Genomic DNA, 72,089 nt, shown 5'->3' on the forward strand with positions numbered 1-72,089 from the left:
AGCAGCATATCTTAAGGATTAGATTGGCTCAGATCAAGCAATCGGATCCTATGTTAGAAGGAGATTAGATCATGCTACATTGAAGGGTAATCCTCATTTATTTGGATCATGCTACATTGAAGGGTGATCTTCATTTATTCTCTAAGCATCTTAGACATTATTAGTATATTGTCTTAGCTATTTTAGCTATTGTTTTATTGGGGGATTGATTGTAATTGATCTAATATTTTAGCAAAAGCTTATATATTAGAGAGACTTGTATAGGTGATTACGTCAAGAGCTTTGAGAACCTATCTATTCATTGAGGAACTTGTATTTGATAGTTCATTGAGAGTGCAAATAAGTTTATTTCTTGGTTTACAATCTATTCTCACGAGAGAACTTAGAGGTAAGTGATCTAGATATTTAGGTACAAAAGTGAGGTTGTTATATCGAGGAGAGATAGGACTTAAATCGCTTGCTATATTAAGATTAAAGATAGTGAATTTTCTCACTAAGCTAGGATCCAGAGACGTAGGAAAACCATAGTACGTAAATAACTTGTTGTGCTCTTATTTTAGTTGTTTTGTCATAGTTCCACCTTTAGTGGCCACTGTAGCTAGCACTTTGGTTATTACTAATTGTTTAGTTTGCAATTATCAATTGTAGGTTACAAAAATTGGTATCGGAGCCATTTACTTAACGTAGCTAGTGGTGATTCCTTTTTTAATAATTTTCAAAGATGAAAGGGTCGTCTATATCTCATCCCTTTTTGTTAGATGGATCTAATTATTCTTTTTGGAGGGCCAATATGCATGCCTTCATCAAATGTATGTGAATATTAAATCCAATACCATAAGTGTAGTATATTCGTTTGTAAACTTGTAATTTTTCGAACAAATTTGTTTATAAAATAATTCATGGATTACATTAGTATACTTGGTATAATGTCCTCAGGTGGTTTTTGTATGCAAAGAAAAATAGAAGGAAATATTGGCTCACTAGTTGTTTGATATTTAAACTAATACTAAGCGATATTACGTAGTTGCATCGTAATACGAAAAGACAACTTATATTAGTAAACGAACCTAAATATTTCCTTAGTTTAATCGAAAATGAGCAAACCAATTGGAAGACTAATATGTCATCTATCAAGTCTAATTGGGGAGATGTTGTAACACCCCAAACCTGACCTAAAAGTCTAGACCGAATTTGGAATGCTAAATTGACCACCGAAGTGATCGTGAGAAAATCTTACAAAACTAGTCATTCTTAATTCAATTCCTGAAATAATTAATATCGAGTATTTAAAAAAAACCAGAATAATAAAATGATTAAACCGTAAAACAGAATTATACAACAGTGTTAAAAACCTTATATTCAAAACTGTATAACCAATAAAAGTTTGAAACCACAAACTAATAACTTATTAGCCTGAAAACTGTCTGAGTCCTCTGCATACCGAGTTCAACATCCAAAATCCCAAAATGTACCTGAAAGGGGAAACAAAAGAGGGGGTAAGCTATACGAACTTAGTGTGAGATCAAACTAACTAGCTACCAAATGTAACTAGATACTGAGAAACACGAAAATAGTTCAACAAGGAACATTCTTACAAAGTGACTATAACAAAACATACCATATGTAAATTTACAGTCATATGGCTCTGTTAGACACAATATCAGAAATTCTCAGAAGTCACAAACTGGCCTAAGCCCTTTTTCCAAGATCAGAATCGGTTGGGCCTTAGCCCATCACACAAGGTTTCTTTAGACACGAGTGCCTTTCAGTCAAATAATACAATCTGACTCCTCAGTCAATCAGACAGTCAAATAATTCAGTCAGACAGTCAAATAGATATTGCAGTCATAGAATCACACAGACGCATATGGGTGCAAATGAATTATAAAATAACTCACCCATCCAACCAACACACCATCTCCGTCCAACCCGGTACATCCTGTGGGGATTTAATCAACCTACCCATCCCTGTACACTAAGTAGGACCTCGAAAAGCCCATCCAACCTTATAATCCACAGAACGTCATCCTGGGTTGCCCGACAACGATGATTATCAATATTATCCTCGACCCTCAGGGAATTGGGACCGCCCACGATCCTCTGGGTATTAGGGCTATCAGTAAGCTGTACATTACTATGCGAAAGACCGCGATACAGACGTGCAGTATAACTACCAAATTAGGTAATGGTACATAGCATAGCTAACGTACATGCGGTATAGTGCAAGGCGGTAAACTGCTATAGCTTTAACAGTAATGTCCACGACCCTCAGGGTATTGGGATCGCCCATGACCCTCTGGGTATTATTATAGGCTTTCGAAATGCAGACAAACTGCGAAATCATAAATCTCCCTTCTCTTCAACATCCCACCCAAAATGATTTATGTATATGTAAGTATGCAGTCAGATGTGCACAATTCAAAATACAAATTCAGACAGTCAATCAAAAGCAAACACACACATCCGGTCAATCAGTTACAGAAACAAACATGTGTACCTTCTTCTCTCGAATTCAGTATCAACTTATCTTACAACCAGTCACAAATGTACACATATCAACTCCAAATCAGAGTCATAATTACCCCCAGTAAGGCTTAGTCAGGGGTTGGAACACACAGAGTCGCATTTGCACTTGCATTTGACCTAAAACCCAAAGTTTGGCAAGATAGGGCCACGCATCCGTGTGCTCTGGCCGTATGGAGCACTCCAGGCCGTGTGGGGGTCCACACGACCGTGTGAAGGGTAACACATGGCCGTGTGATAGAGGCACACGCTTGTGTGGTGTAAAGGCACGATCGTGTGTTCAGGCCGTGTAAGACACTGTCCTATTTCACTAAGTTCAAGTACAGAGTAGACACGGTCGTGTGAGGGTCTCGCACTCCCTATGGCCGCAAACACAACCGTGTGCTCCAAAACACACGCCTGTGTGGAATCCCTAATTACTAAGTCAGTCATACGGTCGTGTGACCCTAAATCTTAATCCCTAATTCCCAAAATCACAAGCCCATGTGGACCAAGGAACATGGCCGTGTGATTTTCGACAAAAATCCCCAAGCCAGCCACACGACCGTGTGGTACCAAAATTGGCCGAAGTCCTAATTTCCTAAATCCACACGACCGTGTGCCACGGTACACGCCCGTGTGGCCGTCGGACAAGCCATGAAACCACCCCAGAACAGCTCTGAAAACACCACTTTGGCCACCAAACCGTCTCCCAACTTTGGTACTATCGAAACCACATCAGAGAACAGAGTATCGCACTCCCTTTCAGCCTTCAAAGCTCTAAAACTAGAGAATCAAAGCATTCTTACGAAAAGCTGAAACAACACTTGTAAAATAAAAGATAAGTAGATTAGTCAGAGTTGAGTCCCACACCTGTTTTGATGACGAAGAAGACAACAGAGGAGCAGAAAATCAAGGTCTTTCAACCCCACAACACCACTGATTCCAAAAAGCAAAAAGAAGAAGACAAGAATAAAAACCAAGAAGAAACAGAATAGAAAATAATATGCCAAATAAAAGTAAATAAAAAAATAATTAATAATAACACTAAAGACAAATAAATAAAATAATTATTTTAACTGAAATCAGAAATTACTAAAATGTTTTCTAAAACGCCCACACAAGGACTCGAACTCAGAACCCTGAGACAGACCAACACACTCAAAACCACTAGACCAGCAGGCCTATTCTACCACTAAACTACACAACTTAACTTATGTGTGCAACCTTTCTACTATCCCTACACTCAAAACCTAGAACTTCTAGCCCCAAAATTTGGGGCATTACAGATGTCTTGTCAAGAGAATTGGAGCGGATGACTCCAAGAAGATAGAGACATAGATGTGACTGGTAATACATCAGACTGAACCCAAGGATAATAAATATTGAATCCGTTTATGGATTTATTCACTTATGACGTTCATAATGTGGCATACCTTAATCTTGAGTAGATGACGAAATATGTATGTGTGACTCGTATGCTTTGATGTAAGTAAAAGCCTGAATTCAAATAGATAAGGAACTGAAAGCTGATGCATTGGGTATACTAGTTTTGCAGTATGTAGCATCATTCACAATAGTGTAATTCATAGTCCAAGACACGGGTAAATCATATCCTCTTATTGGCATTACATGATAGATGAAAAGTAAACGTGGCCACGGGTTGTTCGTTTTTGTGAAGGATGACTTGATTACTATTTGATAGTAATTGACTTTTCATAAAGGAAGATGTTGGTTACCATGATCATATTAGGAGAGAAAATTTATCCCAAAGTGATTAAGGATATCCTATGAGGGTAACACACTTATGACAAGGTCATTGGGCGAGCATTAATCGAATTGCTTTCTTAATGGTAAGTTGTTAGAGAGAGATCAGTCACAATACTATAGTAGAATGACTTCATGACTAAATGAGTTTATAATTAATAGGCAAAAAGTTGAAACTTAATCATAAAACATTTGAGCCCTAATCACATATATCCAATCGGTCCCTTCGCTAGCTCGTTGAAATAAAAAATGAATTGCATGTTGAATCAAATGAACAAAAATTGATAGAAAAGGTAAAGTTGGAGAAATGAAAAACATTCAAAAATGAATGTAGTTTTCTCACTAAATGGAAATTACTTGAAAATTTAATTTATGGATTTTTAATTATTTATTGATTAATTAATTAATTAATTGAAGTTTGAAAATGAAATTAAATCAATTGGTCATATTAAACCTGTTGAATATGAAAATATTAAATACATATTTCATAGATTCTTTTACAAGAAAGTTGCAATGATTTTAATGAATTTAAAATCATATTGAGAAAATTATTTAATTGGGAAATTAATTTATGATTTTTATTTTGGAAAATAGAAAGACATATATTGGGTTAGATTGAATTATAAAGTACTGGATTAAAAGTTCAGGAAGTACTTATAATTGGACTCGATATGGAAGAGACCTAAAAGCCCCTCATGCTAATACATAGGACAACAAACCCTAGTATATTTAACTAGGGTTTTTGCCCCTCTCTCCTAGTTAGATTAGGATTTTGTTTTTATATTGAAATAGACTTCTATTAATTAAATAAGGGTTTCATTTCTTCTCCCTATAAATAGATAGCACCGGGGAGGGCTAAATACAATTTTTGAGATTTCTACCTAAAAATAGTGAGAATTTATTTTTTGAAGTATAAATTTTATTTTCGGGAATAACAATTCTATCGGTTTCTATTAAAGAGAGAATTTAGCTTTCCACTGAAAATAAAGTAAATAATTTTTTTGTTTTGTGTTTGATTCAAATTAGTTCGAGCTTACGCTCAAAGCAGTCGTGGTACGAGAATAGTGGAAAAGGTTGTTCAATTGAAAGCTGAGAAGGACAATGATCCGTCTAGCCGAAAATACAAGTGCGATTTTGGGAAAAAGTTTACTGTAATAAATATCACAAATTGACTCGATTTTTAAAATTTTAATTTTTCAATGTGCAAGAAAAAAAATTCGAATTGAATTTCAACCATTGGTATTAGAGACAGGTTGTACTATTTTTTTAGTACAAACCGATATCAAAATTTTCTTTCTTCTTCATTTGTGATTAATTTTGATAAAATGTGACATTCTTATAATTATATGCATGTTTAGGAGAATATATGCGAATGAATTTATGGTATTTTTATTATATATGATAAATTAATTTTTCCAAAGTTATATTTCTTAAAAATTAAATGTAATTATTATTAATTTTCGGTATATATAATTAAATCATGGACCATCATCTCTTCGTAAAATTTTAATTTTATTTTTATTAATAACTGCATGTATACTGACATGCATACTAATAAAAATAAAACACATGTCATAAATAATATATAAAATTTATTCTACACAAACACCAAACTCACTCAGTGAGTAGTGATTAAATGATCGAACCACACCAAAAGTAGATTTCAACTTTGAACTTCAACTCATGAAGAAATTATGTTTTGTTATGAATATCTTATTAAGTGGATGTCCATCAAAATCAAGATAAGTTTTGATGTACTTAAATTCTAATAGTAATTAGAATTAGATCTCTACTTCATTTATACTTTTTATGCCTATAAATAGAGATTTTAAAGAAGCATTGTAATCATTCCATTGATCAATAAAATACATTCTCTATTGCTTCCCATATTTTCTTTGTTCTTTACTCTCTCTATCTCTATTTATTTTATAACACGTTATTAGCATGATCTTACTCAAAGTGTTAGTTCATTTTATCGACGATCAAATTTATCTTGCCCAAAGTGATAAAACTTTTTATCGACAATCAAATTTATTCTCCATGATTTCCAAGATCTTAGATGGCAAGATGCAAAATTTTTGCAAGAAGTTTCTTTTATTTAATGTTTCATATTTGATTATTTTTAGCTAATTCATGATCACTTATAATTATTTTGATCAACTTATTTTATTTATATTTTATTAAGGCTAGTGAAGGATTTGATATCACTATCTATATGAAATTGTGAAATAAGATTCATTCTCAAAGTTTGCTATTGGTAAATCTTGATTGGATTCAAAGTCTACTATTGGAGTTTAAATTTGCTTATTTGTTGATAAAATCATCAAGACATCGTTGAAAAGAAAGGTACATTAACTTAATTAGATCTCTATCTTTACACTTTTCTCAATAATAACATCATTAGATATTAAATTAATTTGACATATGGTTTAAATATTTGAGATGATTTTATTTTAAGTTTTGGTTCCATGGATTACTTATAGTTTCAAATATCTTCTTTGCTTATGAAAATGAATATTCATTGACTTCTTTATGTTGCTATGGTAGGTTTTATAATTAAATAATGTATTTGGCTAAAAACATATTAGTATGAAAATTTGTGTTGATAAACCTATGAAATTTATAATTGTTCATATTTGATTTAGTTTGAATATAAATTACGTTCCTTTAATATCTCTTATTATTTTGGTTATACAATTTAAAATTTTTCAATACTCATACATGCGTAGTTCTAAAGAATTTTTTGAGAAATGTCTAAATTGATTTTTGGGTTGGTTTTAATATTGAATTCCAAGTTTAATTGTTGTCATTTTTAATTCTTGAATTATTTTGGTTGAAAACATTTTCATAAACTTAAAATGAGAATTACTATATTAAGTTGGTCGTTTGCATTTCTATGAATCTCGTTTACATTAACCAATTGTTGTTTGATAAGAAGCATTAAAATAGCTTGTGTGGTTTGATTTTATAAATGCCTTATATTTTCCTACTATACAACCCTGAGAAACTTGTTACTTTCGTAAAGTTGTTAAAGGTAGTTCATACACTTTATATTTGTTAATCATTTAGAGAAATCAATTATAAATGGAAAAGTTTTAGTGAACATGAGATGTATGATTTTGAAGTAAATTTCATACATGTCTAGAATGGTTTATGATTTTTTTGTTGGCACTACAATTTTATCAGGTTTGATATTTTAAATGTCAGTTTTATCCGTACATTTGATTTGCAATAAACTCTATGCATGACTTGGTTATTTCTTTCTAGTTAATTGATGATGAAAAACTCTTGTAAAAAGAGTTTTAAAAGTATTTTGGATTGATCTAATGCCTTCTTAAGGCCAAACAAAATAATGAATTATTTGTTCCATTGATTCTGCTCCATTTCTCGAAGTGAGTGTAGCAATACATAACAATTATAAACGGAACCTCTTGTCATTATTGACAAATAGATGAAAAGAATATGGCTAATTCAAAATGTTGCTAATTGTTCATTCTTAGAACAAAATTATCAATGGTTTATACTAATTAATCATTCCTTGAAGCGAATGATATCTATATAATCTTATTGGTAAGGAATATGATATATACTTACATTACTATTCGATTTGTTTTACACATTTCTTAAAGTTAATGCTTGCAATAAATATAACAAATTGTATAATACTTTTGATTATTAATGTCAATTTGAACATTTGAGGATTTTGACATATTCCTCAAGTGAATATTGGAAAAATTGTTTGTAAATTATATATTTTTATTAAGTTAATAACATTATGAACTTCACGTTGATGTAAACATTTCTAGAAGTAAATGTTACAATATTGCTTATATGTGGGTACAAAATAAAAGAATGATGATAAAATTGTCAATTGTCAAAATTTATATTGAATTATTAGTACAATTGAAAAACATGTTAAAGTAAATCGAAGTTTACTAATACAAATGCATGTACTAATATAAACTAGTACAATTGAATATCCTGGATTATATATGATGCGAAAATTAATTAAGAATTCATATAGATATTTATTAAAGAACTAGAAGATTATTTAATTTAAAGAATTTTCATGTGTTGCTTGTTCTCTATGAAAATTGATTATTACAAACTCAATGGCTAAAGTTGAGATTTAATGTCTTGCATTTCTAAAATGAATATTGGCACATTCATCCACCATGTGGATGATTTTGATATTATATGATTTTGGTAGATGTATCTACAAAATTATCACATGCGTTATAAACTCGCAACCTATCATTTGCAAGATTGCTTGTTTAAATGATTAATTTCATATTATGCAATTAAAACAATTCATCTTGCTAATGTTGGTGAGTTTATATCTTAAGCTTTCAATAATTATTGTATGTCAATCGGGATAAAAGTTTAACATCCTGTAGCTTATGTTCACACATAAAATGACTTAGCTGAATCGTTTATTAAATGTCTCCAACTAATAGCTAAACCATTACTTATGAGAACAAAACTTCCTATTTCAGCATGAGATTTTATTGATTTACATAGTGTACACATCAAAACAATAAATTATAAATATTCCCCATTACAATTGATTTTTGGTCAAGAGTCAAATATTTTCCATCTTATAGTTTTTGGATGTGTGGTATATGTTCCAACTACTCCACCACAATGCACAAAGTTGGGTTATCATAAGAGATTGAGAATGTATATTTATATGAGTTTCTTTATATTATTAAATATTTTTGAGCTATTAATTCAAGATTTAGTTATGACATAAGTTGTCAGTTTTCCTAACATTAGGGGGAGAGAATAAAAAGTTGGATTAATAAATTACTTGAAATGAATTATCAATGTCTAAAATCCTCACGCAAAGCAATGTGAACCAGAAGTTCAACAGATAATTCATTTTACAAATCAACTACTAGATTCATTAAATCTCACATACCAACTGAAAATGCTCCAATATGAATTGATGTCCTAATAGGGCAAACTATTAGTGTAAAAGAAAGTAATTCATGCTTGAAGCATGGAAGACCGGTCGGTTCCAAAGATAAAAATCCTTGTAAAAGAAAAAGAACAAACATACAAACATTCAATATGGTCATATAATGGAGGCAGGGGGTTCCTAAAGAGACTCATGAAATAACTAATTATAAAATCAAGAAGAGATTCAGGTACCTAAAAGTGAAAATGAAAATGATGAAATAAAGAGATTTTGATAAGTTATGTCAATACGGGAAAAAGATGGAACAGGAAAAAAAATGTAGTTGTCGACAACAATTTTGCTTATAATGTTGCCATTGAAATAACAAAAGAAAATAAGGATCCTGAGCAAAAATCTATTAAGGAATGTAAAAATAGAAAAAAATGGCCAAAAAGGAAAGATACAATTCGAGTAAAATTGAATTCATTTTCTAAACATGAGGTTTTTTGGACATGTAGCCCAAACACCTAAAGTTGTAAAGTCGGTAGGATATAAATGGGTATTTGTGCGAAAACAAAATGAAATTGATAAATTCGTAAGATGTAAAGCTCAATATGTAGCACAAGGACTTTCGCAAAGGCCCGGTATTAATTACAAAGAGACATATTCTTCTGTGGTAGATGTAATCACATTTAGATGTCTTATTAGTTTGGGAGTACGTGAAAAACTTGACATGGGTCTAATAGATTTTGTTACATACTATTTGTATGATACACTTGATAGTGAAATTTATATGAAAATCTCTAAAGGATTTAAAATCTCAGAAAGATATAGAGTTTATCGGGAAAATTTCTTGATCAAACTAAAGAAAAGTTTATATGGATTAAAACAATCTGGGCGTATGTGGTACAATCGTCTTAGTGAATATTTCTTGAAAGAATGTCATAAAAATGATCCAATTTGTCCACATGTTTGTATAAAAAGGTCTGGATTGAATTTTGTGATATTATTGGAATATTATTGGAACTCTTGAAGAGCTTCAAAATGTAGTAAATTATTTAAAAGAAGAATTTGAGATGAAAGATCTTGGAAAAAATGTTTTGTCTTAGCTTGCAAATCAAGCATTTAAAAGATGGAATTCATGTCCATCAGACAGTTTATACAGAAAAGATCTTAAAAAAATTTTACATGGATAAAGCGTATCCATTGAATACCTATATGGTTGTATGACCATTAGATTGAATTTTGCCTTTATGATAATAATGAAGATTTTCTTGGTCCTGAAGTACCATATCTAAATGGCATTGATGTATCATGCAAACAATGCAAGATCTAATATGGCTTTCATTGCAAACTTGTTAGCAAGATTTAGTTCTTCTCCAACACGTAGACATTAGAATGAAATTAAACATGTATTCGGATATCTCAAAAGGACCATTGATATGAGGTTATTTTATTCAAATGATTCAAAATCTCTATTAGTTGGCTATGCTGATGTTGGTTATTTATTAGATCCACATAAAGATTGATCTCAAATGGGATATTTATTTACATGTAGGGGTACTGTCATATCATGGTGTTCAACAAAGAAAACATGAGTTACCGCTTCTTCAAATCATGCAGAAATAATTGCAATGCATGAGGGAAGTTGAGAGTGTGTTTGGTTAAAGCTATTGACCCAACATATCCAGAAGATATGTAATTTGCCTTTATAGGAAAAGATGCAAACTATCTTGTACGAAAGTAATGCAGCATGTATAGCTCAATTGAATGGTGGTTACATCAAAGGTGACAGAACGAAACATATTTCACCAAAATTATTCTTTACCCATGATCTTGAGAAAAGAGGTGATATAAATGTTCAATAAATTTGTTCTAGTGATAGTTTAGCTGATCTTTTTACTAAGGCATTACCAACCTCAATATTTGAAAGACTACTACACAATATTGGAATGTGTCGATTCTAAGATGTAATGTAATGTTTCTATTAGGGGGAGTCTAAAAATAAGTTGTACTCTTTTCCTTTAACCAAGGTTTTGTCCCATTCGGTTTTCTTAGTAAAAGTTTTTAACGAGGCAAGTTGTAATAGAAGATTGTGTACTCTTTTTCCTTCATTAGGTTTTTATCCCACATGATTTTTCCTAATAAGGTTTTAATGAGGCACATTATCTACAAATGGACATCTAAGGGGTAGTATTATGAATATCTTATTAAGGGGAAATAAAAAAAAAATAGATAGACTAAGAATATAACAAAATTTTATTTACCCAAACCAAGCTATACAAACAACTTGTGGGTTCAACTAAACATCAATCCTATTTTGCCTAAATGCTACTGTTTTCCAAACTGAGTCACCAAATAACTTGTCAACAAAGGGCTTTTGTTTCTATTTTACCATAGGCACAACAATATTGCTAACCCTAAACTGATATTACACAGATTAAAAAAAGGGATTTTAAACATTTTTTTACTGCACTAACTTCATTAAAAAGTGCTTCCAGTGTAACATCCCTAACCCGAATCTATCGCCGGAATAGGGTTATGGAGCATTACCGAAATTTACAAAACAAATAACAGACATTTCATAATTATTTAGTATTCATATCAAATTCCAATCAAATTTCATCATATAGTCCCTTACATGAGCCATCGAGACCCAAATCGTGCATCAGAATTAGGTCAGGACTAAACCAGGTACTCAAAAAATTTTTCGTGAAATTTCAAAAATTTTCCTAAGTTCAGGGGTCACACGCCCATGTGGACAGGCCGTGTGAGTCACACGGCCAGGGACACGCTCGTGTCTTAGGCCGTGTAACTCTCTGACTTGGGTCACACGACCAAGTCACACACTTGTGTGCTAAGCTGTGTGTAGGTGCAAGGGTCACACGGCCAAGCCAAACGCCCGTGTGCTAGGCCATGTGATCAATTCTAAGCATTTTGTTTTAACATTTTAACAATGCAGAAGACATATGGCCAGATCAGACACCCATGTGCTAGGCCGTGTGTCACAAATGGCTGAGACACACGCCCGTGTCTCTGCTCGTTTGGACAAAATAAGCTATTTTTCAAGCCACATTTCTCACCCCAAATTGTCATCCACCTATACCAACACTTTAACATATTAACAAGTCAATATAGGTCATTTAAACCAGCTTAAAATTCAAGTCATATACATGATATTATACCTCATATAACCAATTATACAGATTTACAAAAATTACCATGTTCACTTAGATACATATTTTATCAAATATGCTAACTTAATTCGATTATCAAGATGCCAATATAATTTTTATCAATCAACCATTTCAAGCATATACCATGCATGTCCATCACTAGCCATTCCAATGGCTAGTTATAACCTAAATATTTACATGCCAACATTGGCTAATTAACCTATACATGCCATAATAACTATAATTAATTTACCATATATACCAAGATGGGCCGATGGATAGTGTGAGTGATCTTCGCCAATGCTTCCAATCTAACGAGCTTCTGAATTACTATAGAACAAGGGAAAATAAAACAGAGTAAGCATATTATGCTTAGTAAGTTCGTATAACATGGTAATAAACTTGTCATTCATTTAAATTCAATATAAACATACAAGGCATATTCAATCAACTAAATCATGAGCCCTAACACATATCCTCACTAGCCATGTTAGTTATACATTCCACTATAACATCAAGAAACATATATGGGCTCAACAATAATCAGATTTCCATATTCATATGTTTTTCACATCATGTATTCATGTAACATGTACAAATCATATCCCTGTATTACAAGTTCAATTTCATAATAATTCGTCTTGAGCTCAGATTATTCCATGTCAAAATTTTATTCATTAAATCATTCGAAATATCAATGTCACACAAATAGTACACTCAAGGTGTACAAATCTATAATCATGGATGAACTTATTCATCAAATAAATTCCATGTACAGATATCATCATCTCATACTTTCATATATCATGTATCATCATTTTCATGTATTTCAGGTAGATACATTTGATAATTCATTTCCTATTCATGTCTTCTCATGTCAGGATTTTTCCCGTTGAATTTATCTGAAATATCGATGGATACACAGGTAGTACACTCAAGATGTAAAAATCATGATCCATCAATTCATATTCAGGAGTACTCGTTAGGGCACATAACTAGGGAGCACACTCTCGAGCCATATATCAGGATGCTCAGATGAACCATGTAACAGGAAGCTTATCCGGGCTAAATCAGGAGTGCTCACAAGTGCCACAATCAGGAAGTTCACAAAGAACTTTTAATCAGGTAACTCACGAAGAGCTTATCAGTCTTGCTCACAAAGAGCCATGTAACAGGAGCACCGGATAACCATATCTTACAGAGTTCAAGCAAGCCATATCAGGACGCTCACAAAGAGCTGCGTTTGTGTCCGAAACATATGCTGGATCATAACCGATTGCATAACAGAACACTCATAGAAAGATGCGTTTGTGTCCGCAATATATGCTGGAGCACAACCGATCAAATCATGTAACAGGATGCTCACAAAGAGCTGTAGTAGTGCACAACACATGTAGAATCACTATCGATCAAGATGCTTGCAGGAACTATATCACAGGATGCTTGAGAGGGCTATATTAGGATTACTCGTCCGAGCTAAATCTCGTCCGCAACATATGCAGGACTATATTTATTATGGGAAATCACGTATCCATCGACTTTCATTTATTCAAATAGGATTTAACATTTTTCAGGCATTATCAGGCATGTGATTATTTCATACATATATAATATTCATATAATTCAAATAAACACAACCCACATTCATTTCAAGCATAAAAGTAACATTTTTATCATTTATCATTTATCGGGCATTATCATTTATTTCAAGCATTATCATTTATTGGGCTTTGTCGGATATGTTTTCGATGTCATATATATATATAATATTTATACAATTCACATACATAACATTTAATTCAAGCATATAAATATACACAATTTAGTTACATGTAACTTACCTCGAAAAATGTTCGTGTACGTAAAATCTACTAATTCGACATTTTTCGCTTTTCCTCATTCTAGCTTCTAATTTGGTCTATCCAGATCTAATTTGGCCAATAAAGTTTGTTTCCTCTTTCCTAGGGTTTCCATGCAAAACATTTGGGGAAGATGATGATAAATAATGACATTTTGATCTTTTTATTATTTATCATCTTTCCAATTTTGTCCTTTTCTTTAATTTTATTTTCCATGGATGAATCATCATCCTTAACAACTAAGTATTTTTAATAGACTAATTACCATATAAGGACCTCCAATTTAAAGTTCTATAGCTATTTAATCCCTTTAGCTATTAGAACTCAACTTTTGCACTTTGTGCAATCTAATTCTTTATTAAATTAAACATGTAATCGATAAAATTTCTTTACGAAATTTTCACACAATATTATTATCATACATAAAATAGTATTAAAATGATTTTTCTTTCTGAACTCAGATATGTGGTCCCGAAACTACTGTTCCGATTTTATCAAAAATGGGCTGTTACAACCAATAAATGACAAATCCAGCAAAATTTTACTCGAAAAAGTGACAAATAAGAAAATGGAGTTATGCAAGATCGTCACTTCACAATGAAACCATTAAAAAAAAAAAAAGGGGTTTCAAAGTAAAATAATATAAATATTTATTTAGAGTTAAGTTTTATCTGAAGAATCTAAAACCAAAAAAGTTGTTGAAGAAGGAAAAAATTGTTGAAGAAGACTTTAGACTAAGATTTTTTTTTTTTTTGAAGAACCAAGTATAAAATTGACGATTACAATACCAGAATGGTGAAGCTTCAACTCAAAAGTGCACGATTTCTGATTCTCGATGAAGAACTTTGGAATGAGAATGGTTGTTTTTACAAGATGATTTTCTTTCTCAATTTTTAGCTCTTGGTTTTTCAAAGAAACTTTTAATTTGATTTAACGAATAGGATTTCTTAAGGTAAATGAATTCATCATTCCCCATTTGTTTTTCTCAATTTATTGAACAAACTAAAATTAAAATTAATGGATTATGTAAAAACGTTCCAAAAATCCACCTATTTCGGTCTTGCGAACTAGACAAGATAAAAGAATACGTGTGGCACCACGTGGCATTCTTTTTATTGGCTGACATGGCCACATAAAAAAATTTAACTTCATTATAATAAAGAAAATACCAGAACTGAGTGAGGGGAAAAAAATTTAAGTGCCAAGTTGAGAAAAAAAAAATCATAAGTATTAAATTGGAAGAAGTTACAAAGTTCAGGGACCAAATACATATTTAAGTATTATAAAAAATTAAAATTTTATATAAATTGTAAAACCTTATATAAATTATATTTTTATAAAAATATTTGTAAAAAAAAAAAATTGAAGATAGCAACATTCCAATGCTAGTGATGTCGACAAATTCAAGCCATAAATCTTGGAAAATACTGAAAGTTGAAACTTCGAGGGATTGCCAAATATAGTTCTACACTTTTGAACTTCTCTTAGGTTCCAAATAGACCACCTAAGGGTGAAGCAAATATATATATATTTTTTGGGACGATCCAAGATAAAATTATAATTTTAAGGGAGTCAAACTTAAAAAAATTTCTGAAAAGTAGTGAAAATAATTGTTAATTTGTAGGACTGAAAATGAAAAGCTTTATTAACCATAGAGAAATTGGTAGTGTAATAATTTTATTTAATTTTTTTTTAAGATCCATCTTATTACGGCAACAACTACAATCAAATTGGATTATTAAGAATATTGCACTAAATAAATACTTCAGTAACTAATTAACTCAAATTATTTTATGATTGAAACGGTTAGATCCATGAATTTACTTCACTGGCATAATATTCATCCATGTTCTAAATTAATCAATTGATATATACTTTGTTTTATGTATAAAAAATTTAAAATTCGAACAAAATTTTTTATAATGTTTTACATTATATATTTAAAATGTTTATATTAGTTTTAATTCTTTTACAGTTTATATATATGTATATATTTAAAATTTATATATTTTAAGTGTTTTTACGTAGATGTGCCATGTGATGGCTTCTGATTGGTTGGAAGAGACTCCTTCAAAGAATTTATGGATTCGTTGAACTTGTATATGTTGTGTCGAATGTCTTGGAGGTGGTTCTCTCAATTAGTCAAGTAAAATAGATTGTTTGTGAAATGTAAACTCTTCATTTGAAGTAATCCACAAAAATTAAACTTTTTATTTATTATTTATTTCATATTAATTTAATTAATTAGAGTCCTTAAAGAATATGTTTTCTTTATAAAAGAGTTTTAAAATGATTTAATTTCTCAATTTACCTTTTTATTAATCAAATTTAATTATTGATAAACAATACTAACCGCTGATGATTTCTAATCGGTCCAAAGTTTCTCCCTCTACAAATATCCCCTCAAGACTTGGTCTCATACACGGATTTTGTTGAGTTTAGAAATTGAGCAAGTATTGGAACTTTATTTGCTACCAACTTCAAAGATTTTTCTTCAACGAATGCCATCATTTTTATTTTTATTTTTTGTCATTTGGACAAAACTTGGAAATGAAAACAGCCTGCCCACGTACCCTCAATTTTTAAGGATCAAGTCATATCGTAGTTAAATTTCTTTTTGGATGTGTAATTCAAGCTTGTACTTAGTAGCATCATTTTTTGTGTGAACAGTTCAAGATCGTGCTTAAGAGCATCATGATTTTATTTTGGATGAACAATTTAAGCTCGTGCTTAGAAGCAATGTAACAGCTTAAGCTTGTGCCTATGAGCGTTGCTTTTTCGTTGGCTTCTTTGACATGTGATTGGAGTCTAATCTTGACCATTTCAATATTTTAGAAATAGGCGAGATTGCATGCCTTAGAAATCCATTGTTTTACTTTTTCTTAATGTTAGTGTAATAGGATCGAAAAAGCCAAATTTTATGGTTCTATCCATCATATTTAATTGAGAAATCATAGTGGCTAATGTTAAGTTTGATTATGCTCCTTTTTCGAACTCAATTTTTTCTCATTTATGGAGTTGCATGATTTTGTGTTTCAACATGAAGCACTTCTCGAGAGGACGATTAATCAACTGGTGGTATTTGCAATAGTTGGGATCATTTACCCAATTGGCTTCTTCAAGTCACTTCTTTTTCTGTAACCAAATCAACTTAGCTTTTAAAAGTTCTTCAAGCTTGTTCGGAACATTAGCATCAAGAAAGGGATACTTCTTTTCTTATCTCTCATTCAGTGTGACTCTTGTTGTACCTTTGACTTGAGTAGAAATGGGCTTTGCATTTTCCCCCATTATGAACTACTTGCTTAGAAGGTTCTTGATTTGCAACCATTTTCATTCTTAACTCCATGACATGAGCTCGAGTAGCTAATTTCTCAAAGGACTTCGGCATGATGCCTTGGAGAATGTAGCACAAGCCCCAATTCATGGCTTGTATGCACATGTTGATGGAAAAAGATTATAACAATTTCTGGTTGCAGTTTAGAATTAGATTCCTCCAACTATAGACGTAATTGATGACTAGCTCATATTTCTAGTATCTTGAGCTCGTGAGCTCAATTATGCTGACAACACGACTAGTGTAATAGAATCTATTAAGAAATTGTTGATCAAGTTCTTCCCACATGTCAATCATTCCGGGCTCAAGATCAATGTATGAATAGAAAACATTTCCTTTCAATGATCAAATGAACTGTTTCACCATGAGATCTCCATCAGTGTAGGCACTAATAAAGGTTTCCACAAAGTGTGTGACAAGTTGATGTGGATTTCCTTTACCATCAAACTATTGGAATTTTGGAGGTTGATAATTTTTTGGCATCTTCAAATTATTGGTCCCCTTTATGTGTATGGATTTGAATATGTATTTAAAGGCGAGGTAGAACTTTCAACTTGATCTTTGATGGTTTTTTTATGAGCTGAGTTGACATGAATAAATACTTTGAGGTCCTTCTTCAATAGCTTTGATTTCACCAAATTCTTGAAGAGTTTGATGTTAAGTTTCGTTGGAAGAATATAATAGCCCGCTTTTCAGTAGTGTCGAAAACAATGGTTTTGGGACCGCAATTTTGATGAGAGAGTCTGTAGATATATTTAATTAATATTTATGAGTTAAATATAGTATAATAGTTAATCATGAATTTTATAGATTTTATTAATTGGTTAGTTAGTCAAGGTACAAGTGGTGCATACTGAAAGTTAGTGATTTTAGAAAATGAGGTATCGAGACCTTGTTTTTATAAATCGAGCTCATAAATATTATTATTGAATATTTATGGAACTATTATATTAGTGGATTGAAGTTTAGTGTGGAAATTTTGATGATTTGATAGTTAATTAAAGCAAATGACTAAAAATCATAAAAATTGTAAAAGTTGAGCTATATTTTTATTAATTAAAATGCTTAGTGAATACAAACTTGAGGATTTAAAAGAAAATAAACCATTTTATTTTTTGATGGACGGTTAGTGGCTTGGCAGGTGAATAAAATGATTTTATAATATTAAAAGTAAAAATAAAAAGTATTAAAGCATAAATTAAAAGCATCATTTTCTCATTTTTCTTCTTACCACCGAATTGAAACAAAAGAAAAGCCAAAACACCATTTTTGAATAACCAAGGTTCAATCAAGCTTTGGTTCCTTGCATGTAAGTTTTTTTTTTTTTGTAATTTTTATGTTTTTGAGATCGTTGTAGCTTAACTTAACTAACTCGTATCTCTGTTTTCCAAATTTTTGATGTTTGTAAAAGTTACTATTAATGAATTTTGGATGTTCTTGACAGAAAATGGTAGAATTGTGAGATTGGAATTGTTTTAGAACTATTTTGTTAAGTGAATTTCGTTAATTTTGTATTTAGGGTCTGAATTGATAAAATATTGAATTTAACAAGGGATTTTTGTAAAGTTTAGTTACTTAGGGGCTGTTAAGGGACTATATGAAAATTGACACTAAGATTTTTGGTTTAATTGTGAAAAATATGTAACTTTCAGTTTTAGGGACTAAATTGAATAAAAGGTAAAATTTTAGGGTAATAATGTAAAATATTACTTAAAGGTAATGTGCATGTATTTTGAAATTATACGATAATTGAAGTTGGTAATGAAATTAAATTATATTATTGATAAAGAAAATGGATCAACAGGTAGATAAATGTGGGAAAAGAAAAATTGCTGTAGTCCTTGGTGTCGTGTTTGTTGCCATTTCGATTTAGGTAAGTTCGTATAGAGTATAATCTAGTTTAACTATTGCTTTAGTGATTTAATACTTTTGTGAATGATTGTGATTAAATTTCTTTTTGCAATAATTTTGAATATTGGATGGATCAAATTGTAAGGAATAGTATAACTGGTGTTGGTGACTGAAAAAGGAAATGAATATAGTTGAGTTCATGCTAATATGTTGATGTTCAAATGACTGGAAGTTACAAATATAGAATGAGGCCCATATGAATGTAATGAACGAATAAGATATGAATAACATGTCATTAAGGTTATTACCGTTTTGGTTGTTGGTATTGGAAGCTACAAATTTGTTGTGGATTATTCACAGCTCGTGTGAGCAGCATAGTGTAATGTTATCATCTCAACCCACAACTCGTATGAGCATATTTACAGCTCGTGTGAGCATTATATTTATAGCTCATGTGAGCATTTCTATTCCGAGTATCCAACATTATTTTGCTATAGTTCATTGGGTAAAAATGGGACATATATAACATAAATGATAGTATAATTTGTTATAAGTGAATGGTCATATATGTACCAAGAATGTTCACTTGAATATGAATTTTCAACATGGAAATGTTTTATGTTTATATTGTGAAGGAACTAACCTTGTTGGTTTGTGATTTTCATAGGCCATCAATGAATGCCATGTTCTTAATTGTATAAATTGTATGTTCAATGCTTAAGTTATATTAGACTCGGGTAAGTTACATTAATTTTCGTACGAAATTACTAAGTATTGTGTTGCTTATGCTTTATTTGTTTGATTTCTTATAGATCATTGAAAGTTTTGCAATAGGCTAAATCAAGTCGGAGCTCACATTATCCGTTCAACGACTCGGTAGATTTTTTACTATTTTGGAATAGGTTATAAGTGGCATGTAAATAAGTGTTTTGGTTACATATGTATATATGCAAGTTGTGGTTTGGTTACATATGTAATGCTTTGATCTTGCTCTATAGGTTAAGTTTTAATGTATTATGGAATGGATAGATATGGTATATATATTTGCAATGTATGTTGTATGTTTGAGCTTATATGCAACACTTTGGATGAAGTAGATGTTGAATTGGTTAAGTTATTTGATCTTTAAGGTAAGGTTATGGTATGTGTTTAAAAATGTTTTGTTTTGGTATTTGAAATGGCAATCATGTGAAAATGTTTATGGTATGAAAATGGTGGTATGAATGGTGATATTTTTTTATTGTAAATGTTTGAATTGAGGTTCCAATCGTGGCTTATTAGTTAGGCATTTAGGATAAGATTGTGTTTTGGTATATATTTTTATGTTTTTGAACAAGTTGATTGATGATCTAATGCTTGCTGGTGACTTGAGTAAATTTAAGGGTAGGTGACTTGTTGGAAAATGGTAATGTAGGTACACACAGCTTACACACACCCATGTGTCATACATAGGCATATGAAACAACCGTTTGGTTTGTTTGATTTAGGTTATATTTGGGATACACAACCACAGTTAGTTACACGGTCATGTGACTCAAGATTACACGGCATCAGTTTGTTACACAGTTTGACAATACAACCATGTCACTTAGCTTTATAGGGCATCGACCTATCACACGGTCTAGCGACATGGTCGTTTGACCCTTATTTACTAAAATTTTCATGCTTTTTGTGTAGTTTACAATTAGGTCCTTAAATTTTCTCGGGTTGGTTTAAAGGCTTTCACAAATCCGTTTGAAACCCGGATTGAATATGAATGCTGTGAAACTTTGTAGTATAAGATGTTTACATTAAATTTTGTATGTTTAAGTGTATATTTGCATGTTATATGTTATGTTTTTTTTTGTTGTAGCATCCCGTAGCTTGGGTTTGACGATCGGACCTGGTTAGGGGTGTTACAAAAAAGTTTCGTTGGTTCCACTTAAATGTTCAATATGAGCCACCATGAAAGCAATTTATCATCCATTGATTTTATGCTTGTAGTAATGTTCCTCACCATTTTTGCTAGAGATGCCACTTATTCTCCCAAGGTTGTAGTGTTAGTTTTCATGACATTCATCACTCCAAAATTTGGCTTTGGGGGGAGATGTGGGAATGGAGTTGACGCTTGGTTGATTATCTTTCTCTTTGAATGGTAATTAGCAATCTATAGTTGATCAATCAAAATAAACATCTTATGAGTTATGAGTTGGTGAATAACCATCATAAAGTGGATTGCCATTGAGCATTGAAGAAGTTTAACTGAATAACTCTAAAAATGCTTTTATCTTCTACTTAATGCTATAGGAATGAGTAGAGAGATTGGTGCATGACAATGAAGTCGAATAGTTGTAGGATTAGGTTGAACAAGCTTGCAAATTGGTTTTCTAATGATAATGATGATATTCTTTAAGGTAATTGTAACTTGGAACCTTGATTTGTCAATAGAACATATGAAAGGTAGAGATTGTCCTGTCCCACCAGGTGTGCCAGAAATTTGTACACAAAAATTTCAAGTCATGAATTGACTTAAAAATTTGAAGTCAAATTTTACTTATCACTTTGAAAAGAAGTTACAATCTCTAGATGATCCAAGGATCGTCTAGACTTAATCTTGGATGGATTTAGTTTGCTTCAAGTTCAAGTGTTGTGTTGACTTGTTCTTAATATGGGTTTGGACCTCCTTTCTTCAATTGAATCAGATTGGATGATGACTTCTTTAGAATTTAGAAATGGCATTGGCTTCTTCTCATTAATTGAATCATATTGGAAGGCTACTTTTCTTTAGAACGGGTATGGTATCTATCAAAATTTCTTCAAGTTCTTCGATTTCTCTAGAGACTTCTTTAGAGAATTTTTAGACTTCTTGAACTATTGTATATTGTGTTGAATGGCTTGGAGGTGACTTCCTTTTATGGTGTCAACCAGTCAAGTAAAAGAGAGTTCTTGTGGAATGTAACCATTTCATTTCAAGTGATCGATAAAGATTAAACTCTTATCTTTATTATTTATCTCATATTGATTAAATTAATTAATTATAAAATATGTAACACCCCTAACTCGTATCTGTCGCCGGAACAAGGTTTCAAAGTATTACCGAAACATTCAGAACATTTTTCAATTAATTTATGTAAATTACTATTCATTTACCGAGATCATTCATATCGTCCCTTATATGGACCCTTGAGGCCCAAACCAAGTGTTGGAATCATATCAGGATTAAATCGGGAACTCAGGGAATTTTTTACAAAATTCCAAGAATTTTCCTAGGTGCAGGGCTCACACGCCCGTGTGGTCTAGGGACACACCAGTGTGGTCAGGTCATGTACTACACACGCCTGTGTCCCTAACCTGTGTAACTCTCTGACTTTTAAACCATGAAGAAATTGAAGTCACACGGTCAAGTCACACGCCCGTGTGATAGGCAGTATGATGAATTTTTATTTTCGAAATTTAGGTACAGTTTTCACACAGCCGTGTAATACACCCGTTTGCCCAATTTTGAGCATTCTGGCTCTCTTTTTTAAGATGAAGGGGACACACGGCCGAACCACATGCCCATGGGACAAGTCGTGTGTCACACACGGCCTAGCCACACGCCCGTGTATCTGCCAGTATGGAAAAAATAAGGCCATTTCCTAGCCTCATTGTCACCCAAAACTTACCATTTTCCTGCACTAAAACTCACAAACATATATCCACCAATCCAACATCATACTCACAAGAAATTTGACATCAATCATATAGTATTATCTCATGCATCAATAGATATAAATTTACTCATATCATACACTTATATGCTAACACAATTTCATCAAACCAACACATAATAAGCACTTATGTGATTATCAAAACACCACTTTAAAATAGCCAAACTTAGACCATCATTAGCCACTCCAATGGCTAGGTTACAAAACAACCATTACAAGCCATCATTGGTGAACTAAGCTTAACATGCCATTATACCAAAATGAGATTTCTATTTATACCAAAATGAGATAGTGGATAGTGTGATGACTGCTTCAACTGACTTCCAACCTTTATGAGCTTTCAGCACTATAAAATAGAGAAAAATAAACGGAGTAAGCATTTTATGCTTAGTAAGTCCGTATAACGGGAAATAAAATTACCGGTCTTATTTATTAACACAAGCACACATAAATACATATCCTATCAATTTTGGGTAAGTTACCTAAACACATACACTTATTCAAACAAGTTAGTCACATAATCTCATATGAATATCAAGTAAACATAGATGAGCTTATCACATTACAAGCTTCCATTAATTTCACCTTTCCCACTTTTCAAGATTCTTTTCCATCTAACTACTGAAATCTCGATGGATGTTCGGGTAATATACACATGTACAAAAGTACTCGTTGGGTACATAATGAAAAGGCACACCCCTGGGTCATACATTTTACCGTAGGATTACCAGTCCAGGCTAAATCCTATACGTAACATATGCTCTAAATAGCTTAATATGGATTACCCGTCTGGGCTAAGTCCAATTTATAACCTAACTCAAGAGGGCTTACATTAGAATTACTCGTCCAGGCTAAATTCTATTTGCAACATATGCACTATTATTTTTAACCCATCAAAATTCAACATTCGACCAGAACACGATAATTTGTCCATATTACACAACTTTAAACTATTTCATTATGTATATATATATCACCTAACACATAACAACACAATCATACAATTCAATTCAAGCATATTAACATACATTTTTAAGTTACACGAACTTACCTTAAAAATGGTTTGTTTATGAATTTCAACTAATCCGAAACCTTTTGCTTTCCTCGATCTAGTTCAACAGTTGGTCTTTTCGGATCTATATGGATAAATTTAACTATTAATCTATCACATTTCATATACATTTGCATTCTATTAGATTCTAGGCAAAATTACCATTTTACCCTTATCCTTTTCAAAAATTTCGATTTTGTCCCTAAGCTCGAAAAATGAAATTCACGAAATTTAACCCATTTTCCAAGCCTAGTCGATATCTATAAACAACATTTACAGCACACATTTTTCACAAATTTTAGAATTTTTCATTAAAATATCTACTAACTACTCTTCAATGGTCTAATTACCATATAAAGATCTTAAGTTTTGAATTCCATAGTTATTTGATACCTATAGCTACTAGCAACTTTTGTATTTTATGCAATTTAGTCCTTTACCTAATTAACCACACAATTAATAAAATTTTCGTATCAAAATTTTCATGTGACCTTCCTATCATGATGCCAGCCATAAAATAAAATAAAATAAAATAATTTTTATTTTTAACTTGAATTTGTGGTCTTGAAACCACTGTTTCGACCTCACCGAAATTTGGCTGTTACAGCTCTCCCCTTTAAATATTTTTGTCCTAAAAAATTCTTACCAGAAAATAGATTAGGGTATTGCTTCCTCATAGTATCCTTCTGCTCCCAGGTAGCTTCCTCTATTCCATGCCACTGCCAAAGAACTTTTACCAATGCTATATTTTTATTTCTTAGCTCTTTCGTCTCATATGCCACTATCTTAATCAATTCCTCATTGTAAGTCATATCAGGCTGAATCTCAACTTCTATTGGAGTAGTAACGTGCAAAGGATCCTATCGATATCGTTGTAGCATGGTCACATGAAACACATTATGAATTTTATCAAGCTTCGGAGGTAACGCTAACCGATATGCAACAAGCCCGATTCTTTCAATAATCTCATATGGTTCGATAAATCGTGGAGTCAGTTTTCCTTTGCGTCTAAACTAGAGAACTTTCTTCCAATGCGACACTTTCAAGAATACTTTGTCACCAACTTGAAATTCTATTTCTTTTCATTTCAAATCAGCGTAGGACTTTTAACGATCAGAGGCTGCTTTCAAACTATCTCGAATTATCTTCATCTCTCAGATCAAGTCAACTCTATGTATCTTTTTCTCACTTAACTCTGTCCAATATAATGGAGTTCTACACTTTTGACCATATAGAGCCTCATACGGTGCCGTTTTAATACTGGATTGATAACTGTTATTGTAAGCAAATTCAATCAAAGGCAAGTATTTTTCCCAGTTATCTCTAAATTCAAGTACACAGCACTGAAGCATGTCTTCTAGAATCTGTATCACACGTTTAGATTGTCCATCTGTTTGAGGATGGAATGCAGTACTAAAGTGTAAACATGTGCCTAGAGCTTCATAGAAGTTACTCCAAAATCTATATGTAAACCAAGGGTCTCTATCTGAGATAATGGAGATTGGCACTCTGTGTAGCCTTACAATCTTAGAGACATATAATTCAGCCAATCTATCAAATGAAAAATCCATACGTACCAGGATAAAGTGTGCCGACTTCGTTAAACGATTGACAATTACCCAGATAGCACCTTTCTTTCGGTGATAAAGGTAATCTCGTTACAAAGTCTATGGTAACTCTTTCCCATTTCCACTCTGGTATTGTAATTGGTTGCAATAATTCCAAAGTTACTTGATGTTTGGCCTTTACTTGTTGACATATCAAGCATTTCGATACAAATTTAGAAATATCCCGTTTCATTCTCGGCCACCAGTACATCTTTTTCAAGTCACTATACATCTTATTACTACCAGGATGTATAGACATGTTATCATTATAAGCTTTATTCAAAATATTTTATATCAGTTCTGAACTTTTCAGTACACATACTCTGCCTCTGAATAATAAACAACCATTGGTCCCGATCTGAAATTCTGAGTCAGGAGTCGATTCACTTTGTATCCATTTCACTTGCAACCTATCATCATTTTTTTGAGCTTCAGAGATTTGTTGCATAAACGTCGGTCTAAATTTTAGCTCAGCTATGAGTGAACCATCATCAGATAAAGACAACTGAGTGCTCAATGCCCGTAAGGCAAACAAGGATTTTCGACTCAAGGCATCTACCACTACATTAGCTTTCCCCAGATGGTAATCAATAACGAGATCATAATTTTTCAATAATTCCAACCATCTACGTTGCCTCAAATTCAGTTCTTTCTGTGTCATTAAATACTTTAAACTTTTGTGATCCGTAAAGATGTGACATATTTCACCAAAAAGATAATGCCGCCATATGTTTAATGCAAAAACAATAGCTGCTAATTCAAGATCATGTACCAAGTAATTTCTTTCATGCGATTTTAGTTGCCTAGATGCATAAGCCACTACTTTACCACATTGTATCAATACACATCCTAAACCATTCAATGAAGCATCGCTATAAACAGCAAATTTCTTACCCGATTTAGGTTGGACTAATACATGCACTTCCATCAATAAAGCTTTCAATCTATCAAAACTCTGCTGGCATTTATCAGTCCAATCGAATTTCACTTCTTTTTGCAACAATCGAGTCATCGAAGAAGCTATCATTAATAACCCTTTAACAAATATCTAATAGTATCCTGCTAGTCCCAAAAAACTTCTAACTTCTGAAACATTCTTCCGTGGCTTCCAACTTACAATAGCTGAAATTTTGTTTAGGTCCACCCGAATACCCTCCGAAGATGCAACATGTCCAATGATACTAACCTCCCGTAGCCAGAATGCACATTTACTGAACTTAGCATATAGTTGTTTCTTAAGCAGAGTTTACAAAATAATTTTCAGATGTTCAGCATGCTCATTCACATCCCGAGAGTAAACCAAAATATCATCAATAAAAACAACTACGAACCTGTCCAGGTATGGTCTGAAAATTCTGTTTATTAAATCCATAAATACCACCGAGGCATTTGTTAATCCAAATGGCATCACCAGAAACTCATAATGCCCATATCTGGTTCTAAAAGTTGTCTTCTGCACATTTGAATCTTTTACTCGTAGCTAATAGTAACCAGATCGTAGATCAATTTTCGCAAATATAGTGGCACCTCTTAATTGATCAAACAAGTTATCTAGATGAGGCAATGGGTATTTATTTTTGATTGTGACTTTATTAAGCTGTCTGTAATCGATGCATAATCTCAATGATCCATTTTTCTTCTTTACAAACAATATTAGTGCACCCTATGGTGAAAAGCTGGGTCGGGCAAATCCTCTATCAATCAACTCTTGCAATAGTACCTTCAACTCTTTCAATTCAGTAGGAGCTATTCTATAAGGTGCTATAGATATCAGTGACATCCCTGGCAAAAGGTTTATGGAAAGTTCCACCTCTTTAGCTGGAGGTAAACCAGATAGTTCTTTTGGAAATACCTCAGGAAACTCACAAATAACCGGCACTGACTAGATTTTCAACTCTGACACTTTGGTGTCCAGTACAATAGCAAGATAAGCCTCATACCCTTTTTTAATATATCTCTGTGTTGATATTGCTGAAATCACATTAGACAATCCATCCAGTTTCTCAGATTCAACCTGGAGTAACTCACCATTCTGACACTTCAATACAATGTATTTATGCTTACAATTTACCACTACATCATGTTGGGTTAACCAATCTATTCCCAATATTAAAATAAATTCATCAAAAGGTAACAACATCAAATTAGCCAGAAAATAATAACCCTCTATCATCAATAGGCAATTTTTACAAACTTTATCCACCATAACATGTTGACCCAAGGGGTTTGAAACTTTAACCACAAATTTGGTGAATTCAACAATCATATTTTTATCATATGCAAATTTTGTGCATATATATGAGTGCGTGGAACCAGGATTAATCAAAACAATAATATCAGTTTCAAGTAGAGAGAATGTACCAGTGATAACATTTGGTGTCGAAGCATCTTCCCTTGCATGTATTACATATGTTCTTGCAGGAGCCCGAGCCTCGGATTTAGCTGTTGATTCCCTTGTAGTGCTATAACTACCACCGATATTTTTAAAATGCCGTGGTGGTCTACCCTTCGAGAGAGGATTACTCGGCTTCGGGGTCTGTTTAATATATTTCTCGACCCTTTTCGGGCAATCTTTAAGAAAATGGTCAAGAGAACCACACTTGAAGCAAGCCCCACTTCTCATCCGGCACTCTCCGAAATACAATTTATTATAGATATTGCATCGTGGTTTGGGGTTTCCAACACTCCCAACATTGGTGATCAAGGGAGACGAAGACCTCGGGTTGGTGCGTTTAGAACTTCGTTCCTTTCCCGAATACTCTCTTGAGGTAGAAAAACACTCATGATAATTCTTTGATTTCTTTGAAACAGATGGTTGCGTCTTGCTCATAAATCTTTTGCTCGTAACCCGAGCTTCCCTTTCCGCTTGCCTATTTTCTTTGCTTAATTCCTCGGCCTTGTGTGCCCGTTCAAGCAATACCACAAATTCTCTTAATTCTAGAATTCCAATTAACAGCTTGATATCTTCGTTTAGCCCTTCTTCAAATCATTTTTACATTCGGGCTTCAGTCTGAACCCATTCACTAGCATACTTTCTTAATCTAATAAATTCCCGTTCATACTCGGACACTGTCATAGTCCCCTATTTGAGCTCTAGAAATTCCTTCTTCTTCTGGTCCAAGAATCTCTGACTAATATACTTCTTTTAAAACTCTATTTGGAAAAATTCCCATGTAATATTTTCCCTAGGTACCATAGAAGATATGGTTTTCCACGAATGGTAGGCCGTGTCTTTCAACAAAGATATAGCAAATTTCATACATTCGGCTGGTGTACATGACAACTCATCTGGAGCCCGAATAGTATTTTCCAGCCAGAACTTGACCTTCTTTGGATCGACATCGGTCGTGGCCTTAAATTCTTCAACTCCATGTTTTCTGATTTTATCTACTGGAGCCTTACTAATTCTAATAGGTCTAGCATCTTGTGGCATTTCATCATGTTGTGAAGCAAGTGGAGGAGGTCGTTGAATAACAGATTTGTTCTCATATATTCACTAAACCATTCATCCATCAATTCAAAGAAGGCTTCTTTTGTCGTCTCACTTCAACCCTCAGATACGGGCCTTCTACTACCACTAGATGCAGCTACCTGCACGGAAGCTTGAGCAGTGCTCTCAGCTTCCTCAGTCTCAGCTCTAGCTTGGTTGGAAGAAATTACTATATGAAAATACATTTAAAAGTGGTCAGGAGATATCACACTATCATAATTTATATAATGGCATGTATAACTAGACTTGTACTTGCTACATTAATCCGAGAATCGACTAAACCGTAGCTCTGATACAACTAGATGTAACACCCCTAACCTGTATTCGTCATCAAAACATGGTTTCAGAGTATTACCGAAACTTTTAGAATATTTTTCAATTAATTTACGTAAATTACTATTCATTTATTGAGATTATACATATCGTCCTTTATATGAACCCTTGAGGCCCAAAACGAGTGTTGGAAACAAATCGGGACTAAATTAGGAACTCAGGGAATTTTTCACGAAATTCCAAAACTTTTCCTAGGTGTAGGACTCACACGCCTGTGTGGTCTAGGGACACGCCTATGTGGTTAGGCCGTGTACGACACGCGCCTGTGTCCCTAACCCGTGTAGCTCTCTGACTTTTAAAGCATGAAGAAATTGAAGTCACACGGCCAAGTCACATGCCCGTGTGCTAGACCATGTGGCGAATTTTTATTTTCGAAATTTAGGTACAGTTTTCACATGGCCGTGTAACACGCTTGTGTCCGAGGCCATATATGACACACGGCTAGGACATATGCCCATGTCTTAGCCCGTGTGCCCAATTCTGAGCATTTTGTTTCTTATTTTTAAGACGCAGGGGACACACAGCCAGACCACATGCCCATGGGACAAGCCATGTGTCATACACGGCCCAGACACACTCCCGTGTGTCTGCCCGTGTGGACAAAATAAGGCCATTTCCTAGTCTCATTATCACCCAAAACTTACCATTTTCCTACACTAAAACTCACAAATATATATCCGCCAATCCAACATCATATTCACAAGAAATTTGACATCAATCATATAGTATTATCTCATGCATCAATAGATATAAACTTACTCATGTCATAAACTCATATCCTAACACAATTTCATAAAACCAACACATAATAAGAACTTACATGATTATCAAAACACCATTTTAAAATAGCCAAACTTAGACCATCATTAGCCACTCCAATGGCTAGGTTACAAAACAACCATTACAAGCCATCGTTGGCCAACTAAGCTTATACATGCCCTTATACCAAAATAAGATTTCTATTTATACCAAAATGAGATAGTGGATAGTGTGATGACTACTCCAACCAACTTCCAACCTTCACGAGCTTTGAGCACTATAAAACAGAGAAAAATAAACGGAGTAAGCATTTTATGCTTAGTAAGTCCGTATAACGGGAAATAAACTTACAGATCTTATTTATTAACACAAGCACACATAAATACATATCCCATCAATTTTGGGTAAGTTACCTAAACACTTACACTTATTCAAACAAGTTAGTCACATAATCTCATATGAATATCAAGTAAACATAGATGAGCTCATCACATTACAAGCTTCCATTAATTTCACCTTTCCCACTCTTCAAGATTCTTTTCCGTCGAACTACTGAAATCTCGATGGATGTTCGGGTAATATACACATGTACAAAAGTACCCATTGGGTACATAATGAAAAGGCACACCCTTGAGTCATACATTTTACCGTAGGATTACTAGTCCAGGCTAAATCCTATCCGTAGCATATGCTCTAAAGAGCTTAATATGGATTACCCGTCTGGGCTAAGTCCAATTTATAACCTAACTCAAGAGGGCTTACATTAGAATTACTCGTCCGGGCTAAATTCTATTTGCAACATATGCACTATTATTTTTAACCCATCAAAATTCAACATTCGACCAGAACACGATAATTTGTCCATATTACACAACTTGAAACTATTTCATTATGTATATATATATCACCTCACACATAACAACACAATCATACAATTCAATTCAAGCATATTAACATACATTTTTAAGTTACACGAACTTACCTTGAAAATGGTTTGTTTTTGAATTTCAACTAATCCGAAACCTTTTGCTTTCCTCGATCTAGTTTCGCAGTTGGTCTTTTCAGAACTATATGGATAAATTTAACTATTAATCTATCACATTTCATATACATTTGTATTCTATTGGATTCTAGGCAAAATTACCATTTTACCCCTATCCTTTTCAAAAATTTCGATTTTGTCCCTAAGCTCGGAAAATGAAATTCACGAAATTTAACCCATTTTCCAAGCCTAGTCGATATCTATAAACAACATTTACAGCATACATTTTTCACAAATTTCTAAATTTTCCATGGGTTTTTACCATTTTCATTTTAGTCCCTAAATTAAGTTTTCATCAAAAATTACTTTGTAAAAGTTGTTTATCTATGAATAAATTTTCATTTTCTACCATAAATTTCTAATTTTTAGCATATTCATCCATGATCCAAATTTCATACCTTGATAACTTTTCAAATTAATCCTATAAATAGAGAGATTAGACTATCCCGGTTTCAAAAATATAAAAATCGTTAAAAACGGGACTTGATTTCATATCTTTTCAAGCTTGGTAAGTTTTCTTCCTCTCTCATAGGGTTTCCATAGAAATTTTGAGGAAGATGACATGAAATTAGATGAATATTCTTTTTATTTAATTTCCATCTTTTAATTTTAATGATTTCCAATTTAGTCCCCTGCCTTTTCTAATTTTTCCATGGATGAGTCATTAAAATATCTACTAACTACTCTTCAATGGTCTAATTACCATATAAGTATCTTAAGTTTTGAATTCCATAGCTATTTGATACCTATAACTACTAGAATCCAAATTTTTTATTTTATGCAATTTAGTTCTTTACCTAATTAACCACATAATCGATAAAATTTTCGTGTCAAAATTTTCATGTGACCTTCCTATCACGTTGCCAACCATAAAATAAAATAAAATAAAATTTATTTTTAACTTAGATTTGTGGTCTCGAAACCACTGTTTCAACCTCACCGAAATTGGGCTGTTCAAAATAATACTTAAAAAATATGGTTTTTGTTATGGTAATTTTAAGCAGATCTTGCACCTGTGCCAATTGGTAGTAGCATTGATTGCTTAGAAAAATTTCAATGTTAGAGTTGGAAAACTTTTGGAAACAAATTTCTTTAGGTTGTAAATTCTATAATTGATTGGGATATTTATCAGCTCATCTTGGATATCCAAGCTACACTTAGCAAGAGATCTTGGAGATTTCGGATTGGAATCTAAACAATCATCATCCATTTACTCATGGATCTAATCGAATCAACCTATAAAAGGAAGCTTATCTGAATGATTCAAGCCTTAACTTGTGTTCTTTAGGAGATATTGTTTGTGCAAGTTATCTTGTTAACTCAGATGGATATTTTAAAAGATATAGTTTATTAGAAAGTCTTTTTCACTTATATATTGTGAAGACTAAGGGTGAAAATGAGATAGGTGCTCGGAAGCTACTCAAATTCGACTAAAAAAATTCAAATTCAATTAGATAATTGTCGAGTCCAACTCAAGCAATTTGATCAAGTCAAATTAGAGCTTAATAATACTTGACTCGATTGGCTTGCGATCCTTAGTAAGCTCTTTATATTTTTATATTATTAAATCACATCAATACCCTTAATTATATTATTAACCTTAAGCTTATTATTGAGTTAACCTCGAGTTCGAGCTTGAGTATAAAAATTGGTAAATGAGTTAAATTGAGCTTGAACTTAAAAAATAAATGTTCAGTCAAGCTCAAGTCAAGTATAGAGCTCCAAATTTCAAGATGAGCTTAATAGTATTCAAGCTCGACTTGGCTAGATTACCCCTAGTGAAGACTTGAATAGGTTATGTACTTAGTGGGAGCACTTTATTTTATTCAAGTAAGGAACATTTTTGTGAATTCATCAAACAGTAATGATCAAGTGTGTGACTTGGTTAGTTTCCTAAGTTTTCAAGGGAAACTTAGAGGGGATGTTTGGATCTTAGGTACAAAAGTGAGAAGTCTAACTTGGTGAGTGTTAGTTCTTGGAAACACTTATTGTATAAGGACCTCAGATAGTGAATATCCTTTCTAGGAAACCCCCATAGATGTAGGGAAATTGAACTACATAAACATCCATTATGTTTCTTTTTCTACACTTTTCATCACTAGTGTTTGAAGCAGTTGCTACAAGTATCCGTCGCTGGAGAAGGGTTACGAGGCATTACCTATCGTAGAACAAATTAAATAGACATTCATTTCAATACTAATCATCTAATAAAATTTTAAACCAATCTAACATGCTTCGATTCTATAATTCATACAATTTCCAAATTAATATTCAATCATTATAACTAAGGAATCGTGGCAATCGAATGCTTAACTTATAACCAAGTAGATTTCATATCATATACCAATCACATATTAAGACATCCATTCATATAAATATAATTTATTAGCTACCTTTCAAAAACACTATTTATAAATATGCACTTCTTCACTATTTACTAAGTCAAGCCAAACCACATATATAAGGCATATTTTAAACACAAACATTTAACTTAACAACTTAACCTTTAATAACCAAATCATGAACAAACATATCATAAGCATATAAAGGTATATTTTACCTATTGTTATCCAAATATACACACCCCTTTACCGTTTCCAAAATACATATGCATAGCCAATCTTTTAACTATATATTTGGTCATAAAATTTATTCTTCAATAATTCAACCAATTACACAATTTAACTCAAAACTAATTGTAACATTTGGAACCGTACCTAAATGACCATCAAATAAATTACAAAACATATTCATACCTCAACATTTCAAACAGTACCTTAACAAACAATATGCAAGCTATCACATATACATAACCTAGCTTATATGAGCATATGTATTTTATCAAAACACATCATTTACCATTTATCTCACTTAAGCCAAATTTTATAATCAACCACCACAGAAAATATACCACAAATCATGCTTCCAAAACGAGCTACTTTCATGGCCGATTATATTTCATCATTTACACATCTCATTTTCGAATCATATAACCAACATCACAAACATATTTAACATGAAACATACCTCCAAATTAAGCTTATAATATAACCATATACATATATACCAACATTAGTATCATGATCAAGCCATTTTTGCATGGCTTATATATATACACATACCAAAATCAACATATCCAAGTATAATCTAGCCTATACATGCCATAGGTTCGAAAATTCAGCTTATAAAGCACTGAAAATAGTCGATAGTGTAATAAACTTCACTGACGATCCTCGAGCTTGTAACTTGACTCCAAAATCTATAAAACAGAGGCAAACATACACTCACAATAAGCTATCATAGCTTAGTAAGTCATAAGCAAATTAATAACTCAATAAAAATATCAACTCAATTTAACCAAACCAATTTATGCTATCATAATCACATTTAATTTCAAGCTCACAATTTCATATACATCATATACTTTCATATATAAAATTCTCCTTGGCCGAATATACATGTATCTATTATCAAAGTGACATTCAATTTCAAAACCATAGTACCATTATATAACCGAATATATACATACTCATAAGTATATACTCTTGAATCAAACTTTAATATCTCATACTTATGCATATCATGTGGCCAAATATACTTCACAAATACACATATATTTACACTAGCATAATGTATAATTTGCATCACATATCAAATAACCAACTTACCTTATTTTCGAATAAGTAATCAACTATCTCATACCTGATCACCTTAGCTTGATTTACACATTTGATCACAACTTATCATTGCTCGTTGAACCATTTGAAATTGAATAGGATACTCGGATAATCACACATATCGTACAATGCCAACGTCCCAGATGTGGTCTTACATGCCATCACATATCGATGCCATTGTCCCAGATAGGGCCTTACACGAATCAAATACGATGCCAATGTCCCAGACATGGTCTTACACGTAATCACAAATCGATGCCAACATCCCAGACGTGGTCTTAAACGAGAACACATATTAGAAATCCTATGTCAAGACATATGTATCCTAGCTATTCCTAAGGTTCGTACGGGCTTTCGGACGTCGTAACTCGATCAAATCGAACTCGTACACATAGCTTTCAAACATATTCACATTCGGCTACCATATATATATATATTTTCACATAAATTATTATAGCATATAAAACTCATATTTATTTAAAATTAACAACATCTATTTGCTTATAAACTTATCTCGGGCAACAATAATCAGAACAGGATGACTAATCAACAACTTTGGTTTTCCCTCGATCCAAATCCGATATCTTTGGATCTTGATCTAAACATATTCAAATTAAACTCATTCAAACATAATTTCATTCAATTTATTCCAAAAACACATAAATGGGAAAATTACCATTTTACCCTTGACATTTAACACTTTTTACAATTTAGTCCAAATTGCACAAAACACAAAACATGTAAAATTTGCACACACCATGCTTAGGCCGAATGCTACCCATGTTCATACAAGTCCATACATTTAATTTATTTCACATTTTAGTCCCTCAATTTATTATTTTTCAATTTAGTCCTAGTTACTCAAAATCATCAAGAATTCCAATACAAAACATATTAATCAAAAACATATCTTTCATAATTCATAAACTAACATCACAAAGCTCAATTATTCATCAATGGCATAACTCAAAATATTCATCAAAATTAGAAATTCAAGCATGGGCTTTGTATATTACACTGCAACGATCTAAAAAACATAAAAAATTATCAAAAACCGTGCTAGATACATACCTTAATCAAGCTCAACAATGGCTGAATACCCTAAGCTTTATTTTCTTTCTTTCTTTCTTTCTTTCTCAAGTTTCGGCAAAAACAACATAATATGCATGGTTATTTTAATTTTATGTTTTATTATAATACATATTTTACATATTTAACCTTTAAACTAAAATATAAAACCATTATAATATAAGGTCACAATCGTCCATCATATATAATTATGGTTTAATTGCAACTTAAATGCCTCATGCAATAAAAGCAACATCAATTCGGCCCTTTTACAATTGACCATCAAATTTTCATTTTACGTGATTAAGCCCTTTTTATTAAATTGACACTTAAACGGCAAAATTAAAACACGAAAATTTCACAGATATAAATTCATACATAATAAACACAGAAAATAATTTTAAAATATTTTTCTGTCTAGGATTCATGGTCCTGAAACCACCATTCTGAATAGGGTCTAAATCGAGCTATTACAGAGCTGCTCTAAGCTAATCGCTTGATTACGTCTTCAAATATCAATTTAAACTTAACAATTTCTTTATAAAAGAATTCTAAAAGATTTACTTTCTTTAATGAATTAAATTAAAATTAGAGATAAACAATGGCCATTGATGATGAATTCTTATTGTTCTAAAATTTTTCCATCTACAAGATAGTTCAAAGGAAAATGATACATTAAGCCTTATTTCATAAATATATATATATATAGAAATTGTCTACTCTTGAAACCTTAAAATTCATATTCATTGATAACTTATAATTATTCATGTTGCAATAAAAAAATACCAGTGAAGCAACAATTATTTGTAATAAAACTATATATTGGTCCAAGTTCACAACAATTATACTATATTATGTTATATTGCATTGCATTATATTATATTATATAATATTGTTTTTGTTTTCTTTTCTTTTTCTCATATGTGAGAATAAACTAATAAATCAAAGTTGTTTTCACATCTAGGGGCTTTGGATCCATTGACCGAGCAACAAGGAGAAGGATTAAAGCAATTTTAAGAATTCATGAATGGAAAAGAACATATGATGGCATGGCCTTACAATAAAGCTGAGATTTATATACAGTAAAGTTAAAATTGAAGATCTAGTAAAAAATGTTGATACTGATTCATTCAAAGTAGTATTCATAATATCATTTTGAGAATATGCTAATTTTTTAAAATTATGTAACTGATGCAATCTACCTTGAATTTAATAAAATAATCACTATCAAAGAATAAAAATATTCTATAAATAAGTTTAGACTGATAATGATATGTTTTTAAGACTTAATAAAATAATAATTCAAAATAATTATTCTACTATCAAGTGTTTAGCGTAGTAATAAAGTACATTATATTCTCAAATAAAAAATAAGATTCGAGCTGAAATGATAATCTTAAAAAAAATTACAAATTTCAAACATAAATTGTAAAATAAATAATTAAATGCAAAAAAATATCCTCACAATAATAAATTAAGGCAAAATTATTGATTTAAACAGTATAACAACTGTCTGCCAGTTTGCAATAAATTAACGAATTAATTGAATGGAAAGTCTCAATCAGCCCATTTCATTATTTCCTATATATATTTATCTAAGCATTTAAAAACAAGACAATCATGAAAAAGAAAAAGTAACAGCCAAAGTGATACAATATTTGAAGTCACCGATTGGATATTTAACAAATAATTCTGCTTGCCTTTCTTGACTATTACAAATTCAATGAAAATTAATAATTATAGTGGATATAACTCCTATTAAAAATTGAAATAAATTTTGTTCTTAAGCTTAAGCTTCAGTCTATAAATACCATTTTAATTTCACATTTTCCCACACCTCAAAACATTCATTCAATCATCCATTTTTCTTCTTTGCTTCTCTTCCTTTTAAACTTAGAAACAAAACATATAGTAGCATTAGAATCATGGGTGTTGTGAGTTATGAGTTTGAGGTAACCTCCCCAATTGCTCCAGCCAGGCTTTTCAAGGCTTTTGTTCTTGAGGCTGCCAAGATTTGGCCCACGGCTGCCCCTCATGCAGTCAAGAGTGTTGAGCTCGAAGGTGATGCTAGTCCTGGAAGTATTGTAAAGATCACCTTTGTTGAAGGTTAGTTCTTTAACTTTCACAATCTTTTTTTTTTTTTTTGAATGTGTTCAACACGAGTATATCGAATAACAAGCATTTTTGCTTAGGCCTTCCATACCAATATATGAAGCACCAGATTGGAGGACATGACGAAAACAATTTTTCATACAGTTACAGTATGATTGAAGGTGGGCCTTTAGGGGACAAGCTTGAGAAAATCAGCTATGAGAACCAGTTTGTGGCAGCTGCAGACGGAGGAAGCATTTGCAAGAGCTCAATAAAATATTACACCGTTGGCGACTATGTAATCACCGAAGATGAAATCAAGACTCTCATTAAAGGGAGTGAGGTAGTTTACAAGGCTATTGAAGCTTATCTTTTGGCTAACCCCGATGCCTGCAACTAAAGATACAGCTTCCTTTGAATTTTCATGCATGCTTTTAAAGGGTGGTGTGATTCTAATGGTGTGGTTTTGATATTTTCTTTTCGTCTTGAACTCTAAACTGTCTTTGGATTATTCCAATAAAAGTGATGGTGATCAGACTTTGGTCATCTTAATTCATTTTTAATATAGGGTTTGAGTTGAAGCATCTTTGGTATAAATAATGAAATAAAATAAGCATATAAACTTGGTTTTAAATGGAATATATTTTGCAAGGATTCTGCAATATTTTTTTCATATATCGTTTGAGTTAAACAAGGAGTAATAAACTCCAAATCTCTAGTATTTCCAAGACATGAACCTAAAGTAAATTTGACTAAAATTTCCACCTCATAATTTGATATGGGCAGCAAGACCAAGTTCACAACTCTTTGTTTATGTTATTTTTATTAGGGTTACTAACATTTTATATAAAAGAATTTTAAAATATCTGGTTATGATTCTTTAAATATATAAAATAATTTTAAAGTATTAAATGTAGAGGCATTTATAGTCGTGTTAAGTTTTGAACGGACTTGAAATGATATTAAATCATATATGTAAAATTTCAATTTCAGCCTTACTTGAAATATATATCTCAAATTTTAACAACACTTGTACATATTTATAAAAAAAGTTAATCAATCCAGTTAAAACTTGTTCATATATTTTTTAAATTAATAATATGTTATCTTCAATAATTATAGTATTATTATATTTAATTTTTACATATTATAAATTATATAATATATAAAAAATTTAACTTCAAAATGAATAAAACTAAGCTCGAACCTTGCATATTAAAATTCAAGCTCAATTCATATTTTAAAACTAAATTCATTTTTGAACTTAATATTTCTCTTAAAACTCTTTTAAACATGATTTGAATTTTTAGATTTAGACAAATAAGTTAACTCTTGCATAGAGGTTGAAGTACGCATGCATTAGATGTATTTTCCGACTTAAATATGCATGTAGTTGATTAATCAAAATAGCTTATTGTTCAGGAGAATATGTCACTACCTTTTTAAAGTCAAAGGTTGAGAAACTTTAATGAACATATATATAAGATAAGGGGAAACTGGAAAGACATTTTTGTTGGTGTTAAAGACTATACATTAATTGGTTATTTATTTGCATTTGAAATTCTTTTAATAAACTATTCCAAATCAAAACAACACGGATTATCTCAAAATGGTAAAATTATCCTAACAATCTATCACATCCCATATTTTTATTGTTATGTTTGCATAATTGTTTCAAATAATGAGTACTAGTTTGATGGTTAAGAGATAATTAAGAGAGAGGATTTGTCCTTGAGATTTGAATTCAAATTTGTAACAGCCCGATTTAGACCCTATTCGGAATGATAATTTTGGGACCATGAATCCGAGTCAAAAAAATTTTAAAATTATTTTCTGTATTTATCATATGTGAAATAATATCTGTGAAATTTTTGTGCTTTAATTTTTTCGTTTAAGTGCTCGATTTAATAAAATGGCTTAATCCCGTAAAATGAAAATTTGATGGTTTAATGTGTAAGGGCAGGATTGTGATTGTCTTTATAATTTGAAGTGTTTAAGTTGGAATTTTTCCATGATAGCATGTAATGGACGGTAATGACCTTATATTATAATGGTTTTATATTTTATTATAAAGATTAAATTTGTAAAATACTAAATAATATATGTTATAATAAGACATAAAATTAAAAGCCATAAGTGTTCATCTTTTTGGTTGACCGAGTATCAAAAATAAAGAAAGAAAAAAAAAGTCTTTAAGGGTTCGGCCAAAGATTAGCTTGATTGAGGTATGTAACTAGCTCGGTTTTTGATAATTTTTACGTTTTTGAGATCATTGCAGTGTAATGTACAAAGCCCATGTTTGAATTTCTGATTTTGATGAATATTTGGAGTTATGTCATTGATGAATAATTGAGCTTTGTGATGTTAGTTGATGAATGATGAAAGATATGCTTTGGATTAATATGTTTTGTATTGGAATTTTTGATGATTTTGAGTTATTAGGGCTAAATTGCAAAAATAATAAATTGAGGGACTAAAATGTAAAATAAATGAAATGTATGGACTTGTATGAACATGGGTAACATTCAGCCAAAGCATGGTGCGTGCAAATTTTGCATGTTTTGTGTTTTGTGCAATTTGGACTAAATTGTAAAAAGTGTTAAATGTCAGGGGTAAAATGTTAATTTGTCTATTTATGTGTTTTTGGACTAAATTGAATGAAATTATATTTGAATGAGTTTAATTTGAATATTTTTAGATCAAGAACTAAAGAAATCGGATTTGGATCGGGGGAAAACCAAAGTTGTCGAATAGTTGTCCCGTTTCGATTATCGTTGTCCGAGGTAAGTTTATAAGCAAATAGATGTTGTTAATTTTAAATAAATAAGAGTTTTATATGCTGAAATGAACTATGTGAAAGTATATATGTGTTAGCCGAATGTGTATATGCTTGGGAGCTATGTTTACGAATTCGTTTTGACTAAGTTACGATGTCCGAAAGCCCCGTACGAACCTTAGGAATAGCTAGGATACATATGTCATGACATAGGATTTCCAATATGTGTTCTCGTGTAAGACCACGCTTGGGACGTTGGCATCAATATGTGATTATGTGTAAGACCATGTCTGGGACATTGGCATCGTATTTGATTCGTGTAAGACCCTGTCTAGGACTGTGGCATTGATATGTAATTGCAAGTAAGATCACGTCTAGGACGTTGGCATTGTATGATATGTGTGATTATCCGAGTATCCTATTCAATTCCAAATGGTTCAATGGGCAATGATAAGTTGTGATCGAATGTGTAAATCGAGCTAAAGTGATCAGGTATGTGATATTTGATTATCTATTTGAAAATAAGGTAAGTTGGTTGTTTGATATATGATGCAAATTAAACATGATGCTAATGCAAATTTATGTGTATTAGTGAATTATATTCGGCCACATGTTATGAATAAGTATGTGATATTAAAGTTGGATTCATTAGTATTTGCATACGAGTGTGTTGACATTCGGTTATAAAATGATATTATGGCTTTAAAATTGAATGATACTTTGATAATAGATATATGTATATTCGGCCAAGGTAAAATTTATATATGAAAGTATATGTTGTATATGAAACTTTAAGCTTGAGATTAAATGTGATTATGTTATTATAAATTGGTTTGATTAAAAGAGTTGATTATGTCATTGAGTAATTTATTTGCTTATGACTTACTAAGCTATGATAGCTTGTTGCGTGTGTATGTTTGCCTCTGTTTTATAGATTGAGAAAGCTAGTTACGGGCTCGGGGATCGTCAAGGAAGTCCGTCACACTATCGATCGTTATTTCGGTATTTTATAAGTTTGAAACTTTGAACATATGGCATGTATAGGCTTGATATATTAGTTTTGGTTAGTTTTGAGATTGTAAATATATGAGCCATGCGAAAATGACTTGAAATAATGCTTATGTTTATGCATTTTCGGTTGTGTTGTGTTATGAGTTATGTTGGAAATTATGTTTCATAGTATAAATGTATGATATGCTTGATATATATAAATGTTTTGGCACGAAGTAATTATATATGACTTATGATTAATTCATTTGGAAAGTTTGATATATGTGGTTGTTGAATATGTTTAGGTTATGGATTGTTAATGACTTATCATTGAGATGCATAACTTGAAATATAGGTGATGGTTATAAGTTATTTGTGATCAGGCAACTGTGTTTAAATCATGTCATTAAGTGTTTACTTATATGTTAATGTTATAATTGTGGTATTGAATATTGTGGACTAAATTAGGCTATGAAAATTTTATTAATGAATGTGGTTTTTGTGTTGGTTTCAAATGGCACGTTTACTTGGATATTTTGGTTTAGAAATGATAAATAATGTGTATATGTATATTTGGCAAAGGTTTCTGATTCATATTGATATGTATGTGATTTGGTATATAGTAAAATTTTATAATTATATTATGTCTTGAATGTTGTCATAAATGACCGAATATGTATTCAATTAATTGGATGGTGGTTGACTAATTAGGTACGAATGGTTAAGACAAATAATGAGTATACTACTTGAATGTTTTGGTCAGTTTATTTGGGTAATTTAATTGGTTAAGTTGATGATATATTCGGCATATGTTAGGTAGAATATTATATATGTATCCATGTTATGCAATTGTTGTCGTTAGGTAAACAAATGTTATAATGATAGGTTAATTAGTTAGTCGAATAAGTAGTGAGATGAAAAGTTAGATATATATGTAAATTGATTTGGTAATTGAATACATTAAGGTTGTGTATGAGTTTAAATATTAGTTGGTGTGAAATGATTTATTTATTTTAATAAACTTATGTCTTGAATAAATAAATGGTACGTTAATATTTGATGATGAAATAGACATAATGGTACATGTTAGTTATATGAAATGAAATACTGTATGTTTGCATGTTTTAAAGTATGCGCATATAATTTGTAAAATAATAAGTTATTTTATATTTAGTTTATTCGAATGCCATAAATGATAAGTATACATATATGATTTGAATAGTGAAGTTTTAAAGCATGTGAATTATGACTGTTCTGAAATGTGCTTTGGTCAGTAATGTCTCGTAACCCTATTCTGGCGATGGATACGGGTTAGAGGTGTTACAAAATTCTTTCCCTTGTGTCATGTTTAATTTTTTGCTATTTTTTCTTTCATCCCCTTTTTTGTGCCACCCCTACCTAGATACCCTAGGTATAAATGATAATTTTTTTCTTTTTTCTGTCAGTTTTTCTCATTTGTTTTTCTCTCTACTCTGTCAATTTTTCTCTCTTTTCTTCAACCTTGTGCCGCCCCATAATCTAGTTTTATTGTGAAAAAATAAATAGAATAAAATAAATAAAAATAAAGAACACATAAATTTTACGTGGAAACCCTTTCGGGAAAAAAACCACGGGCAGAGGAGAAGAAAATTCACTATGTCGAAAATTTTTTACTCTAATACAAGAGGAATAGACTATGTCTATTTATAGGCTTGCAAAGCCATATTCTAGTAGGATTGAAACACCTTATCCTAATTAATATAAAATAGATGGAGTTTAATAAGGTTTAAAACCTTATTCTAAAATAAAATAAAAGAAGTCTAGTTCTATATGGATTTTACTTTTATTTTATTTTCCATCGTATTTTATTTAAATAAAATTTGGGTCACTTAATTCTAACAATCTCCACCTTGACACAAATTCTCAATGAACAAGTTCTTCATCGCGAACTTTCAATAAACAAGTTCTTCACCTCTTCCAAAAACCCTTAAGGGTTTAACTTCAACAATGAACACCAACCAAGTCTAAGCAATGCTCAAACTTGGTTATAGGAAGTGACTTAGTCATCATATCTGCAGGATTTTCATGAGTGCTAATTTTGCTCACAACAATATCACCACGAGCAATAATATCACGAACAAAATGATACCGAATATCAATGTGTTTTGTTCTCTCATGAAACATTTGATCTTTTGTAAGAAAGATGGCACTGACCGTCACAAAATCTTGTCTTGATTTGAAGGTCTTCATTGAGTTCACTAAATAGTCCCTTCAACCAAATAGCTTCTTTACAAGCCTCAAGAATCGCCATGTACTCAGCCTTCGATTGGTAGACAAAGCGATCGTAGTTTGCAAAGTGGCTTTCCAACTAATTGCACAACCTCCGATTGTAAAGACGTAACTCGTGAGAGATCTTCTTCTATCAAGGTCTCCAGCAAAATCAGCATCAACATACCCTATAACTCCATCTTTAGTTCTTCCAAACTATAAGCAAACATTAGTAGTGCCTCGTAAGTATCTTAAAATCCATCGAATCGCTTTCCAGTGTTCTTTACGAGATTCGCCATGTATCGCTAACCGCACCGATCGCATATGATAAACGGACGTGAACAAACCATAGCATACATGAGAGATCCTCTCGCACTAGAGTATGGAACATGTGACATGTACTCAATCTCATTATCGATTGAGGAGATAAGGCCGATGAAAGTCCGAAATGGGTGCTAAAGGAGTACTAACGAGCTTAGCACTCTGCATATTGAACCCGCAAAGAACTTTCTCAATGTACCCTTCCGACTTAGGTACAATTTACTTGCTTTTCTATCTCGAGAATCTCCATACCAAGTATCTTCTTTGCTGGTCCTAAATCTTTCATCTCAAATTCTTCACTTAGTTGGGCTTTAACCTTTCTTATCTCTCTTTTATCTTTTCTTCGCTATCAACATGTCATCAACATAAAGAAGTAGATACACAAAAGAACCATCACTGCTTTTTCTTAAAGTAGACACAACTGTCAAAACTACTTCTTTTGAAATCATGAGAAGTCATAAAGGAATCAAACCTCTTGTACCCATTGTCTTGGTGATCTGTTTCAAACCGTAAAGGGACTTTTTCAGCAAGCAAACATAGTCCTCTTTTTCGAGACTATAAAACCCTCTGGTTGTTGCATGTAAATATCTTCCTCAAGTTCTCCATGCAAAATGCGTTTTACATCTAACGCTCAAGCTCCAAATCATGCATGGCAACAATACCAAGCAAAGCTTGAATCGAACTATGCTTAACAACCTGGAGAGAACACATCGTGAAGTCCACTCGGAATTTGATTGTAACCCTTTGCAACAAGCCTTGCTTTATATCCGGTTCTTCAACTCCTGAGTCTCTTCTTTCTTTTAAACACCCATTTACAACGAATGACCTTTTTACCTTTAGGAAGTTTTACAAGATCCCATGTTCTGCTTTTTGTGGAGTGATTCCATCTCCTCTTGCATAGCAAACATCCACTTTTTCGAGTCTTCACGCCTAATCGCCTCGTAATAATTAAATGGCTCTTGATTCGTATCTATATCTTCACCACATTTAAAGCATAAGCAACTAGATCAACCTCGGCATACTTCTTTGGAGGTTTAATTTCTCTTCTTGTCCTGTTTTTGACGATAGAGTATTGCGGTGAAGAAGCAACTCTATTCTCAATTTTTGTATGGCTTGAGGAGTTGATTCGTATTAATCGATGCTCCACCTACTTTTGGTTTTCTTTATTGGAAGAGTCTTTAAGAGATAAGTTAGGTAGCATAGCGTTTCATCAAAAACAACATCTCGCTAATCACAACTTTTCTATTTTCAGACACCATAACTTATAGCCTTTACACCACTTTATAACCAAGAAAAACGCATTTAATGGATCTCGGTTCCAATTTTCCATTATCAACATGAGCATACGCAGACACCCAAAAATCTTTAAATCGAATAATTAGCGGGATTACCGGACCATACCTCTTGTGGAGTCTTTTCTCAATGGCAACGGATGGAGATCGGTTGATCAAAAACATGCAAGAGAGGTCGCTTCGCCCAAAATGACTTGTAAGTTGGCATTTGACAACATACATCGAACCTTCTCCATGATCGCTCGTTCATTCGCTCGCAACGCCGCTTTTCTTTGTGGAGTATGACGAATCGTCAAGTGTCTCATGATCCTTCGACTTGCACAATCTATTAAACTCATCGTAATGTAACTCTAAGCCATTGTCATGCAGACGGAGGTATTTTATCTGCTTTTCCGTCTGCTTTTCAATCATAATTTTCCAAGACTTAAATGTGGAAAACACATCGCTTTTCGCTTCGGAAGAACGCCCAAACTTTTCTCGGAAAAATCATCAATAAAGGTTAGCATATAATTAGCTCCACCTCTCGAAGGCACTCGACGGCCCCACGGATCGTAATGGATATACTCCAACGCTTCCTTCGTGTTATGGATTCCTCTAGTGAATCGAACTCTCTTTGCTTCCCAAAACACAAGGTGCTCACGAAATTGGTTTGCAAATTCCTTGCCCATTAAGAAGTCCTCTTTGCTTAATTTCGCCATGCCATTCTCACTCATATGCCCTAGGCGATATGCCAAAGTTTAGTAATATCATCATCGACAAGGAAGAGGAAGCGACAATGCATCACCAAGATAAAGAGAACCTCAGAAACATATAACTTGGCAATCTTTCTTTGCCCTTTCATCACAACAAGGACCCTTTGAAATCTTTAAAACCCCACTTTCAGTGTGTATTTGTACCCTTTTGAATCAAGAGTACTCAACGAAATTAAATTTCTTTTCAATTCGGAACATGCAAAGACGTCACTAAGTGTTCGACAACTCCATCAAACATCTTAACTTTAATTGTTCCAACACCTGCGATTTTACATGAAGCATTATTTCCCATAAAAACAACACCTTCAGACATCGTTTCATAAGTTGTAAACCAATCCCGATTGGGACTCATGTGGAAGGTGCACTGAATCAAGTATCCACTCCTCGCTTACTTTAGAATCATTGATGAAGCAACTAGAAGTTCACCATCGCTGTAGTCTTCTACAACATCACTTCACCGAATTTTTCGTTTGTTTTCCTTTTGATTCGCAGCCTCCCTTTTAATCTTATTTTGTAGCTTATAGCACTCAGATTTAATGTGCCCTTTCTTCTTGCGAAGTTGCAAGTTTTACCTCTGCTTGAAGATTTCGATCTACCCTTAGATTTACCACGAGGATTCCGTTCCTGTGTTCTACCACGATCATCATCAACATTCCGGTCTTGTCTCCCACGAACAATGAGACCCTCTCCCTGAGAGTTGGGTTTAACCACAAGATGCTTCATCTTATCATACGAGGTTAAAGAATCATAAACCTCATCAACTGTGAGAGACTCGCGGCTATATAAAATCGTGTCTCTAAAGGTTGAATAAGACGGGCAACGAACAAAGTAGAATCAACCCTAGATCTTCCTTATCATCTTGAACCTCCATGGCCTCCAAGTTTGAGAGAATTTCTTTAAACACTGTTAAGTGTTCGTGTACGACGCACCTTCCTCCAAACGATGAGCATAAAGACGCCGCTTCATATGCAACTTGCTTGTTAGAGTTTTCGACATACATATTTGTTCTAGCCTCTTCCATAATGCAATGGCAGTTTTCTCTTTCATCACATCCCGCAAAATTTCGTTGGACAAATGCGATGTAATTGTGTTAATGCCTTTCGATCCTTACGCTTCTTCTCTTCATCTGTTAATGTCGAAGGCATCTTATCTATCCTAGCGGTGGCATCCTCTAGATCCATCGTGCAAGAAGCGCTTGCATCTTAATTTTCCACAACGCAAATCGGTGTTGCGATCCAACAATGAATTTCATACTTCAAAGACGCCATTACCGTGATCGAGATGAATAACCCGAAGCTCGATACCAATTTGTGAAAAATAAATAGAATAAAATAAATAAAAATAAAGAACACATAAATTTTACGTGGAAACCCTTTCGAAAAAAACCACAGGCAGAGGAGAAGAAAATTCACTATGTCGAAAATTTTTTACTCTAATACAAGAGGAATAGACTATGTCTATTTATAGGCTTGCAAAGCCATATTCTAGTAGGATTGAAACACCTTATCCTAATCAATATAAAATAGATGGAGTTTAATAAGGTTTAAAAACCTTATTCTAAAATAAAATAAAAGAAGTCTAGTTCTATATGGATTTTACTTTTATTTTATTTTCCATCGTATTTTATTTAAATAAGAATTTGGGTCACTTAATTCTAACATTTATCACCATTGATATGTTGCCCCTCTCCTTCTCTATTGGTGGTGCAGTTTTGCTTTGTTTCCTTCCTCTCTTTCACCTTTTTTGCTCATTATTTTGCTACTTTTCTTTGCTGCTCATTGCTTCCATTTTTTTCCTCTCATTGCCACACATTTAAGCCCTTTGTTTTTGCCATGTTTTCTTGCATTACCTTCTCTTTATGCCCTTATCTTCTCATATTTTTCTTTAGTTTTGGCTAAATCCCCCTAGGCTATTGTTAGTGTTCTTTTTAATTCTGTGATAACTATTCATCATATATCTAAAACCGGTGAAGCATAAGTGCTAATTTTTAACACAATCCACATCGTTTTCTTCATTTCTTTTTATTCTGTTGTGGTAGAATGTGCTTGTGCTTTTGCCGAATTTTACATACTAACTTTCATGTGTTTTAAATGTTGAAGGACTGAATCCAAACGTCTTGAAAGCACAATGACATCGGAACTCGTTCGTGTCTTTGTTATTGTCGAAGCCACCCTCCTTTTTTAAAACAATAGACTTTTTATTTTAAGAAAATGAAAAAAATGTGGGAGTCGCCACCAATCCCTTTTTATGAGGTGTGATCGGATCACCTCATAACTTGATCATTTTAATAAAATATTTTGATTTATTAAAACAATGATTTTGGTCTACGAAGTTCGAGAAAAACGGGTTCGGGAGTCGATTACATACAAGGAAGGTTTAGCTCCCTCGTAACACCCAAAATTGGTACCTAAATTGATTAATTAACATCTTAATGTCGAAAAGATGAAAACCTAAAAATTTTAAATACGATCCCTCATTTTAATGTTAATTTTACTTAAAAACGCTTGAATAAATTGAAACAATTATTAAAGACCCTCTCGTCTCGAGATAACAAAGTGTCATATCTCGTAAGTTAGGGCACGACACCTTGAACCTTTGAGAATAAGCTTGTCTTTATTTTTATTTGAAATCTCATGCGTTTTAATTTAGAAGGATATTCAGTTATTTAGATCCAACGAGAAAAATAAAACCCCCATAAGTTAGGGCACAACTTTCTCGAGTTTCTAAACACAGAATATCGCCTTTATTTTTATTTAAAATTCATGTATTTTGAAATTTGAAGGGATATTTGGCTATTTAGGTTTAATGAGAAAATCGAAACCCCGTAAGTTAGGGTACAATTTCTCGAATCTCCAAAATGCAAAATATTACCCCTTTTTTTGAAAAAAATTTGAATAATGACAGGTGTAGTAATTAAACAAATCTAATTTCTTATTTAAAACGATGATTTGGATAAAATTGTTGTGCTAATAAATAACGATAATATGAATACACTAATAAAAACAATTCACGATGATTACATAACATATGCTACTTAAATACTAATACGAACAATCAAATGAAAAAGGTAACTAACATAGAATAATAACAATAATAACAATAACAATAACAACAACAACAACAACGGCGACAACAACAACAACAATAATAATAATAATAACAAAGAAATCAATTTTGAAATACATTAAAAAATAGTAAGCAATTAAAATAAATAAACACAAAGGTAGAATAAAAGAAAATAAAAAAATTGTAAAAAATGAAATAAAGGAAATATTAAATGAACAAAATAAATAAACAAGATATTTGATTAACGATTAAGACTATATAAATAAATAATCAAATAACAAAATAACAACTCAAACAGTTTGTAGATAAAAAGTTAAATAAACAAGGATGGAATTGAAATCAGAATGAAATTTACGGGTATAAATTATAAATAAAAAAGTAAATATTGAAAAGGACTAAAATGTGACATGTTAAAAAGTAATAGGGGCTAAATGCGCAAATAACCCATGCGCTAAAAACACGCGGATCATAGCCAGACCATGGGTCGGCCCAAAACGGCACCGTTTCAGGTGCTTGACCCTTAAAACAGTCCAAGGACCAAATTAGAACAAAAGTGAAATTTTGGGGCAAAATTTAAAAAATAAATAAAGAAATAGGACTAAATTGAAATGTGCTACAAAAATGGAGGGATCTATTGTGCAAATAGCCCAAACGTAAAAAAAGCGCAGATCCTCTGGAGTGGGTCAGGTCACCTCGCGGGTCAAGGGGTTAAACGGCGTCGTTTTGGCCTTTACGTACTAGCATGAAAATGACGTCGTTTTATGCGCTTCTAAAAGTTACAAATTTTACAAAAAATTCATTTCAATCTTTAACACCAAAAAAAAAATAATAATAAATCTAAAAAAACTCTCACACTTTCTCTCAAGGCCCTCTAGTCTGGCCTAGGCTCCGGCGTGGACCACCACCGTTCACGGTGGCCGAAAAATAAAAAAAAGCTATTTTTTTGCTTTTTCGACTTTTCGAGCCTAAATGTACCGTTTTTATCGGAAACGAAAAACCTCGGCCACCCACCGCGGCGGGTTTCAAAAAATCAGGTTAGTTTTTCAATCCTTCTTCGTATTTTCGCTTTTTTTTTAAAAAAAAACTAGGAGTAAAATCAAACAAGAAAAAATAAAAATAAAAATGAAAATAAAAACAGAATAAAAATGCAACCTTTGGAAATTTCGATTCTATGTTTCGAATACTGTTTTTGTATTTTGATTTCTCTGCTTGTGTGTGTGTAAAAAAAATTACATTGATGATTCGTGGCTTTTATAGCCAAAAATACATTTCTTTTTGTTATTTGTTTACCTCTCTACTGTTGTGCTCTCTTTTGTCTTGTTTGTGGGTATGGTGAAGGACAGTCGCTGGCACGCGGTGATGTAGGGAGGCGCTGACGTGGGGGCCCGAGGGGAAGCAATGGAGGTGCGATGCAAGAGGAAACCCTAGGGTTTCTTAGTTGGCTAAGAATGTTTAAGTTTTTGGGCCATTTGGGCCTTGTAATTTTGGGTCTTAGGGTTTTTGTATTCTAGGCTTGTAAATTGGACTTGATGTTGTAAATAGACTTTGATAATTTGGACTTATTTTATTTGGTTTTATTATTTTTCATTTCTGTATGGGCCCAGGCAAATTGGGCTGATTACAGTTGCCCCTCTTTGCTCGTTGTCGTGTAACGAGAATGGAGCAAAGACTTTTAAGAAGGACCAATTTTGCCCGGTCTTGCCTAATCTTGACTTCTTGGTGCTCATCTTCTTCAAGTAGCCTTGTTCCAACCCACTGTAACTTTAGGGGTATAGGAATTGTTGCTTCAATCTACTCTACTGCAACTTCATGGAGATAAGATCTGTAGCTTTAATCCACTCCACTGCAACTTCAGGGAGATAAGATTCGTGGCTTTAATTCGTTCCACTACAACTTCAGGGAGATAAGGTTCGTGGCTTTAATCTACTCCACTGCAACTTCAGGGAGATAAGATCTGCCATGATAACTTCAATCCGTCCCGTTGCAACTTCAAGGGTATAGGATTTGTAACTTGTATCTTAAATCTGTTCCACTGCAACTTCAGAGAAATAAGATCTGCTATCTTTAGTCTGCTCCACTGTAACTTCAAGGAGATGAGACTTGTAACTTCAACCTGCTCCACTGCAAAGGGAGATAAGGTTTATAGCTTTAATCTGTTGTTCTGCAACTTTAGAGAGATAAGATTTTCCATCTTCGATCTACTCCACTGCAACTTCAAGGAGATAAGATCTATAACTTCTATCTACTCCACTGCAACTTCAGGGAGATAAGATTTGCAATGGTAGATTCAATACGACCTACTGCAACTTAAGAGGTACAAGATTTATGGTTTTTTTGATCCGTTACACCATTTTCTAGAGAACATGACCAGTGGAATCCATTTCATGGGCCTATTTATGCCAAGCAATTAGGATGTCATGATCAAAATGAGTCAAATGCTCCCGTTTGGATGTATACGAATGATATTTGCATGGATGCAGAATGTCATTCTTCGAGAATGATCTCTTTTTAAAGCTTAGGTTGTCATTTCCCGTTGTTCATCAAGATTCTATCACTGACGTTTTACCGCACCTTCTTGTTTAGCCGGTATCTTTGATAGAAGATCTGAAGAAATTGTCTCGATTTGGACTATTCTTTCTTAGATGTTTCCAACTCTTGAATTTAGTTAGTTTTAACTAGTGGTCCTATTTCAGGTCCTTGTACCATTTAGAAACTTTTTAGAGTAATATTCAAAACTTCTTTTATGTGAATATTCTCAGCCCTATAATCGTTGTTTCAATGAAAAATGCTTGAAAAATATTATCACAATGGACAAGATGGAATTTTATTAAGAATAACGCTCGAAATGGATAAATTAATCAAGATAGAAAATTTTGCTAAGGTAAAAAATGAATAAGATGAAAATAGGTGCCCTAGATATCACACCATGAGCTTCTCTATTCAAACTTCTTGAAGACCATTTTGAGTTAGATATGTTTTTAAGAGATCTAAAGTATTTTGTTGATGCCCCAAGATGTAACATTCTTCCTTCTTGTTAATTTTGAGAGGACAAGACTATTACATGCCGCATCTTCGATCAAAATTTGAGTTGCCCTTTTTCGGGTTTTCAACTCAAAACCACTTTGGTCTCAAGACACCCTTTGCGAGTTTTTGCCTTGGCCTCTCCTTTTTTTTAGAAGAGCGCCCTTTGTGGGTTTTCGCATTGGCCTCTCCCCTTTTTAGGTAAAGTACTTCTTGACTGAATCTGAATTTACTAGATTAGGTAAGTTTTTTCCATCCATCTCAGTCAAAATTAGTGCTCCCCCAGAAAAGGGCCTTCTTTACCACATAAGGTCCTTCCCAGTTTGACATTCATTTCCCTTTGAAATCCTTTTGTACGGGAAGGATCTTTTTCAATACCAGGTCCTCCTCATGGAATTCTCTTGGGCAAACCTTTTCATCGTAAGCACACATCATTCGTTTTTGGCACATCTAACCATTACAGATAGCCCTTAGCCTCTTTTCTTCAATCAAGTTCAACTGATCATATCGAGACTGGATCCATTCTGCTTCATCTAACTTTAGCTCTAACAGAACTTGAAGGGAAGGAGTCTCGACTGTAATAGGCAATATCGCCTCCATTTTGTAGACCAAAGAGAAAGGTGTTACCCCGGTGGAGGTCCTGACATATGTTCAATAAGCATAGAGGGCAAATGGTAATTTCTCATACCAATCTTTATAGGTTTTGGTCATTTTCCCCACAATCTTCTTAATGTTCTTATGTGTTCCCTCCACTGCACCATTCATTTTTGGGCAATATGGCAACGAGTTGTGGTGTTTGATCTTGAATTGACTGCAGCCCTCCACTATCATGCTATTGTTCAAATTTAGCGTATTGTCAGTTATGATCCTTTCTGTCATTCCATACTGACATATGATCTTTTTCTTCAAGAATTTACTGACTGCCAACTTTGTGACATTGTCATATGAAGCGTCTTCTACTCACTTGGTAAAGTAATCGATGACCACAAAGATGAATCAATGCCCATTGGAAGCTTTTGTCGATACTAGCCCAATCACATCCATGCCTCACATAGAGAAAGGCCATGGAGAAGTCATAACATGAAGAAGTGAACATGAATTTTGTCTCCATAAAGTTGGCACTTATGACATCTCTTGGCATAATTTATACAATACTCTTCCATGGAGAACCAATAATACCCGAATCTTATAATTTGCCTGGTCATTGTAAAACCATTAGCGTGTGTTCCACAAATGCTTTTTTTTGTATTAGCCTCAACAGTGTCCACACACATCTTAATAGCAGTTAATCCTTTTTTTTTGTATAGGATCTTCCTATCTAAGACATAGTCACTGGCCAGTCTTCTTAAAACCTTTTATCATTCTCAGTTGCCTGGTCAGGGTATTCACGACTCTTCACGTATCACAGTATATCGTGGTTCCAAGGTTGATCATCATTTTCTTCTTCCTTAATGTTGTAACAATGAGCCAGAGCCTCATAAATACTCATCTGGATAGGTTTTTCATTCTCTTGTTTGTTTACTTTGATCATGGAAGCTAAAGTAGCCAATACGTCAGCCATCTGGTTTTCATCTCGCGAGAGGTAACTGAAAGTGATGTCATTAAACTTTTCAATTAACTCCAGAACTATCCTTCGATAATTGATTAATTTGGGGTCTTTTGTCTTCCATTCGCCTTTGAGCTGGTAGATCACTAGTACAGAATCCCCATATACTTTTAGCACTTTGATTTTGCGTTCTATGGCTGCACGGATACCCATAATGCATGCTTCATATTCTGTCATATTATTTGTACAGTCAAAACCAATTTACTAGTAAATGGATAATGATCTCCATTTGGGGATACCAAGACTGGCCCGATTTTGTTACCGACAGTATTTGAGGCTCTGTTAAAATTTAGTTTCCAAGGATGAATTTCTTGAGAGTCTTCTTCGGTGGTTGCAACATACATTAGATTTTTGTTCGAAAAATCAAAGTTCAAAGGCTAATAATCTTCCAGAGCTCTACTGGCTAGAAAATCTGCTATTGCACTCCTTTTAATAGCTTTCTGGTTCACATAGACTATATCAAATTCAGAAAGCAGAATTTGTCATCGGGCCATCCTTTCATTCAAAGCTATCGACTCCATCATGTATTTTAGAGGGTCTAATTTCGAAATGAGCCAAGTGGTGTGATACAACATGTACTGTCTTAGTCTTTGGGTTGTCTAAATTAAGGCACAACACAATTTCTCAATTGGTGAGTACCTTGTTTCATATTCAGTGAACTTTTTACTGAGGTAGTATATTGCTCTTTCTTTTCTCCCTAATTCATCATGTTGACCGAGTACACATCCCATGGAATTGTCAAATACCGCCAAGGACAGTATCAGTGGCTTATCTGGGTTGGGTGGCATTAGCACTGGGGCATTGGACAAGTAATGTTTGACTTTGTCGAAAGTCTTCTAGTCTTCTTCATCCTATACACCTGGATTGTGTTTCTTAAGGAGATAGAATATGAGGTCACATTTCTCAATTAGTTGTGAAATGAACCAGACGATGTAATTTAGTCTTCCTAGGAAACCTCAAACTATAATACCCCCAAACCCTGCCTAGACGCTATGGCTGAATCTGGCGGTGTCACATGTGAGTGCTTTTTAGAAAAACCTTAGCAAGTTAAAAGTCGTCCAATTTGTTATCTTTACATAAGTCATGAAATCTTTATTCCAAATATTAAGTGAAAGCATTTCATTAACGTGAAAGCTAAAACATCATTAATTCATAAATCAATAATTTAACAATTTAAAATCCCCAAAATAAACCCAAAATAAATATTTAAATAAAACAGACAAAAAAAAGTGTTACTCAAAAATCTGTAAATGTCTACCAGTGGTCACCATCGAGCCCTCCGTCACACCGATCCATCTACTGCTGGATCCTCACAAACAACATGCATACAAACAGATAACAGAATATAGTTATTCGGCCTCAGCCATACAGATATCACATGCATAACAGATTAGATATCAGAAATATCATGCCCACCAACCCTGCACACCATCTCCGTCCAACCCAACACACCATGTAGGGATAAAATCGACCCACCCATCCCTGCACACCGTAAATGGGGATATAATCGACCCATCCAACCCTACACACCATAAAGTACCGCCTCGCAGCACATATCATAAGTATGCAGCTTAGCTGCCAGATAACAGGCTTATGAAGCCCTTCAGGTACTCCCTTCACTTTGTCAAACCCACCCCGATGCAATGCATCATACAAGTATGGCATGCTATAATGCAGACAAATAGATCATACCTTTATTTACAAAACAGAACAGATCAGATAATCATGCTCAGTATATCATGCATACCCATACATCACAGAATTAAGAGTCTAGATAAGGCTTACTGACTCTACTACAGGTCACAGTCGACTTGGGCACCCCATGCAACCTTACAGAACATTTCAGATTAAAGTTGCCTTGCCTGTGTGGGTCACACGACCCAAATTGGCCTTGTCCGTGTAGATTACACGGGCTGGGCTAGATTCCTACACGCCCACACGCCCGTGTAGCCCATACGGCCCATTTGCCTGAGCCCTGCCTTGCACACGGCCTACAAGCCATCACACGTCTGTGTCTGTTGTACCCGTGTGGCACGCGCATTGTTTGGCTCATTAGTGACACACCTGTGTCTCGCGACACAGGCTACCACACGGGCAAACCACAGGCTCTTGTAGCGTCGGCAGGCCACTTTTCGGCTTTTGCCGAAACTTGTTTTCTGCGTAATCGAGGTACACACCTAGTTTGTTTTCACTGCTAATCCAACCACAAGCACTCCAAAGCCTAAAATCGACAATACCGAGCCCAAAATCAGTCTCTTAAGTCAGATTATTAAGAATAGGCAAATCCTGAAACAAGAGATCTACTTACCTTCAACGAATAACGGTGATTCCTCGCGGTTAAGAGCTCGATTAATGATCCACATACCCTAGAATATTCCCTAAACAGTAACCAAAATCCCTCTTAAACAATCTCCAAAGAAATCCCTTAACTTTCATTAAAAACTAAACTTACCGAATTGACGAAATCACTGGCAACACGCCACAACTAATCAAAAAAAGAAGAAAACGAAGGAGAAGAAAAACGGAAATGAAGGGAAAAAAAAGAAGATAATTTCGACAGCTAGGGTTTGAAAGAGGAAGAATGGTAAAGAAAATATTTTTCCAAAAAGAAGGAAATAAGAAAACCCCTAATTTTTCCTAAAACCCTCAACTTAGAATTTTAATAAAACCCAACACTTTAATGAAACTTGCAGCAAATATAATCCCATCGCTACCGCAGAGAATCGAACTCCAGACCCCCAACACACCAACACACATCTTAACCACTAGACTGGCAGGCCCATTCTGTTAGGTTTTTACCATCAATTCCTTATAAACCCGTTAACCAAAACCTAGGCTTAATTCATATAAAAACCAAAATTTTAGCCCAAGTTAAGGCTCGAACTTAGGGCCTCCTAAACACACCCCAAAGTATATAACCTCTTAAACCACATATATATATTCCAAAAAGAATCAAAATAAAAGTTTCAATATTTCCATGCTTAACAACCACTAAAGTCAAAATTACAGAAATTTAGGGCGTCACAACTCTTCCCCTTAAAAGAAAATTCGTCCTAGAATTTTATCTGATCAGAAAAAGTAAGGATACTGCTATCGCATCGAATCCTCTGGCTCCCAAATAGCCTCTTCAGTGTTATGATTTTGCCACAGCACCTTCACCAAGGGAATAGGCTTCCTACGTAAGACCTTAACATCGCGATCTAGAATCTGAACAGGCTTTTCCTCGAACGTCAGATCCAGTCTAATCTCAATCTCCTCCACGGGCATAACGTGCGTAGGATTAGAGCTATAGCGTATCAAAATTGAGACATGGAACACATCATGTATGCGGTCTAACTTTGAAGGTAGCTCTAATTGATATGCGACTAGCCCTACTCGCTTTAGAATCCGGTATAGCCCAATAAACTGAGGGCTCAGCTTACCCCTGCGACTGAACCTCGGAACCTTTTTCTATGTTGAGACCCTCAGGAAAACTATGTCCCCCATAGATTACTCAATGTCCTTCCTCTTTAGATCAGCATAGGAATTCTGTCTATCAGAATCTGCTTTCAGACGTTCTCGAATCAAACAGACTTTATCCTTAGTTTTTGATACCAATTCTGGACCCAAAACACGTCGCTCACCCATCTCAGTCCAGCACAAAGGTGTACAACACTTACGACCATAAAGTGCCTCATACGGTGCCATCTGTATACTAGACTGATAACTGTTACTGTAAGTGAACTCTGCTAGAGGCAAGTGCTTCTCCCAACTGCCTCGAAAATCGATAATGCAGCCCCTCAACATGTCCTCTAGTATCTAGATCTCCCTCTTTGACTGACCGTCTGTCTGAGGATGGAAAACAGTACTGAAATTTAGCCTCGAACCCAAAGCCTCATGAAGCTTTCCCTAGAACTGAGATGTAGAACGAGGATCCCTATCAGAAATGATCGAGACAGGTACCCCATGCAGCCTCACTATCTCAGAAATGTACAGCTTGGCCCACTTCAGTAGAGAGAAGTATGCCCTAACAGGATTGAAATGTGCGGTCTTAGTTAATCGGTCCATAATGACCCAAATAGAATCCTTCTTAGTAGGTGTTAGGGCAACCCACTAACGAAGTCCATCGTTACTTGCTCCCATTTTCACATCGGTATTTTAACTGGCTGTAGCAAACCCGACGGTAACTGATGCTCAGTCTTAACCTGGTGACACATCAAACAGTGAGCAACAAAGTTAGTAACCTCACGTTTCAACCCTGGCCACTAGTACAACTCTCGAAAATCTTTATACATCTTGTTTCCACCAGGATGCATAGCATAAGGACTACTATGCGCTTCCTTCAAAATTGACAGCTTCAAATCCTCATTATTAGGTACATAGATCCTACCTCGGAAGCACAATATCCCATCATTATTTAGCCTAAAATTTTTAGTAGTCCCAGTCTCAACCTGACGAAATCGCATCTTAAGAGTCTTATCCTCTAACTGCTTAGCTTTAATCTATTCAATCCATGTCGGCTTCACTTGTAGCTCTGCCAGAAGACTTCCGTTGTCATAAAGACTCAATTGAGAGAACATTGCTCTCAGATCAGTCATAGCCCTACGGCTTAGTGCATCGGCCACCACATTATCCTTTCCAGGGTGATACTCAATACTGCAGTCGCAGTCCTTGATGAGCTCAACCCATCAACGTTGTCTAGGATTTAACTCCTTCTGAGTGAAGAGATACTTAAGGCTCTTGTGATCAGTGTACATGGTACACTTCTCCCCATACAAATAATGCCTCTAAATCTTTAATGCGAAGACCACTACAGCCAACTCCAAATCATGCGTTGGATAATTAGCCTCGTGAGTCTTAAGCTATCGAGACACATAGGCAACTACCTTATTGCCTTACATCAAGACACAACCTAAACCCACATATGACATATCACTGTAAACCACGAAGTCCCTACCAGGCTCAGGCTGTATCAGAACTGGAGTCTAAGTCAAAATTGTCATGAGCTTCACGAAGCTCTCCTACTACGCGTCAGTCCAAACGAAAGGAACTCCTTTACGCAATAACTTAGTCAACGACGCTGCGATCAACGAGAACCCCTCTACAAAATGTTGGTAATACCCTGCTAGTCCTAGAAAATTGTGAATTTTCGACACACTCTTTGGCTATTTCCAATCCAACACTACCTCAATCTTACGAGGATCCACTCAAATCCCCTCCGCAAAAACTATATGACCCAGAAATGTCACTTTCTGAAGCCAGAACTCATACTTGCTGAACTTCCCATACAACTATTTCTTACGAAGGATAACACACCAAAATGTCATCAATGAACACCACCACAAATTGATCCAAGTAGGGCTGAAACACATGGTTCATCAAGTCCATCAATGTCGCTGGTGCATTAGACAACCCAAATGGCAGGACTAGAAACTCATAATGCCCATAACAAGTCCTAAATTCCTTCTTATGCACATCGGCCTCCTTTACCCTCAACTGTTGATAACCTGACCGCGGATCAATTTTAGAAAACACTGAAGCCCTTCTGAATTGATTGAATAAATCGTCTATCCTTGGAAGTGGGTACTTATTCTTAATCATCAACTTGTTCAATTGATGGTAGCCGATACACATCTTCATTGTACCGTCCTTCTTCTTTACGAACAGAATAGGTGCTCCTCATGGAGACACACTAGGACGAATAAACCCATGATCCAACAGCTCCTGAATCTGAGCTTTAAGTTTTGTTAGCTTTTTCGGTGCCATTCGGTAAGGGGCGATAGACACTGGAGCTGTACCAAGAATCAACTCAATCACAAATTCTACTTCATGATTCGAAGGTAATCCTAGTAGTTCTTCTGGAAAGACATCTGGAAAGTCCCTCACAGCATGGATGTCCTTAACCGATAAGTCCACAAGATCAGAGACACTGATGTAGGCCAAAAACGCCTCACATCCTTTCCTTAGTAGCTTCTCTGCTACCAACGCAGATATCACATTACTCAGATAATTCCGTTGTTCTCCAATCACGACTATCTCATTATCCTTCTCGGTCCTCAGAATAACCCTTTTTCCAGCACAATGCAGATTTACACGATGCTTTACCAACCAGTCCATACCCAGAATTAAGTCGAACTCCCCAAACAGAAGTTCCATCAGATCAGCCAGAAATATCGTCCCTTGGACTTCCAACGGAACGTCTCTGAACAGTTTACTAACCTTAATAGACTACCCCAATAGACTTACCACTGAAATCTCACTAGAAGCGCTCTCATACGGTATTCCCAAAGTCACAAACACAGAACATGCAACGTAGGAATGTGTAAAGCCTATGTCTATCAGTGCAACATAAGGTACATTAAGGATTAAGAACGTACCCCTGATGACGTCTGGAGCATCTCCATCCTCATGACGATGTACAACATACACAAGCGCAGGTTGCCTCGCCTCAGTTGGCCCAGCACCTCGACCTGGTGCTCTCTGTCTTTGGCCAATACCGTTACCACCCCTAGCTTGACCTCAACCCCTAAGTGGCTGATGAACTCCCTTCGGCAGCTGTACAGTCTCAGTAGCTGGAGCTTGCATTTAATTAGTCCTTAATGGACAGTCCTTAACACAATGTTTAGATGATCCACATCTAAGACAAACTCCAGTAGACCTCAAACACTCGCATGGATGGCGTCTATTACAAAGCTAACAAATCACCACCCCAGCAGGTGTAATAGTAGGCCCCACTCTCAAGGGCCCATCAGATATAGGCTTTTTCCTAGGCCTCACCCCAGCATTCGAAGACTCTAAGTCCCTCTTAGCCTTCCCTTTGTCATGGTTCTGGCGCTTAACCTCCTTTGCAATCTCGGTCTTCTCGACCAACACGGGAAACTCACGCTCCCTCTGCGAAGCTATCAAGACCCTCAAGTTATCCCTAAGGCCGTACTCAAAACCAACACAGCGCTCATACTCAGTCGCCACCATGCCTCGTGCATAACGGCTCAGCTTTAGAAAGTCGGCAAGTAAGATTTAGGAATTCACGTCGCCTAGCGTTGATGTAACTGGACCCCACATATTTGCTCTGGAAAGCCATCTTAAACAAATCCCATGTCAAACTGTCAGGCTGAGTGCCATCCCTAACCATCAGCCACCATTGATATGCTTCATCGCAAAGCAATGAAATAGCCCCCTTGAGCTTCTGCTCAGCTGTAAAATCTAGATCATCCATAATACGCTCCGTGGCCTCCATCCAGTACTCAGCCACATTAGGGAGCAACTCTAGCGATGCCCCTAAATACCTCAGACCCATTGGACTGAAGTCGTTCTGTAACCGACCCACAGCCTCTAGATCCAGCATTAACCCCAGTGATCCTCTTCAAGGTTTGCAGCATGGCCTGGGACAATGTGTCGTCCCTAGCTGCACGGTCTTGAGACTCAGCACCAGTCTCAGTAACAGGTGACACCGGTATCTCACTAGTGTCCAGATTAGGGATCGTCTCAAATGCAAAGAACTCAGTTTGAATCCATCTACGGCCTCTACCTCGGCCTCTAGTACCCCGTCCACGAATACCACATGTGCTCACCGTAATTTTGAATTAGTCTATATTAAAAAATTTATGCAAGTCAGTTTACAGTTTTAATAGTTGTTATTGGGTATTTTATGCAGAAGAGTTATCAAAGTACTCAAAGTCTGTTATCGCAAATCGTAATTTACTACGGTTTTCAATTTACACTACCTAAAGTGTTTCAAAAAGCATACTACCTACAATAGTTTCACAGCAAACATTAGTATTTTCAAATAGGAATTTAGTATATTCTAAGCATGCTTTCAAACAATTTCATACAAAGTTTCAGAAACTTATAGGATCAGCGCCGGAGACTCAGTGAACCACATACTTAATTAGATTATTTGAAAACATTCGAATGTGTTTCTCTAAAACCAATTTTGAAACCCAAAATTCATAGTCGAGTTTTAAACTTGGCTCTGATACCACAAAATATAATACCCCAAACCCGACCTAGATGCTATGGCCAAATCTGGCGACGTCACATGTGAGTGCTTTTTAGAAAACCTTAGCAAGTTAAAAGTCGTCCAATTTGTTATCTTTACTTAAGTCATGAAATCTCTATTCCAAATATTAAGTGAAAACATTTTATTAACGCCGAAGCTAAAATATCATTAATTCATATATCAATAATTTAGCAATTTAAAATCCCTAAAATAAATATTTAAATAAAGCTGACAAAATAAAGTGTTACTCAAAAATCCATAAATGTCTACTAGTGGTCACCATTGAGCCCTCCGTCACACTGATCTATCTACTACTGGGGATTACCTGAACAAATAAATAAATAAAGGGGTGAGTTTTCTCAACTCAGTGTGTATATCCCCACAAACAACATGCATACAAATAGATAACAGAATACAGTTATTCGGCCTCAGCCATACATATATCACATGCATAACAGATCGGATATCAGAAATATCGTGCCCACCAACCCTGCACACCATCTCCGTACAACCCAACACACCATGTGGGGATAAAATTGACCCATCCATCCCTACACACCGTATATGGGGATATAATCAACCTATCCAATCCTACACACCATTGATGTGATGTGAATCGTGATAAGTTTTATAATTTATGAATGTCCGTTCTTAAAAACTAATTATTATCACAACAAAGGCAAACGTACCTTATCGAACAGTAGTATAGCTTATGACAAGACCAGGATGTCGAACCCAAAGGAACTAAAAGGACTAGTATTAACTTTCTTTTTATTATCTAGCCTAAAAATAAAAGGGGTTTGTTTTATCTAAACTAATTACTAAGCTAAGAATGCACAGAAAGTAACACGCACGTGCCTCTCACACGGTCTACAAGCCATCACACACCCATGTCCGTTGCGCCTGTGTGGCGCGCGCACAGCCTGGCTTGTCAGTGACACGCCTGTGTCTCGAGACGCAGGCTACTACACGGGCAGACCAGATGCCCGTGTGGCGACGACAGGCCACTTTTTGGCTTTCGTTGAAACTCATTTTCTACGTAATCGAAGTACACACCTAGTTTGTTTTCACTACTAATTCAACCACGAGCACTCCAAAGCCTAAAATTGATAATACCAAGCCTAAAATCAGTCTCTTAAGTTAGATTATTAAGAATAGGCAAATCCCGAAATGAGAGATCTACTTACCTTCAACAAGTAGCAGTGATTCCTCATTGTTAAGAGCTCGATTAATGATCCACATACCCTAAAATATTCCCTAAACAACAACCAAAATCCCATTTAAACAATCTCCAAGGAAATCTCTTCACTTTTATTAAAAACCAAACTTACCGAACCGACGAAATCACTAGTAACACGCCAAAACTAATCAAAAAAGAAGAAAATGAAGGAGAAGAAAAACGGAGAAGAAGGTAAAAAGAAGAAGAGAAGTTCGGCAGCTAGGGTTTGGAAGAAGAAGAATGGTAGAAAAATATTTTTCCAAAAAGAAGGAAATAAGAAAACCCCTAAATTTTCCTAAAACCCTCAACTTAGAATTTTAATAAAAACCAAAACTTTACAGAAACTTGCAGCAAAAATAATCCCATAGCTACCGTAGGGAATCGAACTCCAGACATCCAACACACCAACACATATCTTAACCACTAGACCAGCAGGCTCATTCTGTTAGGTTTTTACCATCAATTCCTTATAAATCCATTAACCAAAACCCAGGCTTAATTCTTATAAAAACCAAAATTTTAGCCCAAGTTAAGGCTCGAACTTAGGACCTCCCTAACACAACCCAAAGCACATAACCTCTTAAACCACATATATATATACCAAAAAGAATCAAAACAAAAGTTTCAATATTTCCATGCTCAACAACCACAAAAGCCAAAATTACAGAAATTTGGGGCGTTACACAAACTTTTTTTGAGTACGTGGCAGAGGCAGCTCTTGTGTGGCCTTGACTTTGTTTGGGTCGATCTCAATCCCTTTTTCACTAGCTACAAATCCTAACAGCTTTTCGGATTTAGCTCCGAAGGTACACTTTGTTGGATTGAGTTTTAGTTGGAACTTTCTCAACCTTAAGAACAATTTCCTCAGGACTTGAACATGCTTCTTCTTTGTTCGGGACTTTGCGATCATATCATCAACATACTTCAATTTCTTTGTGCATCATATCATGGAACAGGGTTACCATGGCTCTTTGGTACATTGCTCCTGCATTTTTCAGTCCAAATGGCACCACCTTATAACAAAATGTTCCTCACACGGTTATGAATGTGGTCTTCCCCATGTCTTCCGGATGCATCTTAATCTGGTTGTATCAGGAGAAACCGTCCATGAAAGAGAGCAGTGAGTAACCTGCTATGTTTTCCACTAAAGTGTCAATATGAGGCAGACGGAAATTGTATTTTGGGCTGGCTTTATTCCAATCCCTGTAGTCTACACACATCCGTACCTTTCCATCTTTTTTAGGGATGGGGATGATATTGGCTACCCATTCTGAGTATTTAACCACTTGTAACAATCCAGCATCAAATCGCTTCTTGACCTCTTCTTTTATTTTCAGCAAAACATCAGGTCTCATCCTTCGAAACTTTTGTTGAACTGGCTTAGACTCTTCTTTTATGGGGAGTTGGTGTACCAAAATATCATTACTTAACCCGGACAGGTTTTGATATGACCATGCGAAGACATTTTTGAATTCTTGGAGTAACTCAATGACGTATCACTTTGTCTCTACGGTGATACAAGCTCCGATCTTCACCTCTTTTCCTTTTCCTAAACTCACAATTTCTACTAACTTTTTGTGAGGTAGGATTTATTTCTTATCTTGCCCTACCATCCTCAGCAAATCAAGAGATAGGTCACAATCTCGATCATTTTCAAAATCCTGAGAATCTTCTATAAACATATCTTGCTCAAAAGGAAACTCTGAGTCATTAGCAGCGTCGCTCATATCATTGATATCTGGAGACTTGTTATAGGGATGAAGGAATATCCAAAAGACAAAAGAATCTAAGAATAATTATTTGTATGGTATGATCATGAATGAAGAATAAAATAATATTTGCTCAAAATGATAGCAAGGATGTATTTTATTGAAATAAAGATTTTGGACATAAGCCTATTTCACAAAAGGATTCTTATTACTCCTAGGGTTAGAGCAATAAGTGTGTTTTGAACATTACTCTAAATTAGCTCTAAAAATTACAGGAATCTCTTCCTCAGTCTAAGTGTTTATAACACTGCCAGGTACTTAAGGGCAGATACCCAATAAATTCCCTTATCTAGTTCCTTCTTCGGATATGGCATTGATGTTCAGATTTCCCAACATTTCTTCCGCAATTTCCTTTCTTGACATCCTTCGTTTAGGGTGAATAGTTCCTACTGATACAAAAGTTCTGGATATGTGGGAGAATGTCATTGGTTCCCATTTGATCTCCTCCCCGCTCAAACGTGCTCTCCTCCTATCTTGCTTCTTTTCTAACTCCTTTTTTTGTCTCACATCTGGCTTGAATCCTAAGTCGAAGTAGTCACGTTTGTCTTTCACCATTGGTATCTCTCGAGTCCTTTCCTCGGTAAGGCCTTTTTCCCGACTATTAGTTGTAAGCCCATCCTTGTAGTCTTGGATATCTTAGGCATTGGGATCCTATTCCATTTGGTAACGAATATTGCGTTCACAAATTCTAAAGATCAAAAGTAACATTCGATCTCTTCATCGTTTGCCTCTAAATATGGTGCGCCACTAGTTACAGCTGCAAGATGTCTTCTTTTGCATTTATCGTCACCAACCGACCTTTTGTTACTGACTTTAACTTTTGGTACAGTGATGAAGGCACTGCCCCCGCTGAATGTATTCAAGGCCTCCCCAATAAGCAATTATAAGAAGGCTTGATGTCCATCACCAAGAAGTCTACCTCGTACGTTTTTATGCCAATCAAAAGAGGTATTTCAATTCTTCCCATTACTCTCCTTTTAGTGCCATCGAATGCCCTCACTATGTTTTGGCATGTCTTCATGTGAGAGCTATCCACAAGAAACCTATTCAGTGTGGAAAAAGGTAAGACATTCAGGGCTGATCCATTATCAATTAACACCCCTGGTAGCATATATCCCTTGCAGCGGGTGGTGATGTACAGAGCCTTAGTTAATCCCATGCTCCCAAGTGGTATTTCATCATCATTAAAGAAAATAAAATTATTGGCGCTTATGTTGTTAACCAGACGGTCTAGCTTGCTGACGGAGATATCATTAGCGACATAAGTTTCGTTTAAAACTTTCATCAATGCACTACAATGTACCTCCAAGCTTAGGAGTAAAGCTAGCACTGATATACGAGCTGGTTGTTTATGTAGCTACTCTACAACGCTATACTCGCTGTGCTTTAAGAATTTCAAAAATTCCTTAGCCTCCCCTTCATTTACCATTTTGTTAACAGGCGATTCAAGTTTGGCCACCTTTTCTTTCTTTTGTTCAACTGCTAAGACTTTTCCTTTTACAGGCTCCCCTTTTGCATTTGTTGAATCATAGCGCCTCCCACTATGCATGTAGAAACCCACATCTCGGTCCTCCCTTTAAGTTGCAGCTAGGTTCTCCTCTCCCAAGATCGTCACTTTGCAATCATAATTCCAGGGGACTCTCTTGTTGTCTTTGTAGGGAAAAACTACAGGTTTCTGGATTATGACCTTTGGTGCCATTTGTACTCTGAATTTATTGCTTCTTAGTCGTAAAATGATGACTACCAGGTAGTTGACTTTCTGGACTTTCACCGTCGATTCTTCCTCTGACGTGCATATATTTCCCTCTTCTAGGCTTTTAACATCTTCGAAAAATTCCATTTCTTTATTGTCCATGATGTCTGGCACTAAGGCCCTGAACTCGATGCACTTTTGGATCTCATGCCCCTGTCTATTATGGAATTCACAGTAGTTCCTCATCCCATCAGATCTCCTCTCTGAATCTGGTACGATTAATCCCCTTTCTACCATCTCTTTCCAAACCCATCTTAGAGGGGTTTTAACTTTCGTAACATCACATTTGATTTTCTTACTCCCACATTCATTTATCCCGTTTACCCCTTGGTCACCATGATTGGGTAACGGGCTTCCTACCACATTTGGTCCTGATAGGTCGTCGAACTTTACAATTCCTATTTTTATGAACCTTTCGATCAACTTTTTAAACGCAGTGCAATTTTTAATTGAATGCCCAATGATTCCCGCATGGTATTCGTGTTGAGCATTTGCATTGTACCATTTAGGAAATGGAGGTTGCATAGGTTTTAGATAGAAAGGGGATACCATGTGTGCGTCAAACAAGCTCTGATATAACTCCCTATACGTCATTGGTATGGTTGTGAACTGTAACCTTTCTGTATTTGTCCTTGTATTGGATTCTTGTCTTGGGGTGCCCTGATGGCAAGTAGTTACTGTCTTCGGTTGGCTCACAGTGATTGGTTTTGAATAACCCTTGTTATGCATGCTTGCGTTATTCACCTCATTCTCCATTTTCCTTGGGGCTGATCTTTTGGTGCTTTCCCTTGCATCTATCTTACCGCTCCTTACTGCGTTTTCAATCATTTTGTCGGACATCACTATGTCTGAGAAATGCTTAGTGGCACTTCCCAACATGTGAGTGATGAATGAAGCTTTTAAGGTGTTGATAAAAAGCATTGTGGTTTCTTTTTTTAAGAAAGGTGACTGAACTTGTATGGCGACTTCCCTCCACCTTTGAGCATATTGCCTAAAGCTTTCATTTTGTTTCTTCTCCATGTTCTAGAAAGTGATTCTGCCAGGGGTCATATTCGTCACATGACTATACTATTTCATAAAAGCTTGTTCTAGGTCCTTCCATGAATTGATCTTAGTACAGCTCAATTGGTTGTACCATTTTGATGCTGCCCCAACCAAATTGTCTTGGAAACGGTGAATTAACAGCTGATCATTATTAACATATCATGTTATCCTTCGACAGAACATCGTAATGTGGGCTTCGGGGCAGCTAGTCCCATTATCTTTCTCAAGCTTTGGGGTCTTAAACTAGATCTGGAACTAGACTCAAATCTTTAGCATCAATTCCACAATGGTAATTAGCGCTTTCCAATGCCTTGAATTTCTCTTCTAGCCATCTGCATCGGTCTTCAAGTTATTTTAGGAGCTCCACTCTCGCCTTTTCTATTTTTGCTATATCATCAAGATCAGGGACAAGGAGATTTGCTGGATTGTCTCCTGGGTTAGAGCCTGAGCCTGTCGGGAAGCTTATTGGTGCTGGGGTACCTGTCTGATATTGGGGCTTGATGTTAACGAACACGCAGTGCTTAGGTGTTGGTTGGGGTAAAGCTTAGAGGATAAGCAGGGTCATCGTTACCATCCCCGAAATTGACCATAGGGTTCTTTCCTTTTTCTAGCCCTCCAGTCAGTATCTGGGTTAACTGGTTCATTATATTCTTTTGGGATTCATACATCTGATCCCTCATGTCTTGTTGAATTTTGGCCAATTGTTATTGCATTTGTATTTGCAGTTGATCTTGCATTTCTCTTTGAATCTGTTCTATCCTTTCCAATCATTGGTCCATTACTTTTGTTTTGGCTCCAGTACCGCAACGATGCTTGGTTGATAGAATTTTACCGGTTTCTAGATTAACTAAAATAATTTTTAATTAATCAGGGTCCTTTTACGAAATTTAATGCATATGATGCGATGTAATGCAAATGCATGGGATGAATGCAAAAAAGAAGGCGTCGACTCTGAATCAATTTCATTTAGAATAACTTTACTAGAAAACAAAATTATTTACATAAAATAAATTACATAAATGGCTTTTCCCTGATACTCAAAGTTTTAACTTTCCTAAGAAGCCAAGCTAGCTCTCGACCCCGGTCTGACTCTAATTCATATTTCACATTGAGCACGTCAGCCTGAACCGCTAGGGTTTGTAAATGATCAGCCACCTCTCGTATTTGAGCCACTGAGCCACAACTTCACCCATAATATAATCTCTGTCCCTAACTTGATCTTGAGAACGGTGGATTTGCTCTTTCCAACGCTCATCATTTGCTTCCAGGAGTTCAACCTAGAGTTTGTAGTTTTGTAATGCAGTTTCGAGTTCTTTTATCTTCCTTTTCAGCTCTTAAATCTTATTTAAGCTCGTCTTTAGCTCCATTGTAGAGTTACAACTACGATACTAATGAAGCAACCTTTCTAGTTCTGCTATTCTAGCCTTTAATTTGATTTTTTCATTTCGGCTTTCCGACAGACTCTTTTTTAGGGCCTTCTTTTGAACCTGAGTATCTTGGAATTTACTCTCCCATCGATCGGCTCTATTCTTTTCTTCTTGGATCTCTTGTCTCTATTGCTCTGACATTTTCCCTAATCCGACGATTTTTATCGATATACGTAACTTCTTATAATCCGTTTTCAAGCTATCCAAATCTTTTTCGGCCTTATTCTTTCCCTTTCTCAATTTCTCGGCCTCTAATTTTTGAACATCAACATCTAATCTTAAATGCATTTTTTCCTCCTCCAGTAGTTCTATCTTCTTTCCTAACTCTGAATTCCTCCTTTCAAAATCTTGCTTTATGATTTCTAGCTCAGGGGGGACTACTTGTAGATATTCTTCCATCGATTGAGCACCTTCTTGACTTGGCCCAGGGATGTTGTCATTGATTCTTCTACTCTACCAACCATTATATTCAGGGGTCATCATCGGACCTACAACAAATCTTTTCATCTGGCGGGTCTGGTTCCAAGGGTTAGACATTTCTCGAACCTTTTTCTTTTAGTTATCACTTTTATATAAAAACTCGCATTGAGCTAGCCCCTGTGTTGCTAGTATGAACTATCTTGATCTGTACTGTCTCAATACGAGTAAAGGAGCATATCCAACAGCTCCCCAAATCCCAAGCAAAAGGACCCAGTCAAAGTCGCCACACCAGTATAAAATCTCATCGGGAACCATCCAAGGGGCTCTCCACTCGACGTCCTCTTCTTGGAGATTTTGGAGGATCACTGTCCATTTTTCCTCTAAAATGTCATCCCATCTCGGTGTAGTCACTATTTCTTTTAGTGGAGAGTATTTCTCATAAAATACCCGATAAGAAACTTTGTCTACTTTCCAGAAATGACTGTGGAACCAAGTTAGCAATAGTTGCTCGGATCCAATGAATCTTCCTTCACTCACCCTCCGGCATGCATTCAAAGATCTAAATGTTTTAGCCAAAATTGTGAGAACAGGCGTGACCCTCTTATCAAGTCGGTTAAACAAATTAGAAACCACCTCATCTACATGCCCTATCACTTTAGAGAAAACCATCAGCCCGTAAATACTCAAAGCAAAAACATCAGCCCTTTTCTTCATATCTAGGTGTGCCAAAATCAGATCTCGTAAACTTTTCCAACGAATACATTTGCTTTCTCTTTTTTGCTAGATCCGAGCTGCGACTCATTGTTCACTCATTCCTGTGATATTATTAACTTCTTTATGAAGGTCGGGACATTGACGGCTCTAGAATAGGCCTTGTCAACTTGAATCTTCGGACAATGAAGTAATGTTGTGTATTCCTCCACAGTAGGCACCAAATCCACCTTCCCAAAGGTAAAACAACTATAGCCAGGGTTCCAAAATTGAGACAGGGCTCGAAACAAGTGTTTGTCCACCTTGATGTCAACTAGATAGGGCGGATCACTGTAATTACAGTAGAATAACTGCTTGATCTTATTTTCCTAATAGGCCCATATCTCTTTCATTTCCTAGAAATCATTTTGTGTCACACTAATACAAGTGAAGTCCTATAATTCCAATGTGTACCCATCTACCAAACTATTACTTTTCTCTAATTGTGTTTTCTCTTACCATATCCGAATAGCTGCATTATCTTCCACTTTATCAAGAAATTCATTCTCCATGGCAAGCTCTCTATTTAGTAATCGAACGTAAATCCACACCTTTTTATGATGGAAATGTCATGAAATAACAATCAAAGCAAAACAAAACAAGTTAGCACATTTTATATAAAACTAAAAATTTAAAGTAAGGAAAAAATAATAAAGCACCTATTCGGGTAACCATTAATGGTTCGGTGCGGCTCTACCTAGGGCAGGCTCTTATGGCTCACTATATATTGTTTGGTTCTAAAGAAAGGGTACCTGAACCGACAAATTCCTCGATCTTCACCCATTATAAGCTCATATAGACTAAGTTCAGTTCAGGGGGAATACATTTCCCTATGGCTATACGAAGATGAAAATCTCACGAAGATAGGTACGAATGTATCCCAAAAGTGATCCACTATCCTATACAGAGGTGAAGACCTCACGAAAGACTAGCTTCTCACTCCCACTTAAAAGGGTAAGATCGAACGGTCATGCAATGCAATATGCGGAAACATTCCAAGGCTTAAACCGATAAAGCAAAGATCACAAAAATGTGGATGAAATGCAATGAAAGGAACATAATTTTAAATCGAATTATCAATTTTTGACCAATAAGACAAGAATTAATCAAACAGCGACTTGAGACTCTTATTCAGTCCCCAGCAGAGTCACCAAGTTGTCGAAACCACCTTTTTTTTTAAAACGATCAACTTTTTATTTTAAGAAAACGAAAAAAAATGTGGGAGTCGCCACCAATCCATTTTTATGAGGTGTGATAGGATCACCTCGTAACTTGATCATTTTAATAAAATATTTTGATTTATTAAAACAACGATTTTGGTCTACGAAGTTTGAGAAAAATGGGTTCACGAGTCGGTTACGCGTGAGGAAGGATTAGCACCCTCGTAACGCCCAAAATTGGCACCTAAATTGATTGATTAACGTCTTAATGTCGAAAAATTAAAAACCTAAAAATTTTAAAT

The 72,089-nt window shown here is 34.6% G+C and overlaps 1 protein-coding gene and 1 long non-coding RNA gene across 2 annotated transcripts; both read left to right on the plus strand.

The window, feature by feature from the left end:
- Positions 1-37,910: 37,910 nt before the first annotated feature.
- On the plus strand, positions 37,911-38,835 carry LOC108488403 (major pollen allergen Bet v 1-A). Its single transcript, XM_017792684.2, has 2 exons — positions 37,911-38,211; positions 38,298-38,835. The coding sequence occupies exons 1-2, from the start codon at positions 38,031-38,033 to the stop codon at positions 38,594-38,596; spliced, it is 480 nt and encodes a 159-aa protein (XP_017648173.1). The 5' UTR covers positions 37,911-38,030; the 3' UTR covers positions 38,597-38,835.
- Positions 38,836-40,788: 1,953 nt separating this feature from the next.
- On the plus strand, positions 40,789-42,184 carry LOC128281532 (uncharacterized). Its single transcript, XR_008271755.1, has 2 exons — positions 40,789-40,979; positions 41,907-42,184. It is a non-coding gene; the product is annotated as an uncharacterized LOC128281532 (long non-coding RNA).
- The last annotated feature ends 29,905 nt before the right edge of the window (positions 42,185-72,089 follow it).

Source organism: Gossypium arboreum, chromosome 10, assembly GCF_025698485.1.
Source record: "Gossypium arboreum isolate Shixiya-1 chromosome 10, ASM2569848v2, whole genome shotgun sequence".
Lineage (NCBI taxonomy): Eukaryota > Viridiplantae > Streptophyta > Magnoliopsida > Malvales > Malvaceae > Gossypium > Gossypium arboreum.

What these genes read in the sequence shown, in the direction of transcription:
- LOC108488403 (XM_017792684.2), top strand. Translation starts at nt 38,031, where the DNA reads ATGGGTGTTGTGAGTTATGAGTTTGAGGTAACCTCCCCAATTGCTCCA. An exon ending in AAAGATCACCTTTGTTGAAG is followed by an intron (nt 38,212 to 38,297) that starts GTTAGTTCTTTA and finishes ATTTTTGCTTAG; the next exon opens with GCCTTCCATACCAATATATG.